We start from the raw sequence: 63,260 nt of genomic DNA on the forward strand, positions 1-63,260 counted from the left end.
TCTTAAGACACTCGCACATTATGACAACTCTGAAGCTTTGAAACTCACATCTTTCACGATTCTGTTACATAAAGTCTGATATGTCTGATGGAAACATGCAGATCTTAAGATACAAAGAACAGAAAAGAAAAAAATGTTAAAAGGTAATGAAAGATATAGTAAAAAACGTTTTTTTAAAGGAATTGAGTAACTTTTTGAATTCTAAACTAGGCATATGATGACCTGTATCGAACGATTATTCACATTTCATGTGTTTTCTGTTCTCAAATTATGACATCTATCAAACTATTAATCACTGTTCATGTGTTTCCCTTTCAACCTTTGGAGAAATTCTCGGTGTTGACAAAAGTATACTTTTTTAGGCAAGTGCTCTGTCAGAAGAGGGATTTGAACCCTCGCCTCCAGTCGGAGACCAGAACACCCTTACAACCAGGAAGGTTTCTCACCTTGAGGCTGGCGCCTTAGACCACTCGGCCATCCTGACAACTATGAGCCCTTAAAATTCATATTTTTTCACGATTCTGTAACATAAAGTCTGATATGTCTGATGGAAAATTGCAGAACTTAAGATACAAAGAACAGACAACAAAAAAATGCTAAAAGAAAGTGAAAGATAGAGTAAAAAACTTTTTTTAAGGAAATTGAAAAAGTTAGTAAATTCTAAGCTAGGCATATGATGACCTGTATCGAACGATTATTCACGTTTCATGTGTTTTCTGTTCTCAAATTGTGACATCTATCAAACTATTAATCACTGTTCATGTGTTTCCCTTTCAACCTTTGGAGAATTTCTCGGTGTTGACCGAAAGCTACTTTTTTAGGCAAAAGCTGTGTCAGAAGAAGGATTTGAACCCTCGCCTCCAATCGGACACCAGAATACCCCTATAGCCTGGAAAGCTTCTCACCTTGAGTCTGGCTCTTAAGACACTCGCACATTATGACAACTCTGAAGCTTTGAAACTCACATCTTTCACGATTCTGTTACATAAAGTCTGATATGTCTGATGGAAACATGCAGATCTTAAGATACAAAGAACAGAAAAGAAAAAAATGTTAAAAGGTAATGAAAGATATAGTAAAAAACGTTTTTTTAAAGGAATTGAGTAACTTTTTGAATTCTAAACTAGGCATATGATGACCTGTATCGAACGATTATTCACATTTCATGTGTTTTCTGTTCTCAAATTATGACATCTATCAAACTATTAATCACTGTTCATGTGTTTCCCTTTCAACCTTTGGAGAAATTCTCGGTGTTGACAAAAGTATACTTTTTTAGGCAAAAGCTGTGTCAGAAGAGGGATTTGAACCATCGCCTCCAGTCGGAGACCAGAATACCCTTATAACCAGGAAGGTTTCTCATCTTGAGTCTGGCGCCTTAGACCACTCGGCCATCCTGACAACTGTGCAAACTAAATATTAATATGTTTTTCAGGATTCTGTAACAAAAAAGTCTGATATGTCTGATGGAGACATGCAGAACTGAAGATACAAAGAACAGACAACAAAAAAATGCCAAAAGCTAATGAAGGATAGAGTAAAAAACATTTTTTAAGGAAATTGAAGAAGTGAGTGAATTCTAAGCTAGGCATATGATGACCTGTATCGAACGATTATTCACGTTTCATGTGTTTTCTGTTCTCAAATTATGACATCTATCAAACTGTTAATCACTGTTCATGTGTTTCCCTTTCAACCTTTGGAGAAATTCTCGGTGTTGACAAAAGTATACTTTTTTAGGCAAGTGCTCTGTCAGAAGAGGGATTTGAACCCTCGCCTCAAGTCGGAGACCAGAATACCCTTACAACCAGGAAGGTTTCTGACCTTGAGTCTGGCGCCTTAGACCACTCGGCCATCCTGACAACTATGAAACCTTAAAATTCATATTTTTTCACGATTCTGTAACATAAAGTCTGATATGTCTGATGGAAAATTGCAGAACTTAAGATACAAAGAACAGACAACAAAAAAATGCTAAAAGAAAGTGAAAGATAGAGTAAAAAACTTTTTTTAAGGAAATTGAAAAAGTTAGTAAATTCTAAGCTAGGCATATGATGACCTGTATCGAACGATTATTCACGTTTCATGTGTTTTCTGTTCTCAAATTGTGACATCTATCAAACTATTAATCACTGTTCATGTGTTTCCCTTTCAACCTTTGGAGAATTTCTCGGTGTTGACCGAAAGCTACTTTTTTAGGCAAAAGCTGTGTCAGAAGAAGGATTTGAACCCTCGCCTCCAATCGGACACCAGAATACCCCTATAGCCTGGAAAGCTTCTCACCTTGAGTCTGGCTCTTAAGACACTCGCACATTATGACAACTCTGAAGCTTTGAAACTCACATCTTTCACGATTCTGTTACATAAAGTCTGATATGTCTGATGGAAACATGCAGATCTTAAGATACAAAGAACAGAAAAGAAAAAAATGTTAAAAGGTAATGAAAGATATAGTAAAAAACGTTTTTTTAAAGGAATTGAGTAACTTTTTGAATTCTAAACTAGGCATATGATGACCTGTATCGAACGATTATTCACATTTCATGTGTTTTCTGTTCTCAAATTATGACATCTATCAAACTATTAATCACTGTTCATGTGTTTCCCTTTCAACCTTTGGAGAAATTCTCGGTGTTGACAAAAGTATACTTTTTTAGGCAAAAGCTGTGTCAGAAGAGGGATTTGAACCATCGCCTCCAGTCGGAGACCAGAATACCCTTATAACCAGGAAGGTTTCTCATCTTGAGTCTGGCGCCTTAGACCACTCGGCCATCCTGACAACTGTGCAAACTAAATATTAATATGTTTTTCAGGATTCTGTAACAAAAAAGTCTGATATGTCTGATGGAGACATGCAGAACTGAAGATACAAAGAACAGACAACAAAAAAATGCCAAAAGCTAATGAAGGATAGAGTAAAAAACATTTTTTAAGGAAATTGAAGAAGTGAGTGAATTCTAAGCTAGGCATATGATGACCTGTATCGAACGATTATTCACGTTTCATGTGTTTTCTGTTCTCAAATTATGACATCTATCAAACTGTTAATCACTGTTCATGTGTTTCCCTTTCAACCTTTGGAGAAATTCTCGGTGTTGACAAAAGTATACTTTTTTAGGCAAGTGCTCTGTCAGAAGAGGGATTTGAACCCTCGCCTCAAGTCGGAGACCAGAATACCCTTACAACCAGGAAGGTTTCTGACCTTGAGTCTGGCGCCTTAGACCACTCGGCCATCCTGACAACTATGAAACCTTAAAATTCATATTTTTTCACGATTCTGTAACATAAAGTCTGATATGTCTGATGGAAAATTGCAGAACTTAAGATACAAAGAACAGACAACAAAAAAATGCTAAAAGAAAGTGAAAGATAGAGTAAAAAACTTTTTTTAAGGAAATTGAAAAAGTTAGTAAATTCTAAGCTAGGCATATGATGACCTGTATCGAACGATTATTCACGTTTCATGTGTTTTCTGTTCTCAAATTGTGACATCTATCAAACTATTAATCACTGTTCATGTGTTTTCCTTTCAACCTTTGGAGAATTTCTCGGTGTTGACCGAAAGCTACTTTTTTAGGCAAAAGCTGTGTCAGAAGAAGGATTTGAACCCTCGCCTCCAATCGGACACCAGAATACCCCTATAGCCTGGAAAGCTTCTCACCTTGAGTCTGGCTCTTAAGACACTCGCACATTATGACAACTCTGAAGCTTTGAAACTCACATCTTTCACGATTCTGTTACATAAAGTCTGATATGTCTGATGGAAACATGCAGATCTTAAGATACAAAGAACAGAAAAGAAAAAAATGTTAAAAGGTAATGAAAGATATAGTAAAAAACGTTTTTTTAAAGGAATTGAGTAACTTTTTGAATTCTAAACTAGGCATATGATGACCTGTATCGAACGATTATTCACATTTCATGTGTTTTCTGTTCTCAAATTATGACATCTATCAAACTATTAATCACTGTTCATGTGTTTCCCTTTCAACCTTTGGAGAAATTCTCGGTGTTGACAAAAGTATACTTTTTTAGGCAAGTGCTCTGTCAGAAGAGGGATTTGAACCCTCGCCTCCAGTCGGAGACCAGAACACCCTTACAACCAGGAAGGTTTCTCACCTTGAGGCTGGCGCCTTAGACCACTCGGCCATCCTGACAACTATGAGCCCTTAAAATTCATATTTTTTCACGATTCTGTAACATAAAGTCTGATATGTCTGATGGAAAATTGCAGAACTTAAGATACAAAGAACAGACAACAAAAAAATGCTAAAAGAAAGTGAAAGATAGAGTAAAAAACTTTTTTTAAGGAAATTGAAAAAGTTAGTAAATTCTAAGCTAGGCATATGATGACCTGTATCGAACGATTATTCACGTTTCATGTGTTTTCTGTTCTCAAATTGTGACATCTATCAAACTATTAATCACTGTTCATGTGTTTCCCTTTCAACCTTTGGAGAATTTCTCGGTGTTGACCGAAAGCTACTTTTTTAGGCAAAAGCTGTGTCAGAAGAAGGATTTGAACCCTCGCCTCCAATCGGACACCAGAATACCCCTATAGCCTGGAAAGCTTCTCACCTTGAGTCTGGCTCTTAAGACACTCGCACATTATGACAACTCTGAAGCTTTGAAACTCACATCTTTCACGATTCTGTTACATAAAGTCTGATATGTCTGATGGAAACATGCAGATCTTAAGATACAAAGAACAGAAAAGAAAAAAATGTTAAAAGGTAATGAAAGATATAGTAAAAAACGTTTTTTTAAAGGAATTGAGTAACTTTTTGAATTCTAAACTAGGCATATGATGACCTGTATCGAACGATTATTCACATTTCATGTGTTTTCTGTTCTCAAATTATGACATCTATCAAACTATTAATCACTGTTCATGTGTTTCCCTTTCAACCTTTGGAGAAATTCTCGGTGTTGACAAAAGTATACTTTTTTAGGCAAAAGCTGTGTCAGAAGAGGGATTTGAACCATCGCCTCCAGTCGGAGACCAGAATACCCTTATAACCAGGAAGGTTTCTCATCTTGAGTCTGGCGCCTTAGACCACTCGGCCATCCTGACAACTGTGCAAACTAAATATTAATATGTTTTTCAGGATTCTGTAACAAAAAAGTCTGATATGTCTGATGGAGACATGCAGAACTGAAGATACAAAGAACAGACAACAAAAAAATGCCAAAAGCTAATGAAGGATAGAGTAAAAAACATTTTTTAAGGAAATTGAAGAAGTGAGTGAATTCTAAGCTAGGCATATGATGACCTGTATCGAACGATTATTCACGTTTCATGTGTTTTCTGTTCTCAAATTATGACATCTATCAAACTGTTAATCACTGTTCATGTGTTTCCCTTTCAACCTTTGGAGAAATTCTCGGTGTTGACAAAAGTATACTTTTTTAGGCAAGTGCTCTGTCAGAAGAGGGATTTGAACCCTCGCCTCCAGTCGGAGACCAGAATACCCTTACAACCAGGAAGGTTTCTCACCTTGAGTCTGGCGCCTTAGACCACTCGGCCATCCTGACAACTATGAGCCCTTAAAATTCATATTTTTTCACGATTCTGTAACATAAAGTCTGATATGTCTGATGGAAAATTGCAGAACTTAAGATACAAAGAACAGACAACAAAAAAATGCTAAAAGAAAGTGAAAGATAGAGTAAAAAACTTTTTTTAAGGAAATTGAAAAAGTTAGTAAATTCTAAGCTAGGCATATGATGACCTGTATCGAACGATTATTCACGTTTCATGTGTTTTCTGTTCTCAAATTGTGACATCTATCAAACTATTAATCACTGTTCATGTGTTTTCCTTTCAACCTTTGGAGAATTTCTCGGTGTTGACCGAAAGCTACTTTTTTAGGCAAAAGCTGTGTCAGAAGAAGGATTTGAACCCTCGCCTCCAATCGGACACCAGAATACCCCTATAGCCTGGAAAGCTTCTCACCTTGAGTCTGGCTCTTAAGACACTCGCACATTATGACAACTCTGAAGCTTTGAAACTCACATCTTTCACGATTCTGTTACATAAAGTCTGATATGTCTGATGGAAACATGCAGATCTTAAGATACAAAGAACAGAAAAGAAAAAAATGTTAAAAGGTAATGAAAGATATAGTAAAAAACGTTTTTTTAAAGGAATTGAGTAACTTTTTGAATTCTAAACTAGGCATATGATGACCTGTATCGAACGATTATTCACATTTCATGTGTTTTCTGTTCTCAAATTATGACATCTATCAAACTATTAATCACTGTTCATGTGTTTCCCTTTCAACCTTTGGAGAAATTCTCGGTGTTGACAAAAGTATACTTTTTTAGGCAAAAGCTGTGTCAGAAGAGGGATTTGAACCATCGCCTCCAGTCGGAGACCAGAATACCCTTATAACCAGGAAGGTTTCTCATCTTGAGTCTGGCGCCTTAGACCACTCGGCCATCCTGACAACTGTGCAAACTAAATATTAATATGTTTTTCAGGATTCTGTAACAAAAAAGTCTGATATGTCTGATGGAGACATGCAGAACTGAAGATACAAAGAACAGACAACAAAAAAATGCCAAAAGCTAATGAAGGATAGAGTAAAAAACATTTTTTAAGGAAATTGAAGAAGTGAGTGAATTCTAAGCTAGGCATATGATGACCTGTATCGAACGATTATTCACGTTTCATGTGTTTTCTGTTCTCAAATTATGACATCTATCAAACTGTTAATCACTGTTCATGTGTTTCCCTTTCAACCTTTGGAGAAATTCTCGGTGTTGACAAAAGTATACTTTTTTAGGCAAGTGCTCTGTCAGAAGAGGGATTTGAACCCTCGCCTCCAGTCGGAGACCAGAATACCCTTACAACCAGGAAGGTTTCTCACCTTGAGTCTGGCGCCTTAGACCACTCGGCCATCCTGACAACTATGAGCCCTTAAAATTCATATTTTTTCACGATTCTGTAACATAAAGTCTGATATGTCTGATGGAAAATTGCAGAACTTAAGATACAAAGAACAGACAACAAAAAAATGCTAAAAGAAAGTGAAAGATAGAGTAAAAAACTTTTTTTAAGGAAATTGAAAAAGTTAGTAAATTCTAAGCTAGGCATATGATGACCTGTATCGAACGATTATTCACGTTTCATGTGTTTTCTGTTCTCAAATTGTGACATCTATCAAACTATTAATCACTGTTCATGTGTTTTCCTTTCAACCTTTGGAGAATTTCTCGGTGTTGACCGAAAGCTACTTTTTTAGGCAAAAGCTGTGTCAGAAGAAGGATTTGAACCCTCGCCTCCAATCGGACACCAGAATACCCCTATAGCCTGGAAAGCTTCTCACCTTGAGTCTGGCTCTTAAGACACTCGCACATTATGACAACTCTGAAGCTTTGAAACTCACATCTTTCACGATTCTGTTACATAAAGTCTGATATGTCTGATGGAAACATGCAGATCTTAAGATACAAAGAACAGAAAAGAAAAAAATGTTAAAAGGTAATGAAAGATATAGTAAAAAACGTTTTTTTAAAGGAATTGAGTAACTTTTTGAATTCTAAACTAGGCATATGATGACCTGTATCGAACGATTATTCACATTTCATGTGTTTTCTGTTCTCAAATTATGACATCTATCAAACTATTAATCACTGTTCATGTGTTTCCCTTTCAACCTTTGGAGAAATTCTCGGTGTTGACAAAAGTATACTTTTTTAGGCAAAAGCTGTGTCAGAAGAGGGATTTGAACCATCGCCTCCAGTCGGAGACCAGAATACCCTTATAACCAGGAAGGTTTCTCATCTTGAGTCTGGCGCCTTAGACCACTCGGCCATCCTGACAACTGTGCAAACTAAATATTAATATGTTTTTCAGGATTCTGTAACAAAAAAGTCTGATATGTCTGATGGAGACATGCAGAACTGAAGATACAAAGAACAGACAACAAAAAAATGCCAAAAGCTAATGAAGGATAGAGTAAAAAACATTTTTTAAGGAAATTGAAGAAGTGAGTGAATTCTAAGCTAGGCATATGATGACCTGTATCGAACGATTATTCACGTTTCATGTGTTTTCTGTTCTCAAATTATGACATCTATCAAACTGTTAATCACTGTTCATGTGTTTCCCTTTCAACCTTTGGAGAAATTCTCGGTGTTGACAAAAGTATACTTTTTTAGGCAAGTGCTCTGTCAGAAGAGGGATTTGAACCCTCGCCTCCAGTCGGAGACCAGAATACCCTTACAACCAGGAAGGTTTCTCACCTTGAGTCTGGCGCCTTAGACCACTCGGCCATCCTGACAACTATGAGCCCTTAAAATTCATATTTTTTCACGATTCTGTAACATAAAGTCTGATATGTCTGATGGAAAATTGCAGAACTTAAGATACAAAGAACAGACAACAAAAAAATGCTAAAAGAAAGTGAAAGATAGAGTAAAAAACTTTTTTTAAGGAAATTGAAAAAGTTAGTAAATTCTAAGCTAGGCATATGATGACCTGTATCGAACGATTATTCACGTTTCATGTGTTTTCTGTTCTCAAATTGTGACATCTATCAAACTATTAATCACTGTTCATGTGTTTTCCTTTCAACCTTTGGAGAATTTCTCGGTGTTGACCGAAAGCTACTTTTTTAGGCAAAAGCTGTGTCAGAAGAAGGATTTGAACCCTCGCCTCCAATCGGACACCAGAATACCCCTATAGCCTGGAAAGCTTCTCACCTTGAGTCTGGCTCCTAAGACACTCGCACATTATGACAACTCTGAAGCTTTGAAACTCACATCTTTCACGATTCTGTTACATAAAGTCTGATATGTCTGATGGAAACATGCAGATCTTAAGATACAAAGAACAGAAAAGAAAAAAATGTTAAAAGGTAATGAAAGATATAGTAAAAAACGTTTTTTTAAAGGAATTGAGTAACTTTTTGAATTCTAAACTAGGCATATGATGACCTGTATCGAACGATTATTCACATTTCATGTGTTTTCTGTTCTCAAATTATGACATCTATCAAACTATTAATCACTGTTCATGTGTTTCCCTTTCAACCTTTGGAGAAATTCTCGGTGTTGACAAAAGTATACTTTTTTAGGCAAAAGCTGTGTCAGAAGAGGGATTTGAACCATCGACTCCAGTCGGAGACCAGAATACCCTTATAACCAGGAAGGTTTCTCATCTTGAGTCTGGCGCCTTAGACCACTCGGCCATCCTGACAACTGTGCAAACTAAATATTAATATGTTTTTCAGGATTCTGTAACAAAAAAGTCTGATATGTCTGATGGAGACATGCAGAACTGAAGATACAAAGAACAGACAACAAAAAAATGCCAAAAGCTAATGAAGGATAGAGTAAAAAACATTTTTTAAGGAAATTGAAGAAGTGAGTGAATTCTAAGCTAGGCATATGATGACCTGTATCGAACGATTATTCACGTTTCATGTGTTTTCTGTTCTCAAATTATGACATCTATCAAACTGTTAATCACTGTTCATGTGTTTCCCTTTCAACCTTTGGAGAAATTCTCGGTGTTGACAAAAGTATACTTTTTTAGGCAAGTGCTCTGTCAGAAGAGGGATTTGAACCCTCGCCTCAAGTCGGAGAACAGAATACCCTTACAACCAGGAAGGTTTCTGACCTTGAGTCTGGCGCCTTAGACCACTCGGCCATCCTGACAACTATGAAACCTTAAAATTCATATTTTTTCACGATTCTGTAACATAAAGTCTGATATGTCTGATGGAAAATTGCAGAACTTAAGATACAAAGAACAGACAACAAAAAAATGCTAAAAGAAAGTGAAAGATAGAGTAAAAAACTTTTTTTAAGGAAATTGAAAAAGTTAGTAAATTCTAAGCTAGGCATATGATGACCTGTATCGAACGATTATTCACGTTTCATGTGTTTTCTGTTCTCAAATTGTGACATCTATCAAACTATTAATCACTGTTCATGTGTTTTCCTTTCAACCTTTGGAGAATTTCTCGGTGTTGACCGAAAGCTACTTTTTTAGGCAAAAGCTGTGTCAGAAGAAGGATTTGAACCCTCGCCTCCAATCGGACACCAGAATACCCCTATAGCCTGGAAAGCTTCTCACCTTGAGTCTGGCTCTTAAGACACTCGCACATTATGACAACTCTGAAGCTTTGAAACTCACATCTTTCACGATTCTGTTACATAAAGTCTGATATGTCTGATGGAAACATGCAGATCTTAAGATACAAAGAACAGAAAAGAAAAAAATGTTAAAAGGTAATGAAAGATATAGTAAAAAACGTTTTTTTAAAGGAATTGAGTAACTTTTTGAATTCTAAACTAGGCATATGATGACCTGTATCGAACGATTATTCACATTTCATGTGTTTTCTGTTCTCAAATTATGACATCTATCAAACTATTAATCACTGTTCATGTGTTTCCCTTTCAACCTTTGGAGAAATTCTCGGTGTTGACAAAAGTATACTTTTTTAGGCAAGTGCTCTGTCAGAAGAGGGATTTGAACCCTCGCCTCCAGTCGGAGACCAGAACACCCTTACAACCAGGAAGGTTTCTCACCTTGAGGCTGGCGCCTTAGACCACTCGGCCATCCTGACAACTATGAGCCCTTAAAATTCATATTTTTTCACGATTCTGTAACATAAAGTCTGATATGTCTGATGGAAAATTGCAGAACTTAAGATACAAAGAACAGACAACAAAAAAATGCTAAAAGAAAGTGAAAGATAGAGTAAAAAACTTTTTTTAAGGAAATTGAAAAAGTTAGTAAATTCTAAGCTAGGCATATGATGACCTGTATCGAACGATTATTCACGTTTCATGTGTTTTCTGTTCTCAAATTATGACATCTATCAAACTATTAATCACTGTTCATGTGTTTCCCTTTCAACCTTTGGAGAAATTCTCGGTGTTGACAAAAGTATACTTTTTTAGGCAAAAGCTGTGTCAGAAGAGGGATTTGAACCATCGCCTCCAGTCGGAGACCAGAATACCCTTATAACCAGGAAGGTTTCTCATCTTGAGTCTGGCGCCTTAGACCACTCGGCCATCCTGACAACTGTGCAAACTAAATATTAATATGTTTTTCAGGATTCTGTAACAAAAAAGTCTGATATGTCTGATGGAGACATGCAGAACTGAAGATACAAAGAACAGACAACAAAAAAATGCCAAAAGCTAATGAAGGATAGAGTAAAAAACATTTTTTAAGGAAATTGAAGAAGTGCGTGAATTCTAAGCTAGGCATATGATGACCTGTATCGAACGATTATTCACGTTTCATGTGTTTTCTGTTCTCAAATTATGACATCTATCAAACTATTAATCACTGTTCATGTGTTTCCCTTTCAACCTTTGGAGAAATTCTCGGTGTTGACAAAAGTATACTTTTTTAGGCAAGTGCTCTGTCAGAAGAGGGATTTGAACCCTCGCCTCCAGTCGGAGACCAGAATACCCTTACAACCAGGAAGGTTTCTCACCTTGAGTCTGGCGCCTTAGACCACTCGGCCATCCTGACAACTATGAGCCCTTAAAATTCATATTTTTTCACGATTCTGTAACATAAAGTCTGATATGTCTGATGGAAAATTGCAGAACTTAAGATACAAAGAACAGACAACAAAAAAATGCTAAAAGAAAGTGAAAGATAGAGTAAAAAACTTTTTTTAAGGAAATTGAAAAAGTTAGTAAATTCTAAGCTAGGCATATGATGACCTGTATCGAACGATTATTCACGTTTCATGTGTTTTCTGTTCTCAAATTGTGACATCTATCAAACTATTAATCACTGTTCATGTGTTTTCCTTTCAACCTTTGGAGAATTTCTCGGTGTTGACCGAAAGCTACTTTTTTAGGCAAAAGCTGTGTCAGAAGAAGGATTTGAACCCTCGCCTCCAATCGGACACCAGAATACCCCTATAGCCTGGAAAGCTTCTCACCTTGAGTCTGGCTCTTAAGACACTCGCACATTATGACAACTCTGAAGCTTTGAAACTCACATCTTTCACGATTCTGTTACATAAAGTCTGATATGTCTGATGGAAACATGCAGATCTTAAGATACAAAGAACAGAAAAGAAAAAAATGTTAAAAGGTAATGAAAGATATAGTAAAAAACGTTTTTTTAAAGGAATTGAGTAACTTTTTGAATTCTAAACTAGGCATATGATGACCTGTATCGAACGATTATTCACATTTCATGTGTTTTCTGTTCTCAAATTATGACATCTATCAAACTATTAATCACTGTTCATGTGTTTCCCTTTCAACCTTTGGAGAAATTCTCGGTGTTGACAAAAGTATACTTATTTAGGCAAAAGCTATGTCAGAAGAGGGATTTGAACCCTCGCCTCCAGTTGGAGACCAGAATACCCTTATGACCAGGAAGTTTTCTCACCTTGAGTCTGGCGCCTTAGACCACTCGGCCATCCTGACAACTGTGAAACCGTAATATTAATATGTTTTTCAGGATTCTGTAACAAAAAAGTCTGATATGTCTGATGGAGACAGGCAGAACTGAAGATACAAAGAACAGACAACAAAAAAATGCCAAAAGCTAATGAAGGATAGAGTAAAAAACATTTTTTAAGGAAATTGAAGAAGTGAGTGAATTCTAAGCTAGGCATATGATGACCTGTATCGAACGATTATTCACGTTTCATGTGTTTTCTGTTCTCAAATTATGACATCTATCAAACTATTAATCACTGTTCATGTGTTTTCCTTTCAACCTTTGGAGAATTTCTCGGTGTTGACCGAAAGCTACTTTTTTAGGCAAAAGCTGTGTCAGAAGAAGGATTTGAACCCTCGCCTCCAATCGGACACCAGAATACCCCTATAGCCTGGAAAGCTTCTCACCTTGAGTCTGGCTCTTAAGACACTCGCACATTATGACAACTCTGAAGCTTTGAAACTCACATCTTTCACGATTCTGTTACATAAAGTCTGATATGTCTGATGGAAACATGCAGATCTTAAGATACAAAGAACAGAAAAGAAAAAAATGTTAAAAGGTAATGAAAGATATAGTAAAAAACGTTTTTTTAAAGGAATTGAGTAACTTTTTGAATTCTAAACTAGGCATATGATGACCTGTATCGAACGATTATTCACATTTCATGTGTTTTCTGTTCTCAAATTATGACATCTATCAAACTATTAATCACTGTTCATGTGTTTCCCTTTCAACCTTTGGAGAAATTCTCGGTGTTGACAAAAGTATACTTTTTTAGGCAAAAGCTGTGTCAGAAGAGGGATTTGAACCCTCGCCTCCAGTCGGAGACCAGAATACCCTTATGACCAGGAAGTTTGCTCACCTTGAGTCTGGCGCCTTAGACCACTCGGCCATCCTGACAACTGTGAAACCTTAATATTAATATGTTTTTCAGGATTCTGTAACAAAAAAGTCTGATATGTCTGATGGAGACAGGCAGAACTGAAGATACAAAGAACAGACAACAAAAAAATGCCAAAAGCTAATGAAGGATAGAGTAAAAAACATTTTTTAAGGAAATTGAAGAAGTGAGTGAATTCTAAGCTAGGCATATGATGACCTGTATCGAACGATTATTCACGTTTCATGTGTTTTCTGTTCTCAAATTATGACATCTATCAAACTGTTAATCACTGTTCATGTGTTTCCCTTTCAACCTTTGGAGAAATTCTCGGTGTTGACAAAAGTATACTTTTTTAGGCAAGTGCTCTGTCAGAAGAGGGATTTGAACCCTCGCCTCCAGTATACCCTTACAACCAGGAAGGTTTCTCACCTTGAGTCTGGCGCCTTAGACCACTCGGCCATCCTGACAACAAAGAACCCTTAAAATTCATATTTTTTCACGATTCTGTAACATAAAGTCTGATGTGTCTGATGGAAAATTGCAGAACTTAAGATACAAAGAACAGACAACAAAAAAATGCTAAAAGAAAGTGAAAGATAGAGTAAAAAACTTTTTTTAAGGAAATTGAAAAAGTTAGTCAATTCTAAGCTAGGCATATGATGACCTGTATCGAACGATTATTCACGTTTCATGTGTTTTCTGTTCTCAAATTGTGACATCTATCAAACTATTAATCACTGTTCATGTGTTTTCCTTTCAACCTTTGGAGAATTTCTCGGTGTTGACCGAAAGCTACTTTTTTAGGCAAAAGCTGTGTCAGAAGAAGGATTTGAACCCTCGCCTCCAATCGGACACCAGAATACCCCTATAGCCTGGAAAGCTTCTCACCTTGAGTCTGGCTCTTAAGACACTCGCACATTATGACAACTCTGAAGCTTTGAAACTCACATCTTTCACGATTCTGTTACATAAAGTCTGATATGTCTGATGGAAACATGCAGATCTTAAGATACAAAGAACAGAAAAGAAAAAAATGTTAAAAGGTAATGAAAGATATAGTAAAAAACGTTTTTTTAAAGGAATTGAGTAACTTTTTGAATTCTAAACTAGGCATATGATGACCTGTATCGAACGATTATTCACATTTCATGTGTTTTCTGTTCTCAAATTATGACATCTATCAAACTATTAATCACTGTTCATGTGTTTCCCTTTCAACCTTTGGAGAAATTCTCGGTGTTGACAAAAGTATACTTTTTTAGGCAAAAGCTCTGTCAGAAGAGGGATTTGAACCATCGCCTCCAGTCGGAGACCAGAATACCCTTATAACCAGGAAGGTTTCTCACCTTGAGTCTGGAGCCTTAGACCACTCGGCCATCCTGACAACTGTGAATCCTTAATATTAATATGTTTTTCAGGATTCTGTAACAAAAAATTCTGATATGTCTGATGGAGACATGCAGAACTGAAGATACAAAGAACAGACAACAAAAAAATGCCAAAAGCTAATGAAGGATAGAGTAAAAAACATTTTTTAAGGAAATTGAAGAAGTGAGTGAATTCTAAGCTAGGCATATGATGACCTGTATCGAACGATTATTCACGTTTCATGTGTTTTCTGTTCTCAAATTATGACATCTATCAAACTGTTAATCACTGTTCATGTGTTTCCCTTTCAACCTTTGGAGAAATTCTCGGTGTTGACAAAAGTATACTTTTTTAGGCAAGTGCTCTGTCAGAAGAGGGATTTGAACCCTCGCCTCCAGCCGGAGACCAGAATACCCTTACAACCAGGAAGGTTTCTCCTTGAGTCTGGCGCCTTAGACCACTCGGCCATCCTGACGACTAAGAACCCTTAAAATTCATATTTTTTCACGATTCTGTAACATAAAGTCTGATATGTCTGATGGAAAATTGCAGAACTTAAGATACAAAGAACAGACAACAAAAAAATGCTAAAAGAAAGTGAAAGATAGAGTAAAAAACATTTTTTAAGGAAATTGAAGAAGTGAGTAAATTCTAAGCTAGGCATATGATGACCTGTATCGAACGATTATTCACGTTTCATGTGTTTTCTTTTCTCAAATTATGACATCTATCAAACTGTTAATCACTGTTCATGTGTTTCCCTTTCAACCTTTGGAGAAATTCTCGGTGTTGACAAAAGTGTACTTTTTTAGGCAAGTGCTCTGTCAGAAGAGGGATTTGAACCCTCGCCTCCAGTCGGAGACCAGAATACCCTTACAACCAGGAAGGTTTCTCACCTTGAGTCTGGCGCCTTAGACCACTCGGCCATCCTGACAACTAAGAACCCTTAAAATTCATATTTTTTCACGATTCTGTAACATAAAGTCTGATATGTCTGATGGAAAATTGCAGAACTTAAGATACAAAGAACAGACAACAAAAAAATGCCAAAAGCTAATGAAGGATAGAGTAAAAAACATTTTTTAAGGAAATTGAAGAAGTGAGTGAATTCTAAGCTAGGCATATGATGACCTGTATCGAACGATTATTCACGTTTCATGTGTTTTCTGTACTCAAATTATGACATCTATCAAACTGTTAATCACTGTTAATGTGTTTCCCTTTCAACCTTTGGAGAAAATCTCAGTGTTGACAGAAGTATACTTTTTTAGGCAAGTGCTCTGTCAGAAGAGGGATTTGAACCCTCGCCTCCAGTCGGAGACCAGAATACCCTTACAACCAGGAAGGTTTCTGACCTTGAGTCTGGCGCCTTAGACCACTCGGCCATCCTGACAACTATGAAACCTTAAAATTCATATTTTTTCACGATTCTGTAACATAAAGTCTGATATGTCTGATGGAAAATTGCAGAACTTAAGATACAAAGAACAGACAACAAAAAAATGCTAAAAGAAAGTGAAAGATAGAGTAAAAAACTTTTTTTAAGGAAATTGAAAAAGTTAGTAAATTCTAAGCTAGGCATATGATGACCTGTATCGAACGATTATTCACGTTTCATGTGTTTTCTGTTCTCAAATTGTGACATCTATCAAACTATTAATCACTGTTCATGTGTTTTCCTTTCAACCTTTGGAGAATTTCTCGGTGTTGACCGAAAGCTACTTTTTTAGGCAAAAGCTGTGTCAGAAGAAGGATTTGAACCCTCGCCTCCAATCGGACACCAGAATACCCCTATAGCCTGGAAAGCTTCTCACCTTGAGTCTGGCTCTTAAGACACTCGCACATTATGACAACTCTGAAGCTTTGAAACTCACATCTTTCACGATTCTGTTACATAAAGTCTGATATGTCTGATGGAAACATGCAGATCTTAAGATACAAAGAACAGAAAAGAAAAAAATGTTAAAAGGTAATGAAAGATATAGTAAAAAACGTTTTTTTAAAGGAATTGAGTAACTTTTTGAATTCTAAACTAGGCATATGATGACCTGTATCGAACGATTATTCACATTTCATGTGTTTTCTGTTCTCAAATTATGACATCTATCAAACTATTAATCACTGTTCATGTGTTTCCCTTTCAACCTTTGGAGAAATTCTCGGTGTTGACAAAAGTATACTTTTTTAGGCAAAAGCTATGTCAGAAGAGGGATTTGAACCCTCGCCTCCAGTCGGAGACCAGAATACCCTTATGACCAGGAAGTTTTCTCACCTTGAGTCTGGCGCCTTAGACCACTCGGCCATCCTGACAACTGTGAAACCTTAATATTAATATGTTTTTCAGGATTCTGTAACAAAAAAGTCTGATATGTCTGATGGAGACAGGCAGAACTGAAGATACAAAGAACAGACAACAAAAAAATGCCAAAAGCTAATGAAGGATAGAGTAAAAAACATTTTTTAAGGAAATTGAAGAAGTGAGTGAATTCTAAGCTAGGCATATGATGACCTGTATCGAACGATTATTCACGTTTCATGTGTTTTCTGTTCTCAAATTATGACATCTATCAAACTATTAATCACTGTTCATGTGTTTTCCTTTCAACCTTTGGAGAATTTCTCGGTGTTGACCGAAAGCTACTTTTTTAGGCAAAAGCTGTGTCAGAAGAAGGATTTGAACCCTCGCCTCCAATCGGACACCAGAATACCCCTATAGCCTGGAAAGCTTCTCACCTTGAGTCTGGCTCTTAAGACACTCGCACATTATGACAACTCTGAAGCTTTGAAACTCACATCTTTCACGATTCTGTTACATAAAGTCTGATATGTCTGATGGAAACATGCAGATCTTAAGATACAAAGAACAGAAAAGAAAAAAATGTTAAAAGGTAATGAAAGATATAGTAAAAAACTTTTTTTTAAAGGAATTGAGTAACTTTTTGAATTCTAAACTAGGCATATGATGACCTGTATCGAACGATTATTCACATTTCATGTGTTTTCTGTTCTCAAATTATGACATCTATCAAACTATTAATCACTGTTCATGTGTTTCCCTTTCAACCTTTGGAGAAATTCTCGGTGTTGACAAAAGTATACTTTTTTAGGCAAAAGCTGTGTCAGAAGAGGGATTTGAACCCTCTCCTCCAGTCGGAGACCAGAATACCCTTATGACCAGGAAGTTTTCTCACCATGAGTCTGGCGCCTTAGACCACTCGGCCATCCTGACAACTGTGAAACCTTAATATTAATATGTTTTTCAGGATTCTGTAACAAAAAAGTCTGATATGTCTGATGGAGACAGGCAGAACTGAAGATACAAAGAACAGACAACAAAAAAATGCCAAAAGCTAATGAAGGATAGAGTAAAAAACATTTTTTAAGGAAATTGAAGAAGTGAGTGAATTCTAAGCTAGGCATATGATGACCTGTATCGAACGATTATTCACGTTTCATGTGTTTTCTGTTCTCAAATTATGACATCTATCAAACTGTTAATCACTGTTCATGTGTTTCCCTTTCAACCTTTGGAGAAATTCTCGGTGTTGACAAAAGTATACTTTTTTAGGCAAGTGCTCTGTCAGAAGAGGGATTTGAACCCTCGCCTCCAGTATACCCTTACAACCAGGAAGGTTTCTCACCTTGAGTCTGGCGCCTTAGACCACTCGGCCATCCTGACAACAAAGAACCCTTAAAATTCATATTTTTTCACGATTCTGTAACATAAAGTCTGATGTGTCTGATGGAAAATTGCAGAACTTAAGATACAAAGAACAGACAACAAAAAAATGCTAAAAGAAAGTGAAAGATAGAGTAAAAAACTTTTTTTAAGGAAATTGAAAAAGTTAGTCAATTCTAAGCTAGGCATATGATGACCTGTATCGAACGATTATTCACGTTTCATGTGTTTTCTGTTCTCAAATTGTGACATCTATCAAACTATTAATCACTGTTCATGTGTTTTCCTTTCAACCTTTGGAGAATTTCTCGGTGTTGACCGAAAGCTACTTTTTTAGGCAAAAGCTGTGTCAGAAGAAGGATTTGAACCCTCGCCTCCAATCGGACACCAGAATACCCCTATAGCCTGGAAAGCTTCTCACCTTGAGTCTGGCTCTTAAGACACTCGCACATTATGACAACTCTGAAGCTTTGAAACTCACATCTTTCACGATTCTGTTACATAAAGTCTGATATGTCTGATGGAAACATGCAGATCTTAAGATACAAAGAACAGAAAAGAAAAAAATGTTAAAAGGTAATGAAAGATATAGTAAAAAACGTTTTTTTAAAGGAATTGAGTAACTTTTTGAATTCTAAACTAGGCATATGATGACCTGTATCGAACGATTATTCACATTTCATGTGTTTTCTGTTCTCAAATTATGACATCTATCAAACTATTAATCACTGTTCATGTGTTTCCCTTTCAACCTTTGGAGAAATTCTCGGTGTTGACAAAAGTATACTTTTTTAGGCAAAAGCTCTGTCAGAAGAGGGATTTGAACCATCGCCTCCAGTCGGAGACCAGAATACCCTTATAACCAGGAAGGTTTCTCACCTTGAGTCTGGAGCCTTAGACCACTCGGCCATCCTGACAACTGTGAATCCTTAATATTAATATGTTTTTCAGGATTCTGTAACAAAAAATTCTGATATGTCTGATGGAGACATGCAGAACTGAAGATACAAAGAACAGACAACAAAAAAATGCCAAAAGCTAATGAAGGATAGAGTAAAAAACATTTTTTAAGGAAATTGAAGAAGTGAGTGAATTCTAAGCTAGGCATATGATGACCTGTATCGAACGATTATTCACGTTTCATGTGTTTTCTGTTCTCAAATTGTGACATCTATCAAACTATTAATCACTGTTCATGTGTTTTCCTTTCAACCTTTGGAGAATTTCTCGGTGTTGACCGAAAGCTACTTTTTTAGGCAAAAGCTGTGTCAGAAGAAGGATTTGAACCCTCGCCTCCAATCGGACACCAGAATACCCCTATAGCCTGGAAAACTTCTCACCTTGAGTCTGGCTCTTAAGACACTCGCACATTATGACAACTCTGAAGCTTTGAAACTCACATCTTTCACGATTCTGTTACATAAAGTCTGATATGTCTGATGGAAACATGCAGATCTTAAGATACAAAGAACAGAAAATATTTTTTTTTTAAAAGGTAATGAAAGATATAGTAAAAAACTTTTTTTTAAAGGAATTTAGTAACTTTTTGAATTCTAAACTAGGCATATGATGACCTGTATCGAACGATTATTCACATTTCATGTGTTTTCTGTTCTCAAATTATGACATCTATCAAACTATTAATCACTGTTCATGTGTTTCCCTTTCAACCTTTGGAGAAATTCTCGGTGTTGACAAAAGTATACTTTTTTAGGCAAAAGCTGTGTCAGAAGAGGGATTTGAACCCTGGCCTCCAGTCAGAGACCAGAATACCATTATAACCAGGAAGTTTTCTCACCTTGAGTCTGGCGCCTTAGACCACTCGGCCATCCTGACAACTGTGAAACCTTAATATTAATATGTTTTTCAGGATTCTGTAACAAAAAAGTCTGATATGTCTGATGGAGACAGGCAGAACTGAAGATACAAAGAACAGACAACAAAAAAATGCCAAAAGCTAATGAAGGATAGAGTAAAAAACATTTTTTAAGGAAATTGAAGAAGTGAGTGAATTCTAAGCTAGGCATATGATGACCTGTATCGAACGATTATTCACGTTTCATGTGTTTTCTGTTCTCAAATTATGACATCTATCAAACTGTTAATCACTGTTCATGTGTTCCCCTCCAGTCGGAGACCAGAATACCCTTACAACCAGGAAGGTTTCTCCTTGAGTCTGGCGCCTTAGACCACTCGGCCATCCTGACGACTAAGAACCCTTAAAATTCATATTTTTTCACGATTCTGTAACATAAAGTCTGATATGTCTGATGGAAAATTGCAGAACTTAAGATACAAAGAACAGACAACAAAAAAATGCTAAAAGAAAGTGAAAGATAGAGTAAAAAACATTTTTTAAGGAAATTGAAAAAGTTAGTAAATTCTAAGCTAGGCATATGATGACCTGTATCGAACGATTATTCACGTTTCATGTGTTTTCTGTTCTCAAATTGTGACATCTATCAAACTATTAATCACTGTTCATGTGTTTTCCTTTCAACCTTTGGAGAATTTCTCGGTGTTGACCGAAAGCTACTTTTTTAGGCAAAAGCTGTGTCAGAAGAAGGATTTGAACCCTCGCCTCCAATCGGACACCAGAATACCCCTATAGCCTGGAAAGCTTCTCACCTTGAGTCTGGCTCTTAAGACACTCGCACATTATGACAACTCTGAAGCTTTGAAACTCACATCTTTCACGATTCTGTTACATAAAGTCTGATATGTCTGATGGAAACATGCAGATCTTAAGATACAAAGAACAGAAAATATTTTTTTTTTAAAAGGTAATGAAAGATATAGTAAAAAACTTTTTTTTAAAGGAATTTAGTAACTTTTTGAATTCTAAACTAGGCATATGATGACCTGTATCGAACGATTATTCACATTTCATGTGTTTTCTGTTCTCAAATTATGACATCTATCAAACTATTAATCACTGTTCATGTGTTTCCCTTTCAACCTTTGGAGAAATTCTCGGTGTTGACAAAAGTATACTTTTTTAGGCAAAAGCTGTGTCAGAAGAGGGATTTGAACCCTGGCCTCCAGTCAGAGACCAGAATACCATTATAACCAGGAAGTTTTCTCACCTTGAGTCTGGCGCCTTAGACCACTCGGCCATCCTGACAACTGTGAAACCTTAATATTAATATGTTTTTCAGGATTCTGTAACAAAAAAGTCTGATATGTCTGATGGAGACAGGCAGAACTGAAGATACAAAGAACAGACAACAAAAAAATGCCAAAAGCTAATGAAGGATAGAGTAAAAAACATTTTTTAAGGAAATTGAAGAAGTGAGTGAATTCTAAGCTAGGCATATGATGACCTGTATCGAACGATTATTCACGTTTCATGTGTTTTCTGTTCTCAAATTATGACATCTATCAAACTGTTAATCACTGTTCATGTGTTTCCCTTTCAACCTTTGGAGAAATTCTCGGTGTTGACAAAAGTGTACTTTTTTAGGCAAGTGCTCTGTCAGAAGAGGGATTTGAACCCTCGCCTCCAGTCGGAGACCAGAATACCCTTACAACCAGGAAGGTTTCTCACCTTGAGTCTGGCGCCTTAGACCACTCGGCCATCCTGACAACTAAGAACCCTTAAAATTCATATTTTTTCACGATTCTGTAACATAAAGTCTGATATGTCTGATGGAAAATTGCAGAACTTAAGACACAAAGAACAGACAACAAAAAAATGCTAAAAGAAAGTGAAAGATAGAGTAAAAAACTTTTTTTAAGGAAATTGAAAAAGTTAGTAAATTCTAAGCTAGGCATATGATGACCTGTATCAAACGATTATTCACGTTTCATGTGTTTTCTGTTCTCAAATTGTGACATCTATCAAACTATTAATCACTGTTCATGTGTTTTCCTTTCAACCTTTGGAGAATTTCTCGGTGTTGACCGAAAGCTACTTTTTTAGGCAAAAGCTGTGTCAGAAGAAGGATTTGAACCCTCGCCTCCAATCGGACACCAGAATACCCCTATAGCCTGGAAAGCTTCTCACCTTGAGTCTGGCTCTTAAGACACTCGCACATTATGACAACTCTGAAGCTTTGAAACTCACATCTTTCACGATTCTGTTACATAAAGTCTGATATGTCTGATGGAAACATGCAGATCTTAAGATACAAAGAACAGAAAATATTTTTTTTTTAAAAGGTAATGAAAGATATAGTAAAAAACTTTTTTTTAAAGGAATTGAGTAACTTTTTGAATTCTAAACTAGGCATATGATGACCTGTATCGAACGATTATTCACATTTCATGTGTTTTCTGTTCTCAAATTATGACATCTATCAAACTATTAATCACTGTTCATGTGTTTCCCTTTCAACCTTTGGAGAAATTCTCGGTGTTGACAAAAGTATACTTTTTTAGGCAAAAGCTGTGTCAGAAGAGGGATTTGAACCCTCGCCTCCAGTCAGAGACCAGAATACCCTTATAACCAGGAAGTTTTCTCACCTTGAGTCTGGCGCCTTAGACCACTCTGCCATCCTGACAACTGTGAAACCTTAATATTAATATGTTTTTCAGGATTCTGTAACAAAAAAGTCTGATATGTCTGATGGAGACAGGCAGAACTGAAGATACAAAGAACAGACAACAAAAAAATGCCAAAAGCTAATGAAGGATAGAGTAAAAAACATTTTTTAAGGAAATTGAAGAAGTGAGTGAATTCTAAGCTAGGCATATGATGACCTGTATCGAACGATTATTCACGTTTCATGTGTTTTCTGTTCTCAAATTGTGACATCTATCAAACTATTAATCACTGTTCATGTGTTTCCCTTTCAACCTTTGGAGAAATTCTCGGTGTTGACAAAAGTGTACTTTTTTAGGCAAGTGCTCTGTCAGAAGAGGGATTTGAACCCTCGCCTCCAGTCGGAGACCAGAATACCCTTACAACCAGGAAGGTTACTCACCTTGAGTCTGGCGCCTTAGACCACTCGGCCATCCTGACAACTAAGAACCCTTAAAATTCATATTTTTTCACGATTCTGTAACATAAAGTCTGATATGTCTGATGGAAAATTGCAGAACTTAAGATACAAAGAACAGACAACAAAAAAATGCTAAAAGAATGTGAAAGATAGAGTAAAAAACATTTTTTAAGGAAATTGAAAAAGTTAGTAAATTCTAAGCTAGGCATATGATGACCTGTATCGAACGATTATTCACGTTTCATGTGTTTTCTGTTCTCAAATTGTGACATCTATCAAACTATTAATCACTGTTCATGTGTTTTCCTTTCAACCTTTGGAGAATTTCTCGGTGTTGACCGAAAGCTACTTTTTTAGGCAAAAGCTGTGTCAGAAGAAGGATTTGAACCCTCGCCTCCAATCGGACACCAGAATACCCCTATAGCCTGGAAAGCTGCTCACCTTGAGTCTGGCTCTTAAGACACTCGCACATTATGACAACTCTGAAGCTTTGAAACTCACATCTTTCACGATTCTGTTACATAAAGTCTGATATGTCTGATGGAAACATGCAGATCTTAAGATACAAAGAACAGAAAAGATTTTTTTTTAAAAAGGTAATGAAAGATATAGTAAAAAACTTTTTTTTAAAGGAATTGAGTAACTTTTTGAATTCTAAACTAGGCATATGATGACCTGTATCGAACGATTATTCACATTTCATGTGTTTTCTGTTCTCAAATTATGACATCTATCAAACTATTAATCACTGTTCATGTGTTTCCCTTTCAACCTTTGGAGAAATTCTCGGTGTTGACAAAAGTATACTTTTTTAGGCAAAAGCTGTGTCAGAAGAGGGATTTGAACCCTCGCCTCCAGTCAGAGACCAGAATACCCTTATAACCAGGAAGTTTTCTCACCTTGAGTCTGGCGCCTTAGACCACTCGGCCATCCTGACAACTGTGAAACCTTAATATTAATATGTTTTTCAGGATTCTGTAACAAAAAAGTCTGATATGTCTGATGGAGACAGGCAGAACTGAAGATACAAAGAACAGACAACAAAAAAATGCCAAAAGCTAATGAAGGATAGAGTAAAAAACATTTTTTAAGGAAATTGAAGAAGTGAGTGAATTCTAAGCTAGGCATATGATGACCTGTATCGAACGATTATTCACGTTTCATGTGTTTTCTGTTCTCAAATTATGACATCTATCAAACTGTTAATCACTGTTCATGTGTTTCCCTTTCAACCTTTGGAGAAATTCTCAGTGTTGACACAATTATACTTTTTTAGGCAAGTGCTCTGTCAGAAGAGGGATTTGAACCCTCGCCGCCAGTCGGAGACCAGAATACCCTTATAACCAGGAAGGTTTCTCACCTTGAGTCTGGCGCCTTAGACCACTCGGCCATCCTGACAACTATGAACCCTTAAAATTCATATTTTTTCACGATTCTGTAACATAAAGTCTGATATGTTTGATGGAAAATTGCAGAACTTAAGATACAAAGAACAGACAACAAAAAAATGCTAAAAGAATGTGAAAGATAGAGTAAAAAACATTTTTTAAGGAAATTGAAAAAGTTAGTAAATTCTAAGCTAGGCATATGATGACCTGTATCGAACGATTATTCACGTTTCATGTGTTTTCTGTTCTCAAATTGTGACATCTATCAAACTATTAATCACTGTTCATGTGTTTTCCTTTCAACCTTTGGAGAATTTCTCGGTGTTGACCGAAAGCTACTTTTTTAGGCAAAAGCTGTGTCAGAAGAAGGATTTGAACCATCGCCTCCAATCGGACACCAGAATACCCCTATAGCCTGGAAAGCTTCTCACCTTGAGTCTGGCTCTTAAGACACTCGCACATTATGACAACTCTGAAGCTTTGAAACTCACATCTTTCACGATTCTGTTACATAAAGTCTGATATGTCTGATGGAAACATGCAGATCTTAAGATACAAAGAACAGAAAAGAAAAAAATGTTAAAAGGTAATGAAAGATATAGTAAAAAACTTTTTTTTAAAGGAATTTAGTAAACTTTTGAATTCTAAACTAGGCATATGATGACCTGTATCGAACGATTATTCACATTTCATGTGTTTTCTGTTCTCAAATTATGACATCTATCAAACTATTAATCACTGTTCATGTGTTTCCTTTTCAACCTTTGGAGAAATTCTCGGTGTTGACAAAAGTATACTTTTTTAGGCAAAAGCTCTGTCAGAAGAGGGATTTGAACCCTCGCCTCCAGTCAGAGACCAGAATACCCATATAACCAGGAAGGTTTCTCACCTTGAGTCTGGCGCCTTAGACCACTCGTCCATCCTGACAACTGTGAAACCTTAATATTAATATGTTTTTCAGGATTCTGTAACATAAAGTCTGATATGTCTGATGGAGACATGCAGAACTGAAGATACAAAGAACAGACAACAAAAAAATGCCAAAAGCTAATGAAGGATAGAGTAAAAAACATTTTTTAAGGAAATTGAAGAAGTGAGTGAATTCTAAACTAGGCATATGATGACCTGTATCGAACGATTATTCACATTTCATCTGTTTTCTGTTCTCAAATTATGACATCTATCAAACTATTAATCACTGTTCATGTGTTTCCCTTTCAACCTTTGGAGAAATTCTCGGTGTTGACAAAAGTATACTTTTTTAGGCAAAAGCTGTGTCAGAAGAGGGATTTGAACCCTCGCCTCCAGTCGGAGACCAGAATACCCTTATAACCAGGAAGGTTTCTCACCTTGAGTCTGGCGCCTTAGACCACTCGGCCATCCTGACAACTGTGAAACCTTAATATTAATATGTTTTTCAGGAATCTGTAACATAAAGTCTGATATGTCTGATGGAGACATGCAGAACTGAAGATACAAAGAACAGACAACAAAAAAATGCCAAAAGCTAATGAAGGATAGAGTAAAAAACATTTTTTAAGGAAATTGAAGAAGTGAGTGAATTCTAAGCTAGGCATATGATGACCTGTATCGAACGATTATTCACGTTACATGTGTTTTTTGTTCTCAAATTATGACATCTATCAAACTGTTAATCACTGTTCATGTGTTTTCCTTTCAACCTTTGGAGAAATTCTCGGTGTTGACAAAAATATACTTTTCTAGGCAAGTGCTCTGTCAGAAGAGGGATTTGAACCCTCGCCTCCAGTCGGAGACCAGAATACCCTTACAACCAGGAAGGTTTCTCACCTTGAGTCTGGCACCTTAGACCACTCGGCCATCCTGACAACTATGAACCCTTAAAATTCATATTTTTTCACGATTCTGTAACATAAAGTCTGATATGTCTGATGGAAAATTGCAGAACTTAAGATATAAAGAACAGACAACAAAAAAATGCTAAAAGAAAGTGAAAGATAGAGTAAAAAACATTTTTTAAGGAAATTGAAAAAGTTTGTAAATTCTAAGCTAGGCATATGATGACCTGTAACGAACGATTATTCACGTTTCATGTGTTTTCTGTTCTCAAATTGTGACATCTATCAAACTATTAATCACTGTTCATGTGTTTTCCTTTCAACCTTTGGAGAATTTCTCGGTGTTGACCGAAAGCTACTTTTTTAGGCAAAAGCTGTGTCAGAAGAAGGATTTGAACCCTCGCCTCCAATCGGACACCAGAATACCCCTATAGCCTGGAAAGCTTCTCACCTTGAGTCTGGCTCTTTAGACACTCGCACATTATGACAACTCTGAAGCTTTGAAATTCACATCTTTCACGATTCTGTTACATAAAGTCTGATATGTCTGATGGAAACATGCAGATCTTAAGATACAAATAACGGAAAAGAAAAAAATGTTAAAAGGTAATGAAAGATATAGTAAAAAACTTTTTTTTTAAGGAATTGAGTAACTTTTTGAATTCTAAACTAGGCATATGATGACCTGTATCGAACGATTATTCACGTTTCATGTGTTTTCTGTTCTCAAATTGTGACATCTATCAAACTATTAATCACTGTTCATGTGTTTTCCTTTCAACCTTTGGAGAATTTCTCGGTGTTGACCGAAAGCTACTTTTTTAGGCAAAAGCTGTGTCAGAAGAAGGATTTGAACCCTCGCCTCCAATCGGACACCAGAATACCCCTATAGCCTGGAAAGCTTCTCACCTTGAGTCTGGCTCTTAAGACACTCGCACATTATGACAACTCTGAAGCTTTGAAACTCACATCTTTCACGATTCTGTTACATAAAGTCTGATATGTCTGATGGAAACATGCAGATCTTAAGATACAAAGAACAGAAAAGAAAAAAATGTTAAAAGGTAATGAAAGATATAGTAAAACACTTTTTTTTAAAGGAATTTAGTAACTTTTTGAATTCTAAACTAGGCATATGATGACCTGTATCGAACGATTATTCACGTTTCATGTGTTTTCTGTTCTCAAATTGTGACATCTATCAAACTATTAATCACTGTTCATGTGTTTTCCTTTCAACCTTTGGAGAATTTCTCGGTGTTGACCGAAAGCTACTTTTTTAGGCAAAAGCTGTGTCAGAAGAAGGATTTGAACCCTCGCCTCCAATCGGACACCAGAATACCCCTATAGCCTGGAAAGCTTCTCACCTTGAGTCTGGCTCTTTAGACACTCGCACATTATGACAACTCTGAAGCTTTGAAATTCACATCTTTCACGATTCTGTTACATAAAGTCTGATATGTCTGATGGAAACATGCAGATCTTAAGATACAAAGAACGGAAAAGAAAAACATGTTAAAAGGTAATGAAAGATATAGTAAAAAACTTTTTTTTAAAGGAATTGAGTAACTTTTTGAATTCTAAACTAGGCATATGATGACCTGTATCGAACGATTATTCACGTTTCATGTGTTTTCTGTTCTCAAATTGTGACATCTATCAAACTATTAATCACTGTTCATGTGTTTTCCTTTCAACCTTTGGAGAATTTCTCGGTGTTGACCGAAAGCTACTTTTTTAGGCAAAAGCTGTGTGAGAAGAAGGATTTGAACCCTCGCCTCCAATCGGACACCAGAATACCCCTATAGCCTGGAAAGCTTCTCACCTTGAGTCTGGCTCTTAAGACACTCGCACATTATGACAACTCTGAAGCTTTGAAACTCACATCTTTCACGATTCTGTTACATAAAGTCTGATATGTCTGATGGAAACATGCAGATCTTAAGATACAAAGAACAGAAAAGAAAAAAATGTTAAAAGGTAATGAAAGATATAGTAAAACACTTTTTTTTAAAGGAATTGAGTAACTTTTTGAATTCTAAACTAGGCATATGATGACCTGTATCGAACAATTATTCACATTTCATGTGTTTTCTGTTCTCAAATTATGACATCTATCAAACTATTAATCACTGTTCATGTGTTTCCCTTTCAACCTTTGGAGAAATTCTCGGTGTTGACAAAAGTATACTTTTTTAGGCAAAAGCTCAGTCAGTAGAGGGATTTGAACCCTCGCCGCCAGTCGGAAACCAGAATACCCTTATAACCAGGAAGGTTTCTCACCTTGAGTTTGGCGCCTTAGACCACTCGGCCATCCTGACAACTATGAACCCTTAAAATTCATATTTTTTCACGATTCTGTAACATAAAGTCTGATATGTCTGATGGAAAATTGCAGAACTTAAGATACAAAGAACAGACAACAAAAAAATGCTAAAAGAAAGTGAAAGATAGAGTAAAAAACATTTTTTAAGGAAATTGAAAAAGTTTGTAAATTCTAAGCTAGGCATATGATGACCTGTAACGAACGATTATTCACGTTTCATGTGTTTTCTGTTCTCAAATTGTGACATCTATCAAACTATTAATCACTGTTCATGTGTTTTCCTTTCAACCTTTGGAGAATTTCTCGGTGTTGACCGAAAGCTACTTTTTTAGGCAAAAGCTGTGTCAGAAGAAGGATTTGAACCCTGGCCTCCAAACGGACACCAGAATACCCCTATAGCCTGGAAAGCTTCTCACCTTGAGTCTGGCTCTTTAGACACTCGCACAATACGACAACTCTGAAGCTTTGAAATTCACATCTTTCACGATTCTGTTACATAAAGTCTGATATGTCTGATGGAAACATGCAGATCTTAAGATACAAAGAACGGAAAAGAAAAAAATGTTAAAAGGTAATGAAAGATATAGTAAAAAACTTTTTTTTTAAGGAATTGAGTAACTTTTTGAATTCTAAACTAGGCATATGATGACCTGTATCGAACGATTATTCACGTTTCATGTGTTTTCTGTTCTCAAATTGTGACATCTATCAAACTATTAATCACTGTTCATGTGTTTTCCTTTCAACCTTTGGAGAATTTCTCGGTGTTGACCGAAAGCTACTTTTTTAGGCAAAAGCTGTGTCAGAAGAAGGATTTGAACCCTCGCCTCCAATCGGACACCAGAATACCCCTATAGCCTGGAAAGCTTCTCACCTTGAGTCTGGCTCTTAAGACACTCGCACATTATGACAACTCTGAAGCTTTGAAACTCACATCTTTCACGATTCTGTTACATAAAGTCTGATATGTCTGATGGAAACATGCAGATCTTAAGATACAAAGAACAGAAAATAAAAAAATGTTAAAAGGTAATGAAAGATATAGTAAAACACTTTTTTTTAAAGGAATTGAGTAACTTTTTGAATTCTAAACTAGGCATATGATGACCTGTATCGAACGATTATTCACGTTTCATGTGTTTTCTGTTCTCAAATTGTGACATCTATCAAACTATTAATCACTGTTCATGTGTTTTCCTTTCAACCTTTGGAGAATTTCTCGGTGTTGACCGAAAGCTACTTTTTTAGGCAAAAGCTGTGTCAGAAGAAGGATTTGAACCCTCGCCTCCAATCGGACACCAGCATACCCCTATAGCCTGGAAAGCTTCTCACCTTGAGTCTGGCTCTTTAGACACTCGCACATTATGACAACTCTGAAGCTTTGAAATTCACATCTTTCACGATTCTGTTACATAAAGTCTGGTATGTCTGATGGAAACATGCAGATCTTAAGATACAAAGAACGGAAAAGAAAAAAATGTTAAAAGGTAATGAAAGATATAGTAAAAAACTTTTTTTTTAAGGAATTGAGTAACTTTTTGAATTCTAAACTAGGCATATGATGACCTGTATCGAACGATTATTCACGTTTCATGTGTTTTCTGTTCTCAAATTGTGACATCTATCAAACTATTAATCACTGTTCATGTGTTTTCCTTTCAACCTTTGGAGAATTTCTCGGTGTTGACCGAAAGCTACTTTTTTAGGCAAAAGCTGTGTGAGAAGAAGGATTTGAACCCTCGCCTCCAATCGGACACCAGAATACCCCTATAGCCTGGAAAGCTTCTCACCTTGAGTCTGGCTCTTAAGACACTCGCACATTATGACAACTCTGAAGCTTTGAAACTCACATCTTTCACGATTCTGTTACATAAAGTCTGATATGTCTGATGGAAACATGCAGATCTTAAGATACAAAGAACAGAAAAGATTTTTTTTTTAAAAGGTAATGAAAGATATAGTAAAAAACTTTTTTTTAAAGGAATTGAGTAACTTTTTGAATTCTAAACTAGGCATATGATGACCTGTATCGAACGATTATTCACATTTCATGTGTTTTCTGTTCTCAAATTATGACATCTATCAAACTATTAATCACTGTTCATGTGTTTCCCTTTCAACCTTTGGAGAAATTCTCGGTGTTGACAAAAGTATACTTTTTTAGGCAAAAGCTGTGTCAGAAGAGGGATTTGAACCCTCGCCTCCAGTCAGAGACCAGAATACCCTTATAACCAGGAAGTTTTCTCACCTTGAGTCTGGCGCCTTAGACCACTCGGCCATCCTGACAACTGTGAAACCTTAATATTAATATGTTTTTCAGGATTCTGTAACAAAAAAGTCTGATATGTCTGATGGAGACAGGCAGAACTGAAGATACAAAGAACAGACAACAAAAAAATGCCAAAAGCTAATGAAGGATAGAGTAAAAAACATTTTTTAAGGAAATTGAAGAAGTGAGTGAATTCTAAGCTAGGCATATGATGACCTGTATCGAACGATTATTCACGTTTCATGTGTTTTCTGTTCTCAAATTATGACATCTATCAAACTGTTAATCACTGTTCATGTGTTTCCCTTTCAACCTTTGGAGAAATTCTCAGTGTTGACACAATTATACTTTTTTAGGCAAAAGCTCTGTCAGAACAGGGATTTGAACCCTCGCCGCCAGTCGGAGACCAGAATACCCTTATAACCAGGAAGGTTTCTCACCTTGAGTTTGGCGCCTTAGACCACTCGGCCATCCTGCCAACTGTGAAACCTTAATATTAATATGTTTTTCAGGATTCTGTAACATAAAGTCTGATATGTCTGATGGAAAATTGCAGAACTTAAGATACAAAGAACAGACAACAAAAAAATGCTAAAAGCAAGTGAAAGATAGAGTAAAAAATTTTTTTTAAGGAAATTGAAAAAGTTTGTAAATTCTAAGCTAGGCATATGATGACCTGTATCGAACGATTATTCACGTTTCATGTGTTTTCTGTTCTCAAATTATGACATCTATCAAACTGTTAATCACTGTTCATGTGTTTCCCTTTCAACCTTTGGAGAAATTCTCGGTGTTGACAAAAGTGTACTTTTTTAGGCAAGTGCTCTGTCAGAAGAGGGATTTGAACCCTCGCCTCCAGTCGGAGACCAGAATACCCTTACAACCAGGAAGTTTACTCACCTTGAGTCTGGCGCCTTAGACCACTCGGCCATCCTGACAACTAAGAACCCTTAAAATTCATATTTTTTCACGATTCTGTAACATAAAGTCTGATATGTCTGATGGAAAATTGCAGAACTTAAGATACAAAGAACAGACAACAAAAAAATGCTAAAAGAAAGTGAAAGATAGAGTAAAAAACTTTTTTTAAGGAAATTGAAAAAGTTAGTAAATTCTAAGCTAGGCATATGATGATCTGTATCGAACGATTATTCACGTTTCATGTGTTTTCTGTTCTCAAATTGTGACATCTATCAAACTATTAATCACTGTTCATGTGTTTTCCTTTCAACCTTTGGAGAATTTCTCGGTGTTGACCGAAAGCTACTTTTTTAGGCAAAAGCTGTGTCAGAAGAAGGATTTGAACCCTCGCCTCCAATCGGACACCAGAATACCCCTATAGCCTGGAAAGCTTCTCACCTTGAGTCTGGCTCTTAAGACACTCGCACATTATGACAACTCTGAAGCTTTGAAACTCACATCTTTCACGATTCTGTTACATAAAGTCTGATATGTCTGATGGAAACATGCAGATCTTAAGATACAAAGAACAGAAAAGATTTTTTTTTTAAAAGGTAATGAAAGATATAGTAAAAAACTTTTTTTTAAAGGAATTGAGTAACTTTTTGAATTCTAAACTAGGCATATGATGACCTGTATCGAACGATTATTCACATTTCATGTGTTTTCTGTTCTCAAATTATGACATCTATCAAACTATTAATCACTGTTCATGTGTTTCCCTTTCAACCTTTGGAGAAATTCTCGGTGTTGACAAAAGTATACTTTTTTAGGCAAAAGCTGTGTCAGAAGAGGGATTTGAACCCTCGCCTCCAGTCAGAGACCAGAATACCCTTATAACCAGGAAGTTTTCTCACCTTGAGTCTGGCGCCTTAGACCACTCGGCCATCCTGACAACTGTGAAACCTTAATATTAATATGTTTTTCAGGATTCTGTAACAAAAAAGTCTGATATGTCTGATGGAGACAGGCAGAACTGAAGATACAAAGAACAGACAACAAAAAAATGCCAAAAGCTAATGAAGGATAGAGTAAAAAACATTTTTTAAGGAAATTGAAGAAGTGAGTGAATTCTAAGCTAGGCATATGATGACCTGTATCGAACGATTATTCACGTTTCATGTGTTTTCTGTTCTCAAATTATGACATCTATCAAACTGTTAATCACTGTTCATGTGTTTCCCTTTCAACCTTTGGAGAAATTCTCAGTGTTGACACAATTATACTTTTTTAGGCAAGTGCTCTGTCAGAAGAGGGATTTGAACCCTCGCCGCCAGTCGGAGACCAGAATACCCTTATAACCAGGAAGGTTTCTGACCTTGAGTCTGGCGCCTTAGACCACTCGGCCATCCTGACAACTATGAACCCTTAAAATTCATATTTTTTCACGATTCTGTAACATAAAGTCTGATATGTTTGATGGAAAATTGCAGAACTTAAGATACAAAGAACAGACAACAAAAAAATGCTAAAAGAATGTGAAAGATAGAGTAAAAAACATTTTTTAAGGAAATTGAAAAAGTTAGTAAATTCTAAGCTAGGCATATGATGACCTGTATCGAACGATTATTCACGTTTCATGTGTTTTCTGTTCTCAAATTGTGACATCTATCAAACTATTAATCACTGTTCATGTGTTTTCCTTTCAACCTTTGGAGAATTTCTCGGTGTTGACCGAAAGCTACTTTTTTAGGCAAAAGCTGTGTCAGAAGAAGGATTTGAACCATCGCCTCCAATCGGACACCAGAATACCCCTATAGCCTGGAAAGCTTCTCACCTTGAGTCTGGCTCTTAAGACACTCGCACATTATGACAACTCTGAAGCTTTGAAACTCACATCTTTCACGATTCTGTTACATAAAGTCTGATATGTCTGATGGAAACATGCAGATCTTAAGATACAAAGAACAGAAAAGAAAAAAATGTTAAAAGGTAATGAAAGATATAGTAAAAAACTTTTTTTTAAAGGAATTTAGTAAACTTTTGAATTCTAAACTAGGCATATGATGACCTGTATCGAACGATTATTCACGTTTCATGTGTTTTCTGTTCTCAAATTATGACATCTATCAAACTGTTAATCACTGTTCATGTGTTTCCCTTTCAACCTTTGGAGAAATTCTCGGTGTTGACAAAAGTATACTTTTTTAGGCAAGTGCTCTGTCAGAAGAGGGATTTGAACCCTCGCCGCCAGTCGGAGACCAGAATACCCTTATAACCAGGAAGGTTTCTGACCTTGAGTCTGGCGCCTTAGACCACTCGGCCATCCTGACAACTATGAACCCTTAAAATTCATATTTTTTCACGATTCTGTAACATAAAGTCTGATATGTTTGATGGAAAATTGCAGAACTTAAGATACAAAGAACAGACAACAAAAAAATGCTAAAAGAATGTGAAAGATAGAGTAAAAAACATTTTTTAAGGAAATTGAAAAAGTTAGTAAATTCTAAGCTAGGCATATGATGACCTGTATCGAACGATTATTCACGTTTCATGTGTTTTCTGTTCTCAAATTGTGACATCTATCAAACTATTAATCACTGTTCATGTGTTTTCCTTTCAACCTTTGGAGAATTTCTCGGTGTTGACCGAAAGCTACTTTTTTAGGCAAAAGCTGTGTCAGAAGAAGGATTTGAACCATCGCCTCCAATCGGACACCAGAATACCCCTATAGCCTGGAAAGCTTCTCACCTTGAGTCTGGCTCTTTAGACACTCGCACATTATGACAACTCTGAAGCTTTGAAATTCACATCTTTCACGATTCTGTTACATAAAGTCTGATATGTCTGATGGAAACATGCAGATCTTAAGATACAAAGAACGGAAAAGAAAAAAATGTTAAAAGGTAATGAAAGATATAGTAAAAAACTTTTTTTTTAAGGAATTGAGTAACTTTTTGAATTCTAAACTAGGCATATGATGACCTGTATCGAACGATTATTCACGTTTCATGTGTTTTCTGTTCTCAAATTGTGACATCTATCAAACTATTAATCACTGTTCATGTGTTTTCCTTTCAACCTTTGGAGAATTTCTCGGTGTTGACCGAAAGCTACTTTTTTAGGCAAAAGCTGTGTCAGAAGAAGGATTTGAACCCTCGCCTCCAATCGGACACCAGAATACCCCTATAGCCTGGAAAGCTTCTCACCTTGAGTCTGGCTCTTAAGACACTCGCACATTATGACAACTCTGAAGCTTTGAAACTCACATCTTTCACGATTCTGTTACATAAAGTCTGATATGTCTGATGGAAACATGCAGATCTTAAGATACAAAGAACAGAAAAGAAAAAAATGTTAAAAGGTAATGAAAGATATAGTAAAACACTTTTTTTTAAAGGAATTGAGTAACTTTTTGAATTCTAAACTAGGCATATGATGACCTGTATCGAACAATTATTCACATTTCATGTGTTTTCTGTTCTCAAATTATGACATCTATCAAACTATTAATCACTGTTCATGTGTTTCCCTTTCAACCTTTGGAGAAATTCTCGGTGTTGACAAAAGTATACTTTTTTAGGCAAAAGCTCAGTCAGTAGAGGGATTTGAACCCTCGCCGCCAGTCGGAAAACAGAATACCCTTATAACCAGGAAGGTTTCTCACCTTGAGTTTGGCGCCTTAGACCACTCGGCCATCCTGACAACTATGAACCCTTAAAATTCATATTTTTTCACGATTCTGTAACATAAAGTCTGATATGTCTGATGGAAAATTGCAGAACTTAAGATACAAAGAACAGACAACAAAAAAATGCTAAAAGAAAGTGAAAGATAGAGTAAAAAACATTTTTTAAGGAAATTGAAAAAGTTTGTAAATTCTAAGCTAGGCATATGATGACCTGTAACGAACGATTATTCACGTTTCATGTGTTTTCTGTTCTCAAATTGTGACATCTATCAAACTATTAATCACTGTTCATGTGTTTTCCTTTCAACCTTTGGAGAATTTCTCGGTGTTGACCGAAAGCTACTTTTTTAGGCAAAAGCTGTGTCAGAAGAAGGATTTGAACCCTGGCCTCCAAACGGACACCAGAATACCCCTATAGCCTGGAAAGCTTCTCACCTTGAGTCTGGCTCTTTAGACACTCGCACATTACGACAACTCTGAAGCTTTGAAATTCACATCTTTCACGATTCTGTTACATAAAGTCTGATATGTCTGATGGAAACATGCAGATCTTAAGATACAAAGAACGGAAAAGAAAAAAATGTTAAAAGGTAATGAAAGATATAGTAAAAAACTTTTTTTTTAAGGAATTGAGTAACTTTTTGAATTCTAAACTAGGCATATGATGACCTGTATCGAACGATTATTCACGTTTCATGTGTTTTCTGTTCTCAAATTGTGACATCTATCAAACTATTAATCACTGTTCATGTGTTTTCCTTTCAACCTTTGGAGAATTTCTCGGTGTTGACCGAAAGCTACTTTTTTAGGCAAAAGCTGTGTCAGAAGAAGGATTTGAACCCTCGCCTCCAATCGGACACCAGAATACCCCTATAGCCTGGAAAGCTTCTCACCTTGAGTCTGGCTCTTAAGACACTCGCACATTATGACAACTCTGAAGCTTTGAAACTCACATCTTTCACGATTCTGTTACATAAAGTCTGATATGTCTGATGGAAACATGCAGATCTTAAGATACAAAGAACAGAAAAGAAAAAAATGTTAAAAGGTAATGAAAGATATAGTAAAAAACTTTTTTTTTAAGGAATTTAGTAACTTTTTGAATTCTAAACTAGGCATATGATGACCTGTATCGAACGATTATTCACATTTCATGTGTTTTCTGTTCTCAAATTATGACATCTATCAAACTATTAATCACTGTTCATGTGTTTCCCTTTCAACCTTTGGAGAAATTCTCGGTGTTGACAAAAGTATACTATTTTAGGCAAAAGCTTTGTCAGAAGAGGGATTTGAACCCTCGCCTCCAGTCGGAGACCAGAATACCCATATAACCAGGAAGGTTTCTCACCTTGAGTCTGGCGCCTTAGACCACTCGGCCATCCTGACAACTGTTCAACCTTAATATTAATATGTTTTTCAGGATTCTGTAACATAAAGTCTGATATGTCTGATGGAGACATGCAGAACTGAAGATACAAAGAACAGACAACAAAAAAATGCCAAAAGCTAATGAAGGATAGAGTAAAATTTTTTTTTAAAGGAAATTGAAGAAGTGAGTGAATTCTAAGCTAGGCATATGATGACCTGTATCGAACGATTATTCACGTTTCATGTGTTTTCTGTTCTCAAATTATGACATCTATCAAACTGTTAATCACTGTTCATGTGTTTCCCTTTCAACCTTTGGAGAAATTCTCGGTGTTGACAAAAGTATACTTTTTTAGGCAAAAGCTCAGTCAGTAGAGGGATTTGAACCCTCGCCGCCAGTCGGAGACCAGAATACCCTTATAACCAGGAAGGTTTCTCACCTTGAGTTTGGCGCCTTAGAGCACTCGGCCATCCTGACAACTATGAACCCTTAAAATTCATATTTTTTCACGATTCTGTAACATAAAGTCTGATATGTCTGATGGAAAATTGCAGAACTTAAGATACAAAGAACAGACAACAAAAAAATGCTAAAAGAAAGTGAAAGATAGAGTAAAAAACATTTTTTAAGGAAATTGAAAAAGTTTGTAAATTCTAAGCTAGGCATATGATGACCTGTAACGAACGATTATTCACGTTTCATGTGTTTTCTGTTCTCAAATTGTGACATCTATCAAACTATTAATCACTGTTCATGTGTTTTCCTTTCAACCTTTGGAGAATTTCTCGGTGTTGACCGAAAGCTACTTTTTTAGGCAAAAGCTGTGTCAGAAGAAGGATTTGAACCCTCGCCTCCAATCGGACACCAGAATACCCCTATAGCCTGGAAAGCTTCTCACCTTGAGTCTGGCTCTTTAGACACTCGCACATTATGACAACTCTGAAGCTTTGAAATTCACATCTTTCACGATTCTGTTACATAAAGTCTGATATGTCTGATGGAAACATGCAGATCTTAAGATACAAAGAACGGAAAAGAAAAAAATGTTAAAAGGTAATGAAAGATATAGTAAAAAACTTTTTTTTTAAGGAATTGAGTAACTTTTTGAATTCTAAACTAGGCATATGATGACCTGTATCGAACGATTATTCACGTTTCATGTGTTTTCTGTTCTCAAATTGTGACATCTATCAAACTATTAATCACTGTTCATGTGTTTTCCTTTCAACCTTTGGAGAATTTCTCGGTGTTGACCGAAAGCTACTTTTTTAGGCAAAAGCTGTGTCAGAAGAAGGATTTGAACCCTCGCCTCCAATCGGACACCAGAATACCCCTATAGCCTGGAAAGCTTCTCACCTTGAGTCTGGCTCTTAAGACACTCGCACATTATGACAACTCTGAAGCTTTGAAACTCACATCTTTCACGATTCTGTTACATAAAGTCTGATATGTCTGATGGAAACATGCAGATCTTAAGATACAAAGAACAGAAAAGAAAAAAATGTTAAAAGGTAATGAAAGATATAGTAAAACACTTTTTTTTAAAGGAATTTAGTAACTTTTTGAATTCTAAACTAGGCATATGATGACCTGTATCGAACGATTATTCACGTTTCATGTGTTTTCTGTTCTCAAATTGTGACATCTATCAAACTATTAATCACTGTTCATGTGTTTTCCTTTCAACCTTTGGAGAATTTCTCGGTGTTGACCGAAAGCTACTTTTTTAGGCAAAAGCTGTGTCAGAAGAAGGATTTGAACCCTCGCCTCCAATCGGACACCAGAATACCCCTATAGCCTGGAAAGCTTCTCACCTTGAGTATGGCTCTTTAGACACTCGCACATTATGACAACTCTGAAGCTTTGAAATTCACATCTTTCACGATTCTGTTACATAAAGTCTGATATGTCTGATGGAAACATGCAGATCTTAAGATACAAAGAACGGAAAAGAAAAAAATGTTAAAAGGTAATGAAAGATATAGTAAAAAACTTTTTTTTTAAGGAATTGAGTAACTTTTTGAATTCTAAACTAGGCATATGATGACCTGTATCGAACGATTATTCACTTTTCATGTGTTTTCTGTTCTCAAATTGTGACATCTATCAAACTATTAATCACTGTTCATGTGTTTTCCTTTCAACCTTTGGAGAATTTCTCAGGGTTGACCGAAAGCTACTTTTTTAGGCAAAAGCTGTGTCAGAAGAAGGATTTGAACCCTCGCCTCCAATCGGACACCAGAGTACCCCTATAGCCTGGAAAGCTTCTCACCTTGAGTCTGGCTCTTAAGACACTCGCACATTATGACAACTCTGAAGCTTTGAAACTCACATCTTTCACGATTCTGTTACATAAAGTCTGATATGTCTGATGGAAACATGCAGATCTTAAGATACAAAGAACAGAAAAGAAAAAAATGTTAAAAGGTAATGAAAGATATAGTAAAACACTTTTTTTTAAAGGAATTGAGTAACTTTTTGAATTCTAAACTAGGCATATGATGACCTGTATCGAACGATTATTCACGTTTCATGTGTTTTCTGTTCTCAAATTGTGACATCTATCAAACTATTAATCACTGTTCATGTGTTTTCCTTTCAACCTTTGGAGAATTTCTCGGTGTTGACCGAAAGCTACTTTTTTAGGCAAAAGCTGTGTCAGAAGAAGGATTTGAACCCTCGCCTCCAATCGGACACCAGAATACCCCTATAGCCTGGAAAGCTTCTCACCTTGAGTCTGTCTCTTTAGACACTCGCACATTATGACAACTCTGAAGCTTTGAAATTCACATCTTTCACGATTCTGTTACATAAAGTCTGATATGTCTGATGGAAACATGCAGATCTTAAGATACAAAGAACGGAAAAGAAAAAAATGTTAAAAGGTAATGAAAGATATAGTAAAAAACTTTTTTTTTAAGGAATTGAGTAACTTTTTGAATTCTAAACTAGGCATATGATGACCTGTATCGAACGATTATTCACGTTTCATGTGTTTTCTGTTCTCAAATTGTGACATCTATCAAACTATTAATCACTGTTCATGTGTTTTCCTTTCAACCTTTGGAGAATTTCTCGGTGTTGACCGAAAGCTACTTTTTTAGGCAAAAGCTGTGTGAGAAGAAGGATTTGAACCCTCGCCTCCAATCGGACACCAGAATACCCCTATAGCCTGGAAAGCTTCTCACCTTGAGTCTGGCTCTTAAGACACTCGCACATTATGACAACTCTGAAGCTTTGAAACTCACATCTTTCACGATTCTGTAACATAAAGTCTGATATGTCTGATGGAAACATGCAGATCTTAAGATACAAAGAACAGAAAATAAAAAAATGTTAAAAGGTAATGAAAGATATAGTAAAAAACTTTTTTTTAAAGGAATTTAGTAACTTTTTGAATTCAAAACTAGGCATATGATGACCTGTATCGAACAATTATTCACATTTCATGTGTTTTCTGTTCTCAAATTATGACATCTATCAAACTATTAATCACTGTTCATGTGTTTCCCTTTCAACCTTTGGAGAAATTCTCGGTGTTGACAAAAGTATACTTTTTTAGGCAAAAGCTCTGTCAGAACAGGGATTTGAACACTCGCCTCCAGTCGGAGACCAGAATACCATTATAACCAGGAAGGTTTCTCACCTTGAGTTTGGCGCCTTAGACCACTCGGCCATCCTGCCAACTGTGAAACCTTAATATTAATATGTTTTTCAGGATTCTGTAACATAAAGTCTGATATGTCTGATGGAAAATTGCAGAACTTAAGATACAAAGAACAGACAACAAAAAAATGCTAAAAGCAAGTGAAAGATAGAGTAAAAAACATTTTTTAAGGAAATTGAAAAAGTTTGTAAATTCTAAGCTAGGCATATGATGACCTGTAACGAACGATTATTCACATTTCATGTGTTTTCTGTTCTCAAATTATGACATCTATCAAACTATTAATCACTGTTCATGTGTTTTCCTTTCAACCTTTGGAGAATTTCTCGGTGTTGACCGAAAGCTACTTTTTTAGGCAAAAGCTGTGTCAGAAGAAGGATTTGAACCCTAGCCTCCAATCGGACACCAGAATACCCCTATAGCCTGGAAAGCTTCTCACCTTGAGTCTGGCTCTTTAGACACTCGCACATTATGACAACTCTGAAGCTTTGAAATTCACATCTTTCACGATTCTGTTACATAAAGTCTGATATGTCTGATGGAAACATGCAGATCTTAAGATACAAAGAACGGAAAAGAAAAAAATGTTAAAAGGTAATGAAAGATATAGTAAAAAACTTTTTTTTTAAGGAATTTAGTAACTTTTTGAATTCTAAACTAGGCATATGATGACCTGTATCGAACGATTATTCACGTTTCATGTGTTTTCTGTTCTCAAATTGTGACATCTATCAAACTATTAATCACTGTTCATGTGTTTTCCTTTCAACCTTTGGAGAATTTCTCGGTATTGACCGAAAGCTACTTTTTTAGGCAAAAGCTGTGTCAGAAGAAGGATTTGAACCCTCGCCTCCAATCGGACACCAGAATACCCCTATAGCCTGGAAAGCTTCTCACCTTGAGTCTGGCTCTTAAGACACTCGCACATTATGACAACTCTGAAGCTTTGAAACTCACATCTTTCACGATTCTGTTACATAAAGTCTGATATGTCTGATGGAAACATGCAGATCTTAAGATACAAAGAACAGAAAAGAAAAAAATGTTAAAAGGTAATGAAAGATATAGTAAAACACTTTTTTTTAAAGGAATTGAGTAACTTTTTGAATTCTAAACTAGGCATATGATGACCTGTATCGAACGATTATTCACGTTTCATGTGTTTTCTGTTCTCAAATTGTGACATCTATCAAACTATTAATCACTGTTCATGTGTTTTCCTTTCAACCTTTGGAGAATTTCTCGGTGTTGACCGAAAGCTACTTTTTTAGGCAAAAGCTGTGTCAGAAGAAGGATTTGAACCCTCGCCTCCAATCGGACACCAGAATACCCCTATAGCCTGGAAAGCTTCTCACCTTGAGTCTGTCTCTTTAGACACTCGCACATTATGACAACTCTGAAGCTTTGAAATTCACATCTTTCACGATTCTGTTACATAAAGTCTGATATGTCTGATGGAAACATGCAGATCTTAAGATACAAAGAACGGAAAAGAAAAAAATGTTAAAAGGTAATGAAAGATATAGTAAAAAACTTTTTTTTTAAGGAATTGAGTAACTTTTTGAATTCTAAACTAGGCATATGATGACCTGTATCGAACGATTATTCACGTTTCATGTGTTTTCTGTTCTCAAATTGTGACATCTATCAAACTATTAATCACTGTTCATGTGTTTTCCTTTCAACCTTTGGAGAATTTCTCGGTGTTGACCGAAAGCTACTTTTTTAGGCAAAAGCTGTGTGAGAAGAAGGATTTGAACCCTCGCCTCCAATCGGACACCAGAATACCCCTATAGCCTGGAAAGCTTCTCACCTTGAGTCTGGCTCTTAAGACACTCGCACATTATGACAACTCTGAAGCTTTGAAACTCACATCTTTCACGATTCTGTAACATAAAGTCTGATATGTCTGATGGAAACATGCAGATCTTAAGATACAAAGAACAGAAAATAAAAAAATGTTAAAAGGTAATGAAAGATATAGTAAAACACTTTTTTTTAAAGGAATTTAGTAACTTTTTGAATTCTAAACTAGGCATATGATGACCTGTATCGAACGATTATTCACGTTTCATGTGTTTTCTGTTCTCAAATTGTGACATCTATCAAACTATTAATCACTGTTCATGTGTTTTCCTTTCAACCTTTGGAGAATTTCTCGGTGTTGACCGAAAGCTACTTTTTTAGGCAAAAGCTGTGTCAGAAGAAGGATTTGAACCCTCGCCTCCAATCGGACACCAGAATACCCCTATAGCCTGGAAAGCTTCTCACCTTGAGTATGGCTCTTTAGACACTCGCACATTATGACAACTCTGAAGCTTTGAAATTCACATCTTTCACGATTCTGTTACATAAAGTCTGATATGTCTGATGGAAACATGCAGATCTTAAGATACAAAGAACGGAAAAGAAAAAAATGTTAAAAGGTAATGAAAGATATAGTAAAAAACTTTTTTTTTAAGGAATTGAGTAACTTTTTGAATTCTAAACTAGGCATATGATGACCTGTATCGAACGATTATTCACATTTCATGTGTTTTCTGTTCTCAAATTATGACATCTATCAAACTATTAATCACTGTTCATGTGTTTCCCTTTCAACCTTTGGAGAAATTCTCGGTGTTGACAAAAGTATACTTTTTTAGGCAAAAGCTCTGTCAGAACAGGGATTTGAACCCTCGCCTCCAGTCGGAGACCAGAAAACCATTATAACCAGGAAGGTTTCTCACCTTGAGTTTGGCGCCTTAGACCACTCGGCCATCCTGCCAACTGTGAAACCTTAATATTAATATGTTTTTCAGGATTCTGTAACATAAAGTCTGATATGTCTGATGGAAAATTGCAGAACTTAAGATACAAAGAACAGACAACAAAAAAATGCTAAAAGCAAGTGAAAGATAGAGTAAAAAACATTTTTTAAGGAAATTGAAAAAGTTTGTAAATTCTAAGCTAGGCATATGATGACCTGTAACGAACGATTATTCACATTTCATGTGTTTTCTGTTCTCAAATTATGACATCTATCAAACTATTAATCACTGTTCATGTGTTTTCCTTTCAACCTTTGGAGAATTTCTCGGTGTTGACCGAAAGCTACTTTTTTAGGCAAAAGCTGTGTCAGAAGAAGGATTTGAACCCTAGCCTCCAATCGGACACCAGAATACCCCTATAGCCTGGAAAGCTTCTCACCTTGAGTCTGGCTCTTTAGACACTCGCACATTATGACAACTCTGAAGCTTTGAAATTCACATCTTTCACGATTCTGTTACATAAAGTCTGATATGTCTGATGGAAACATGCAGATCTTAAGATACAAAGAACGGAAAAGAAAAAAATGTTAAAAGGTAATGAAAGATATAGTAAAAAAATTTTTTTTTAAGGAATTTAGTAACTTTTTGAATTCTAAACTAGGCATATGATGACCTGTATCGAACGATTATTCACGTTTCATGTGTTTTCTGTTCTCAAATTGTGACATCTATCAAACTATTAATCACTGTTCATGTGTTTTCCTTTCAACCTTTGGAGAATTTCTCGGTGTTGACCGAAAGCTACTTTTTTAGGCAAAAGCTGTGTCAGAAGAAGGATTTGAACCCTCGCCTCCAATCGGACACCAGAATACCCCTATAGCCTGGAAAGCTTCTCACCTTGAGTCTGGCTCTTAAGACACTCGCACATTATGACAACTCTGAAGCTTTGAAACTCACATCTTTCACGATTCTGTTACATAAAGTCTGATATGTCTGATGGAAACATGCAGATCTTAAGATACAAAGAACAGAAAAGAAAAAAATGTTAAAAGGTAATGAAAGATATAGTAAAACACTTTTTTTTAAAGGAATTTAGTAACTTTTTGAATTCTAAACTAGGCATATGATGACCTGTATCGAACGATTATTCACGTTTCATGTGTTTTCTGTTCTCAAATTGTGACATCTATCAAACTATTAATCACTGTTCATGTGTTTTCCTTTCAACCTTTGGAGAATTTCTCGGTGTTGACCGAAAGCTACTTTTTTAGGCAAAAGCTGTGTCAGAAGAAGGATTTGAACCCTCGCCTCCAATCGGACACCAGAATACCCCTATAGCCTGGAAAGCTTCTCACCTTGAGTATGGCTCTTTAGACACTCGCACATTATGACAACTCTGAAGCTTTGAAATTCACATCTTTCACGATTCTGTTACATAAAGTCTGATATGTCTGATGGAAACATGCAGATCTTAAGATACAAAGAACGGAAAATAAAAAAATGTTAAAAGGTAATGAAAGATATAGTAAAAAACATTTTTTTTAAGGAATTGAGTAACTTTTTGAATTCTAAACTAGGCATATGATGACCTGTATCGAACGATTATTCACTTTTCATGTGTTTTCTGTTCTCAAATTGTGACATCTATCAAACTATTAATCACTGTTCATGTGTTTTCCTTTCAACCTTTGGAGAATGTCTCGGTGTTGACCGAAAGCTACTTTTTTAGGCAAAAGCTGTGTCAGAAGAAGGATTTGAACCCTCGCCTCCAATCGGACACCAGAATACCCCTATAGCCTGGAAAGCTTCTCACCTTGAGTATGGCTCTTTAGACACTCGCACATTATGACAACTCTGAAGCTTTGAAACTCACATCTTTCACGATTCTGTTACATAAAGTCTGATATGTCTGATGGAAACATGCAGATCTTAAGATACAAAGAACAGAAAAGAAAAAAATGTTAAAAGGTAATGAAAGATATAGTAAAACACTTTTTTTTAAAGGAATTGAGTAACTTTTTGAATTCTAAACTAGGCATATGATGACCTGTATCGAACGATTATTCACGTTTCATGTGTTTTCTGTTCTCAAATTGTGACATCTATCAAACTATTAATCACTGTTCATGTGTTTTCCTTTCAACCTTTGGAGAATTTCTCGGTGTTGACCGAAAGCTACTTTTTTAGGCAAAAGCTGTGTCAGAAGAAGGATTTGAACCCTCGCCTCCAATCGGACACCAGAATACCCCTATAGCCTGGAAAGCTTCTCACCTTGAGTCTGTCTCTTTAGACACTCGCACATTATGACAACTCTGAAGCTTTGAAATTCACATCTTTCACGATTCTGTTACATAAAGTCTGATATGTCTGATGGAAACATGCAGATCTTAAGATACAAAGAACGGAAAAGAAAAAAATGTTAAAAGGTAATGAAAGATATAGTAAAAAACTTTTTTTTTAAGGAATTGAGTAACTTTTTGAATTCTAAACTAGGCATATGATGACCTGTATCGAACGATTATTCACGTTTCATGTGTTTTCTGTTCTCAAATTGTGACATCTATCAAACTATTAATCACTGTTCATGTGTTTTCCTTTCAACCTTTGGAGAATTTCTCGGTGTTGACAAAAGTATACTTTTTTAGGCAAAAGCTGTGTCAGAAGAGGGATTTGAACCCTCGCCACCAGTCGGAGAACAGAATACCCTTATAACCAGGAAGGTTTCTCACCTTGAGTTTGGCGCCTTAGACCACTCGGCCATCCTGACAACTGTGAAACCTTAATATTAATATGTTTTTCAGGATTCTGTAACATAAAGTCTGATATGTCTGATGGAAAATTGCAGAACTTAAGATACAAAGAACAGACAACAAAAAAATGCTAAAAGCAAGTGAAAGATAGAGTAAAAAACATTTTTTAAGGAAATTGAAAAAGTTTGTAAATTCTAAGCTAGGCATATGATGACCTGTAACGAACGATTATTCACGTTTCATGTGTTTTCTGTTCTCAAATTGTGACATCTATCAAACTATTAATCACTGTTCATGTGTTTTCCTTTCAACCTTTGGAGAATTTCTCGGTGTTGACCGAAAGCTACTTTTTTAGGCAAAAGCTGTGTCAGAAGAAGGATTTGAACCCTCGCCTCCAATCGGACACCAGAATACCCCTATAGCCTGGAAAGCTTCTCACCTTGAGTCTGGCTCTTTAGACACTCGCACATAATGACAACTCTGAAGCTTTGAAATTCACATCTTTCACGATTCTGTTACATAAAGTCTGATATGTCTGATGGAAACATGCAGATCTTAAGATACAAAGAACGGAAAAGAAAAAAATTTTAAAAGGTAATGAAAGATATAGTAAAAAACTTTTTTTTTAAGGAATTTAGTAACTTTTTGAATTCTAAACTAGGCATATGATGACCTGTATCGAACGATTATTCACGTTTCATGTGTTTTCTGTTCTCAAATCGTGACATCTATCAAACTATTAATCACTGTTCATGTGTTTTCCTTTCAACCTTTGGAGAATTTCTCGGTGTTGACCGAAAGCTACTTTTTTAGGCAAAAGCTGTGTCAGAAGAAGGATTTGAACCCTCGCCTCCAATCGGACACCAGAATACCCCTATAGCCTGGAAAGCTTCTCACCTTGAGTCTGGCTCTTTAGACACTCGCACATTATGACAACTCTGAAGCTTTGAAATTCACATCTTTCACGATTCTGTTACATAAAGTCTGATATGTCTGATGGAAACATGCAGATCTTAAGATACAAAGAACGGAAAAGAAAAAAATGTTAAAAGGTAATGAAAGATATAGTAAAAAACTTTTTTTTTAAGGAATTGAGTAACTTTTTGAATTCTAAACTAGGCATATGATGACCTGTATCGAACGATTATTCACGTTTCATGTGTTTTCTGTTCTCAAATTGTGACATCTATCAAACTATTAATCACTGTTCATGTGTTTTCCTTTCAACCTTTGGAGAATTTCTCGGTGTTGACCGAAAGCTACTTTTTTAGGCAAAAGCTGTGTCAGAAGAAGGATTTGAACCCTCGCCTCCAATCGGACACCAGAATACCCCTATAGCCTGGAAAGCTTCTCTCCTTGAGTCTGGCTCTTAAGACACTCGCACATTATGACAACTCTGAAGCTTTGAAACTCACATCTTTCACGATTCTGTTACATAAAGTCTGATATGTCTGATGGAAACATGCAGATCTTAAGATACAAAGAACAGAAAAGAAAAAAATGTTAAAAGGTAATGAAAGATATAGTAAAAAACTTTTTTTTAAAGGAATTGAGTAACTTTTTGAATTCTAAACTAGGCATATGATGACCTGTATCGAACGATTATTCACGTTTCATGTGTTTTCTGTTCTCAAATTGTGACATCTATCAAACTATTAATCACTGTTCATGTGTTTTCCTTTCAACCTTTGGAGAATTTCTCGGTGTTGACCGAAAGCTACTTTTTTAGGCAAAAGCTGTGTCAGAAGAAGGATTTGAACCCTCGCCTCCAATCGGACACCAGAATACCCCTATAGCCTGGAAAGCTTCTCACCTTGAGTCTGGCTCTTAAGACACTCGCACATTATGACAACTCTGAAGCTTTGAAACTCACATCTTTCACGATTCTGTTACATAAAGTCTGATATGTCTGATGGAAACATGCAGATCTTAAGATACAAAGAACAGAAAAGAAAAAAATGTTAAAAGGTAATGAAAGATATAGTAAAAAACTTATTTTTAAAGGAATTGAGTAACTTTTTGAATTCTAAACTAGGCATATGATGACCTGTATCGAACGATTATTCACGTTTCATGTGTTTTCTGTTCTCAAATTGTGACATCTATCAAACTATTAATCACTGTTCATGTGTTTTCCTTTCAACCTTTGGAGAATTTCTCGGTGTTGACCGAAAGCTACTTTTTTAGGCAAAAGCTGTGTCAGAAGAAGGATTTGAACCCTCGCCTCCAATCGGACACCAGAATACCCCTATAGCCTGGAAAGCTTCTCACCTTGAGTCTGGCTCTTAAGACACTCGCACATTATGACAACTCTGAAGCTTTGAAACTCACATCTTTCACGATTCTGTTACATAAAGTCTGATATGTCTGATGGAAACATGCAGATCTTAAGATACAAAGAACAGAAAAGAAAAAAATGTTAAAAGGTAATGAAAGATATAGTAAAACACTTTTTTTTAAAGGAATTTAGTAACTTTTTGAATTCTAAACTAGGCATATGATGACCTGTATCGAACGATTATTCACATTTCATGTGTTTTCTGTTCTCAAATTATGACATCTATCAAACTATTAATCACTGTTCATGTGTTTCCCTTTCAACCTTTGGAGAAATTCTCGGTGTTGACAAAAGTATACTTTTTTAGGCAAAAGCTCTGTCAGAAGAGGGATTTGAACCCTCGCCGCCAGTCGGAGAACAGAATACCCTTATAACCAGGAAGGTTTCTCACCTTGAGTTTGGCGCCTTAGACCACACGGCCATCCTGACAACTGTGAAACCTTAATATTAATATGTTTTTCAGGATTCTGTAACATAAAGTCTGATATGTCTGATGGAAAATTGCAGAACTTAAGATACAAAGAACAGACAACAAAACAATGCTAAAAGCAAGTGAAAGATAGAGTAAAAAACATTTTTTAAGGATATTGAAAAAGTTTGTAAATTCTAAGCTAGGCATATGATGACCTGTAACGAACGATTATTCACGTTTCATGTGTTTTCTGTTCTCAAATTGTGACATCTATCAAACTATTAATCACTGTTCATGTGTTTTCCTTTCAACCTTTGGAGAATTTCTCGGTGTTGACCGAAAGCTACTTTTTTAGGCAAAAGCTGTGTCAGAAGAAGGATTTGAACCCTCGCCTCCAATCGGACACCAGAATACCCCTATAGCCTGGAAAGCTTCTCACCTTGAGTCTGGCTCTTTAGACACTCGCACATAATGACAACTCTGAAGCTTTGAAATTCACATCTTTCACGATTCTGTTACATAAAGTCTGATATGTCTGATGGAAACATGCAGATCTTAAGATACAAAGAACGGAAAAGAAAAAAATGTTAAAAGGTAATGAAAGATATAGTAAAAAACTTTTTTTTTAAGGAATTTAGTAACTTTTTGAATTCTAAACTAGGCATATGATGACCTGTATCGAACGATTATTCACGTTTCATGTGTTTTCTGTTCTCAAATTGTGACATCTATCAAACTATTAATCACTGTTCATGTGTTTTCCTTTCAACCTTTGGAGAATTTCTCGGTGTTGACCGAAAGCTACTTTTTTAGGCAAAAGCTGTGTCAGAAGAAGGATTTGAACCCTCGCCTCCAATCGGACACCAGAATACCCCTATAGCCTGGAAAGCTTCTCACCTTGAGTCTGGCTCTTTAGACACTCGCACATTATGACAACTCTGAAGCTTTGAAATTCACATCTTTCACGATTCTGTTACATAAAGTCTGATATGTCTGATGGAAACATGCAGATCTTAAGATACAAAGAACGGAAAAGAAAAAAATGTTAAAAGGTAATGAAAGATATAGTAAAAAACTTTTTTTTTAAGGAATTGAGTAACTTTTTGAATTCTAAACTAGGCATATGATGACCTGTATCGAACGATTATTCACGTTTCATGTGTTTTCTGTTCTCAAATTGTGACATCTATCAAACTATTAATCACTGTTCATGTGTTTTCCTTTCAACCTTTGGAGAATTTCTCGGTGTTGACCGAAAGCTACTTTTTTAGGCAAAAGCTGTGTCAGAAGAAGGATTTGAACCCTCGCCTCCAATCGGACACCAGAATACCCCTATAGCCTGGAAAGCTTCTCTCCTTGAGTCTGGCTCTTAAGACACTCGCACATTATGACAACTCTGAAGCTTTGAAACTCACATCTTTCACGATTCTGTTACATAAAGTCTGATATGTCTGATGGAAACATGCAGATCTTAAGATACAAAGAACAGAAAAGAAAAAAATGTTAAAAGGTAATGAAAGATATAGTAAAAAACTTTTTTTTAAAGGAATTGAGTAACTTTTTGAATTCTAAACTAGGCATATGATGACCTGTATCGAACGATTATTCACGTTTCATGTGTTTTCTGTTCTCAAATTGTGACATCTATCAAACTATTAATCACTGTTCATGTGTTTTCCTTTCAACCTTTGGAGAATTTCTCGGTGTTGACCGAAAGCTACTTTTTTAGGCAAAAGCTGTGTCAGAAGAAGGATTTGAACCCTCGCCTCCAATCGGACACCAGAATACCCCTATAGCCTGGAAAGCTTCTCACCTTGAGTCTGGCTCTTAAGACACTCGCACATTATGACAACTCTGAAGCTTTGAAACTCACATCTTTCACGATTCTGTTACATAAAGTCTGATATGTCTGATGGAAACATGCAGATCTTAAGATACAAAGAACAGAAAAGAAAAAAATTTTAAAAGGTAATGAAAGATATAGTAAAAAACTTATTTTTAAAGGAATTGAGTAACTTTTTGAATTCTAAACTAGGCATATGATGACCTGTATCGAACGATTATTCACGTTTCATGTGTTTTCTGTTCTCAAATTGTGACATCTATCAAACTATTAATCACTGTTCATGTGTTTTCCTTTCAACCTTTGGAGAATTTCTCGGTGTTGACCGAAAGCTACTTTTTTAGGCAAAAGCTGTGTCAGAAGAAGGATTTGAACCCTCGCCTCCAATCGGACACCAGAATACCCCTATAGCCTGGAAAGCTTCTCACCTTGAGTCTGGCTCTTAAGACACTCGCACATTATGACAACTCTGAAGCTTTGAAACTCACATCTTTCACGATTCTGTTACATAAAGTCTGATATGTCTGATGGAAACATGCAGATCTTAAGATACAAAGAACAGAAAAGAAAAAAATGTTAAAAGGTAATGAAAGATATAGTAAAACACTTTTTTTTAAAGGAATTTAGTAACTTTTTGAATTCTAAACTAGGCATATGATGACCTGTATCGAACGATTATTCACATTTCATGTGTTTTCTGTTCTCAAATTATGACATCTATCAAACTATTAATCACTGTTCATGTGTTTCCCTTTCAACCTTTGGAGAAATTCTCGGTGTTGACAAAAGTATACTTTTTTAGGCAAAAGCTCTGTCAGAAGAGGGATTTGAACCCTCGCCGCCAGTCGGAGAACAGAATACCCTTATAACCAGGAAGGTTTCTCACCTTGAGTTTGGCGCCTTAGACCACTCGGCCATCCTGACAACTGTGAAACCTTAATATTAATATGTTTTTCAGGATTCTGTAACATAAAGTCTGATATGTCTGATGGAAAATTGCAGAACTTAAGATACAAAGAACAGACAACAAAAAAATGCTAAAAGCAAGTGAAAGATAGAGTAAAAAACATTTTTTAAGGATATTGAAAAAGTTTGTAAATTCTAAGCTAGGCATATGATGACCTGTAACGAACGATTATTCACGTTTCATGTGTTTTCTGTTCTCAAATTGTGACATCTATCAAACTATTAATCACTGTTCATGTGTTTTCCTTTCAACCTTTGGAGAATTTCTCGGTGTTGACCGAAAGCTACTTTTTTAGGCAAAAGCTGTGTCAGAAGAAGGATTTGAACCCTCGCCTCCAATCGGACACCAGAATACCCCTATAGCCTGGAAAGCTTCTCACCTTGAGTCTGGCTCTTAAGACACTCGCACATTATGACAACTCTGAAGCTTTGAAACTCACATCTTTCACGATTCTGTTACATAAAGTCTGATATGTCTGATGGAAACATGCAGATCTTAAGATACAAAGAACAGAAAAGAAAAATATGTTAAAAGGTAATGAAAGATATAGTAAAAAACTTTTTTTTAAAGGAATTGAGTAACTTTTTGAATTCTAAACTAGGCATATGATGACCTGTATCGAACGATTATTCACGTTTCATGTGTTTTCTGTTCTCAAATTGTGACATCTATCAAACTATTAATCACTGTTCATGTGTTTTCCTTTCAACCTTTGGAGAATTTCTCGGTGTTGACCGAAAGCTACTTTTTTAGGCAAAAGCTGTGTCAGAAGAAGGATTTGAACCCTCGCCTCCAATCGGACACCAGAATACCCCTATAGCCTGGAAAGCTTCTCACCTTGAGTCTGGCTCTTAAGACACTCGCACATTATGACAACTCTGAAGCTTTGAAACTCACATCTTTCACGATTCTGTTACATAAAGTCTGATATGTCTGATGGAAACATGCAGATCTTAAGATACAAAGAACAGAAAAGAAAAAAATGTTAAAAGGTAATGAAAGATATAGTAAAAAACTTATTTTTAAAGGAATTGAGTAACTTTTTGAATTCTAAACTAGGCATATGATGACCTGTATCGAACGATTATTCACGTTTCATGTGTTTTCTGTTCTCAAATTGTGACATCTATCAAACTATTAATCACTGTTCATGTGTTTTCCTTTCAACCTTTGGAGAATTTCTCGGTGTTGACCGAAAGCTACTTTTTTAGGCAAAAGCTGTGTCAGAAGAAGGATTTGAACCCTCGCCTCCAATCGGACACCAGAATACCCCTATAGCCTGGAAAGCTTCTCACCTTGAGTCTGGCTCTTAAGACACTCGCACATTATGACAACTCTGAAGCTTTGAAACTCACATCTTTCACGATTCTGTTACATAAAGTCTGATATGTCTGATGGAAACATGCAGATCTTAAGATACAAAGAACAGAAAAGAAAAAAATGTTAAAAGGTAATGAAAGATATAGTAAAACACTTTTTTTTAAAGGAATTTAGTAACTTTTTGAATTCTAAACTAGGCATATGATGACCTGTATCGAACGATTATTCACATTTCATGTGTTTTCTGTTCTCAAATTATGACATCTATCAAACTATTAATCACTGTTCATGTGTTTCCCTTTCAACCTTTGGAGAAATTCTCGGTGTTGACAAAAGTATACTTTTTTAGGCAAAAGCTCTGTCAGAAGAGGGATTTGAACCCTCGCCGCCAGTCGGAGAACAGAATACCCATATAACCAGGAAGGTTTCTCACCTTGAGTTTGGCGCCTTAGACCACTCGGCCATCCTGACAACTGTGAAACCTTAATATTAATATGTTTTTCAGGATTCTGTAACATAAAGTCTGATATGTCTGATGGAAAATTGCAGAACTTAAGATACAAAGAACAGACAACAAAAAAATGCTAAAAGCAAGTGAAAGATAGAGTAAAAAACATTTTTTAAGGATATTGAAAAAGTTTGTAAATTCTAAGCTAGGCATATGATGACCTGTAACGAACGATTATTCACGTTTCATGTGTTTTCTGTTCTCAAATTGTGACATCTATCAAACTATTAATCACTGTTCATGTGTTTTCCTTTCAACCTTTGGAGAATTTCTCGGTGTTGACCGAAAGCTACTTTTTTAGGCAAAAGCTGTGTCAGAAGAAGGATTTGAACCCTCGCCTCCAATCGGACACCAGATTACCCCTATAGCCTGGAAAGCTTCTCACCTTGAGTCTGGCTCTTAAGACACTCGCACATTATGACAACTCTGAAGCTTTGAAACTCACATCTTTCACGATTCTGTTACATAAAGTCTGATATGTCTGATGGAAACATGCAGATCTTAAGATACAAAGAACAGAAAAGAAAAAAATGTTAAAAGGTAATGAAAGATATAGTAAAAAACTTTTTTTTAAAGGAATTGAGTAACTTTTTGAATTCTAAACTAGGCATATGATGACCTGTATCGAACGATTATTCACGTTTCATGTGTTTTCTGTTCTCAAATTGTGACATCTATCAAACTATTAATCACTGTTCATGTGTTTTGCTTTCAACCTTTGGAGAATTTCTCGGTGTTGACCGAAAGCTACTTTTTTAGGCAAAAGCTGTGTCAGAAGAAGGATTTGAACCCTCGCCTCCAATCGGACACCAGAATACCCCTATAGCCTGGAAAGCTTCTCACCTTGAGTCTGGCTCTTAAGACACTCGCACATTATGACAACTCTGAAGCTTTGAAACTCACATCTTTCACGATTCTGTTACATAAAGTCTGATATGTCTGATGGAAACATGCAGATCTTAAGATACAAAGAACAGAAAAGAAAAAAATGTTAAAAGGTAATGAAAGATATAGTAAAAAACTTATTTTTAAAGGAATTGAGTAACTTTTTGAATTCTAAACTAGGCATATGATGACCTGTATCGAACGATTATTCACATTTCATGTGTTTTCTGTTCTCAAATTATGACATCTATCAAACAGTTAATCACTGTTCATGTATTTTCCTTTCAACCTTTGGAGAATTTCTCGGTGTTGACCGAAAGCTACTTTTTTAGGCAAAAGCTGTGTCAGAAGAAGGATTTGAACCCTCGCCTCCAATCGGACACCAGAATACCCCTATAGCCTGGAAAGCTTCTCACCTTGAGTCTGGCTCTTTAGACACTCGCACATTATGACAACTCTGAAGCTTTGAAATTCACATCTTTCACGATTCTGTTACATAAAGTCTGATATGTCTGATGGAAACATGCAGATCTTAAGATACAAAGAACGGAAAAGAAAAAAATGTTAAAAGGTAATGAAAGATATAGTAAAAAACTTTTTTTTTAAGGAATTGAGTAACTTTTTGAATTCTAAACTAGGCATATGATGACCTGTATCGAACGATTATTCACGTTTCATGTGTTTTCTGTTCTCAAATTGTGACATCTATCAAACTATTAATCACTGTTCATGTGTTTTCCTTTCAACCTTTGGAGAATTTCTCGGTGTTGACCGAAAGCTACTTTTTTAGGCAAAAGCTGTGTCAGAAGAAGGATTTGAACACTCGCCTCCAATCGGACACCAGAATACCCCTATAGCCTGGAAAGCTTCTCACCTTGAGTCTGGCTCTTAAGACACTCGCACATTATGACAACTCTGAAGCTTTGAAACTCACATCTTTCACGATTCTGTTACATAAAGTCTGATATGTCTGATGGAAACATGCAGATCTTAAGATACAAAGAACAGAAAAGAAAAAAATGTTAAAAGGTAATGAAAGATATAGTAAAAAACTATTTTTTAAAGGAATTGAGTAACTTTTTGAATTCTAAACTAGGCATATGATGACCTGTATCGAACGATTATTCACATTTCATGTGTTTTCTGTTCTCAAATTATGACATCTATCAAACTATTAATCACTGTTCATGTGTTTTCCTTTCAACCTTTGGAGAATTTCTCAGTGTTGACAAAAGTATACTTTTTTAGGCAAAAGCTCTGTCAGAAGAGGGATTTGAACACTCGCCTCCAATCGGACACCAGAATACCCCTATAGCCTGGAAAGCTTCTCACCTTGAGTCTGGCTCTTTAGACACTGGCACATTATGACAACTCTGAAGCTTTGAAATTCACATCTTTCACGATTCTGTTACATAAAGTCTGATATGTCTGATGGAAACATGCAGATCTTAAGATACAAAGAACGGAAAAGAAAAAATGTTAAAAGGTAATGAAAGATATAGTAAAAAACTTTTTTTTAAAGGAATTTAGTAACTTTTTGAATTCTAAACTAGGCATATGATGACCTGTATCGAACGATTATTCACGTTTCATGTGTTTTCTGTTCTCAAATTATGACATCTATCAAACTATTAATCACTGTTCATGTGTTTCCCTTTCAACCTTTGGAGAAATTCTCGGTGTTGACAAAAGTATACTTTTTTAGGCAAAATCTCTGTCAGAAGAGGGATTTGAACCCTCGCAGCCAGTTGGAGACCAGAATACCCTTATAACCAGGAAGGTTTCTCACCTTGAGTCTGGCGCCTTAGACCACTCGGCCATCCTGACAAATGTGAAACCTTAATATTAATATGTTTTTCAGGATTCTGTAACATAAAGTCTGATATGTCTGATGGAAAATTGCAGAACTTAAGATACAAAGAACAGACAACAAAAAAATGCTAAAAGCAAGTGAAAGATAGAGTAAAAAACATTTTTTAAGGAAATTGAAAAAGTTTGTAAATTCTAAGCTAGGCATATGATGACCTGTATCGAACGATTATTCACGTTTCATGTGTTTTCTGTTCTCAAATTGTGACATCTATCAAACTATTAATCACTGTTCATGTGTTTTCCTTTCAACCTTTGGAGAATTTCTCGGTGTCGACCGAAAGCTACTTTTTTAGGCAAAAGCTGTGTCAGAAGAAAGTTTTGAACCCTCGCCTCCAATCGGACACCAGAATACCCCTATAGCCTGGAAAGCTTCTCACCTTGAGTCTGGCTCTTTAGACACTCGCACATTATGACAACTCTGAAGCTTTGAAATTCACATCTTTCACGATTCTGTTACATAAAGTCTGATATGTCTGATGGAAACATGCAGATCTTAAGATACAAAGAACGGAAAAGAAAAAAATGTTAAAAGGTAATGAAAGATATAGTAAAAAACTTTTTTTTTAAGGAATTTAGTAACTTTTTGAATTCTAAACTAGGCATATGATGACCTGTATCGAACGATTATTCACGTTTCATGTGTTTTCTGTTCTCAAATTGTGACATCTATCAAACTATTAATCACTGTTCATGTGTTTTCCTTTCAACCTTTGGAGAATTTCTCGGTGTTGACCGAAAGCTACTTTTTTAGGCAAAAGCTGTGTCAGAAGAAGGATTTGAACCCTCGCCTCCAATCGGACACCAGAATACCCCTATAGCCTGGAAAGCTTCTCACCTTGAGTGTGGCTCTTAAGACACTCGCACATTATGACAACTCTGAAGCTTTGAAACTCACATCTTTCATGATTCTGTTACATAAAGTCTGATATGTCTGATGGAAACATGCAGATCTTAAGATACAAAGAACAGAAAAGAAAAAAATGTTAAAAGGTAATGAAAGATATAGTAAAAAATGTTTTTTTAAAGGAATTGAGTAACTTTTTGAATTCTAAACTAGGCATATGATGACCTGTATCGAACGATTATTCACATTTCATGTGTTTTCTGTTCTCAAATTATGACATCTATCAAACTATTAATCACTGTTCATGTGTTTCCCTTTCAACCTTTGGAGAAATTCTCGGTGTTGACAAAAGTATACTTTTTTAGGCAAAAGGTTTGTCAGAAGAGGGATTTGAACCCTCGCAGCCAGTTGGAGACCAGAATACCCTTATAACCAGGAAGGTTTCTCACCTTGAGTCTGGCGCCTTAGACCACTCGGCCATCCTGACAACTGTGAAACCTTAATATTAATATGTTTTTCAGGATTCTGTAACATAAAGTCTGATATGTCTGATGGAAAATTGCAGAACTTAAGATACAAAGAACAGACAACAAAAAAATGCTAAAAGCAAGTGAAAGATAGAGTAAAAAACATTTTTTAAGGAAATTGAAAAAGTTTGTAAATTCTAAGCTAGGCATATGATGACCTGTATCGAACGATTATTCACGTTTCATGTGTTTTCTGTTCTCAAATTGTGACATCTATCAAACTATTAATCACTGTTCATGTGTTTTCCTTTCAACCTTTGGAGAATTTCTCGGTGTTGACCGAAAGCTACTTTTTTAGGCAAAAGCTGTGTCAGAAGAAAGTTTTGAACCCTCGCCTCCAATCGGACACCAGAATACCCCTATAGCCTGGAAAGCTTCTCACCTTGAGTCTGGCTCTTTAGACACTCGCACATTATGACAACTCTGAAGCTTTGAAATTCACATCTTTCACGATTCTGTTACATAAAGTCTGATATGTCTGATGGAAACATGCAGATCTTAAGATACAAAGAACGGAAAAGAATTTTTTTTTAAAAGGTAATGAAAGATATAGTAAAAAACTTTTTTTTTAAGGAATTTAGTAACTTTTTGAATTCTAAACTAGGCATATGATGACCTGTATCGAACGATTATTCACGTTTCATGTGTTTTCTGTTCTCAAATTGTGACATCTATCAAACTATTAATCACTGTTCATGTGTTTTCCTTTCAACCTTTGGAGAATTTCTCGGTGTTGACCGAAAGCTACTTTTTTAGGCAAAAGCTGTGTCAGAAGAAGGATTTGAACCCTCGCCTCCAATCGGACACCAGAATACCCCTATAGCCTGGAAAGCTTCTCACCTTGAGTCTGGCTCTTTAGACACTGGCACATTATGACAACTCTGAAGCTTTGAAATTCACATCTTTCACGATTCTGTTACATAAAGTCTGATATGTCTGATGGAAACATGCAGATCTTAAGATACAAAGAACGGAAAAGAAAAAATGTTAAAAGGTAATGAAAGATATAGTAAAAAACTTTTTTTTAAAGGAATTTAGTAACTTTTTGAATTCTAAACTAGGCATATGATGACCTGTATCGAACGATTATTCACGTTTCATGTGTTTTCTGTTCTCAAATTATGACATCTATCAAACTATTAATCACTGTTCATGTGTTTCCCTTTCAACCTTTGGAGAAATTCTCGGTGTTGACAAAAGTATACTTTTTTAGGCAAAATCTCTGTCAGAAGAGGGATTTGAACCCTCGCAGCCAGTTGGAGACCAGAATACCCTTATAACCAGGAAGGTTTCTCACCTTGAGTCTGGCGCCTTAGACCACTCGGCCATCCTGACAACTGTGAAACCTTAATATTAATATGTTTTTCAGGATTCTGTAACATAAAGTCTGATATGTCTGATGGAAAATTGCAGAACTTAAGATACAAAGAACAGACAACAAAAAAATGCTAAAAGCAAGTGAAAGATAGAGTAAAAAACATTTTTTAAGGAAATTGAAAAAGTTTGTAAATTCTAAGCTAGGCATATGATGACCTGTATCGAACGATTATTCACGTTTCATGTGTTTTCTGTTCTCAAATTGTGACATCTATCAAACTATTAATCACTGTTCATGTGTTTTCCTTTCAACCTTTGGAGAATTTCTCGGTGTTGACCGAAAGCTACTTTTTTAGGCAAAAGCTGTGTCAGAAGAAAGTTTTGAACCCTCGCCTCCAATCGGACACCAGAATACCCCTATAGCCTGGAAAGCTTCTCACCTTGAGTCTGGCTCTTTAGACACTCGCACATTATGACAACTCTGAAGCTTTGAAATTCACATCTTTCACGATTCTGTTACATAAAGTCTGATATGTCTGATGGAAACATGCAGATCTTAAGATACAAAGAACGGAAAAGAAAAAAATGTTAAAAGGTAATGAAAGATATAGTAAAAAACTTTTTTTTTAAGGAATTTAGTAACTTTTTGAATTCTAAACTAGGCATATGATGACCTGTATCGAACGATTATTCACATTTCATGTGTTTTCTGTTCTCAAATTATGACATCTATCAAACTATTAATCACTGTTCATGTGTTTCCCTTTCAACCTTTGGAGAAATTCTCGGTGTTGACAAAAGTATACTTTTTTAGGCTAGTGCTCTGTCAGAAGAGGGTTTTGAACCCTCGCCTCCAGTCGGAGACCAGAATACCCTTACAACCAGGAAGGTTTCTCACCTTGAGTCTGGCGCCTTAGACCACTCGGCCATCCTGACAACTGTGAAACCTTAATATTAATATGTTTTTCAGGATTCTGTAACATAAAGTCTGATATGTCTGATGGAAAATTGCAGAACTTAAGATACAAAGAACAGACAACAAAAAAATGCTAAAAGCAAGTGAAAGATAGAGTATTTTTTTTTTTTTAAGGAAATTGAAAAAGTTAGTAAATTCTAAACTAGGCATATGATGACCTGTATCGAACGATTATTCACGTTTCATGTGTTTTCTGTTCTCAAATTGTGACATCTATCAAACTATTAATCACTGTTCATGTGTTTTCCTTTCAACCTTTGGAGAATTTCTCGGTGTTGACCGAAAACTACTTTTTTAGGCAAAAGCTGTGTCAGAAGAAGGATTTGAACCCTCACCTCCAATCGGACACCAGAATACCTCTATAGGCTGGAAAGCTTCTCACCTTAAGTCTGGCTCTTAAGACACTCGCACATTATGACAACTCTGAAGCTTTGAAATTCACATCTTTCACGATTCTGTTACATAAAGTTTGATATGTCTGATTGAAACATGCAGATCTTAAGATACAAAGAACGGAAAAGAAAAAAATGTTCAAAGGTAATGAAAGATATAGTAAAAAACTTTTTTTTAAAGGAATTGAGTAACTTTTTGAATTCTAAACTAGGCATATGATGACCTGTATCGAACGATTATTCACTTTTCATGTGTTTTCTGTTCTCAAATTATGACATCTATCAAACTATTAATCACTGTTCATGTGTTTCCCTTTCAACATTTGGAGAAATTCTCGGTGTTGACAAAAGTATACTTTTTTAGGCAAAAGCTCTGTCAGAAGAGGGATTTGAACGCTCGCCTCCAGTCGGAGACCAGAATACCCTTACAACCAGGAAGGTTTCTCACCTTGAGTCTGGCGCCTTAGATCACTCGGCCATCCTGACAACTATGAACCCTTAAAATTCATATTTTTTCACGATTCTGTAACATAAAGTCTGACATGTCTGATGGAAAATTGCAGAACTTAAGATACAAAGAACAGACAACAAAAAAATGCTAAAAGCAAGTGAAAGATAGAGTAAAAAACATTTTTTAAGGAAATTGAAAAAGTTTGTAAATTCTAAGCTAGGCATATGATGACCTGTATCGAACGATTATTCACGTTTCATGTGTTTTCTGTTCTCAAATTGTGACATCTATCAAACTATTAATCACTGTTCATGTGTTTTCCTTTCAACCTTTGGAGAATTTCTCGGTGTTGACCGAAAGCTACTTTTTTAGGCAAAAGCTGTGTCAGAAGAAGGATTTGAACCCACGCCTCCAATCGGACACCAGAATACCCCTATAGCCTGGAAAGCTTCTCACCTTGAGTGTGGCTCTTAAGACACTCGCACATTATGACAACTCTGAAGCTTTGAAACTCACATCTTTCATGATTCTGTTACATAAAGTCTGATATGTCTGATGGAAACATGCAGATCTTAAGATACAAAGAACAGAAAAGAAAAAAATGTTAAAAGGTAATGAAAGATATAGTAAAAAATGTTTTTTTAAAGGAATTGAGTAACTTTTTGAATTCTAAACTAGGCATATGATGACCTGTATCGAACGATTATTCACATTTCATGTGTTTTCTGTTCTCAAATTATGACATCTATCAAACTATTAATCACTGTTCATGTGTTTCCCTTTCAACCTTTGGAGAAATTCTCGGTGTTGACAAAAGTATACTTTTTTAGGCAAAAGCTCTGTCAGAAGAGGGATTTGAACCCTCGCAGCCAGTTGGAGACCAGAATACCCTTATAACCAGGAAGGTTTCTCACCTTGAGTCTGGCGCCTTAGACCACTCGGCCATCCTGACAACTGTGAAACCTTAATATTAATATGTTTTTCAGGATTCTGTAACATAAAGTCTGATATGTCTGATGGAAAATTGCAGAACTTAAGATACAAAGAACAGACAACAAAAAAATGCTAAAAGCAAGTGAAAGATAGAGTAAAAAACATTTTTTAAGGAAATTGAAAAAGTTTGTAAATTCTAAGCTAGGCATATGATGACCTGTATCGAACGATTATTCACGTTTCATGTGTTTTCTGTTCTCAAATTGTGACATCTATCAAACTATTAATCACTGTTCATGTGTTTTCCTTTCAACCTTTGGAGAATTTCTCGGTGTTGACCGAAAGCTACTTTTTTAGGCAAAAGCTGTGTCAGAAGAAAGTTTTGAACCCTCGCCTCCAATCGGACACCAGAATACCCCTATAGCCTGGAAAGCTTCTCACCTTGAGTCTGGCTCTTTAGACACTCGCACATTATGACAACTCTGAAGCTTTGAAATTCACATCTTTCACGATTCTGTTACATAAAGTCTGATATGTCTGATGGAAACATGCAGATCTTAAGATACAAAGAACGGAAAAGAATTTTTTTTTAAAAGGTAATGAAAGATATAGTAAAAAACTTTTTTTTTAAGGAATTTAGTAACTTTTTGAATTCTAAACTAGGCATATGATGACCTGTATCGAACGATTATTCACGTTTCATGTGTTTTCTGTTCTCAAATTGTGACATCTATCAAACTATTAATCACTGTTCATGTGTTTTCCTTTCAACCTTTGGAGAATTTCTCGGTGTTGACCGAAAGCTACTTTTTTAGGCAAAAGCTGTGTCAGAAGAAGGATTTGAACCCTCGCCTCCAATCGGACACCAGAATACCCCTATAGCCTGGAAAGCTTCTCACCTTGAGTGTGGCTCTTAAGACACTCGCACATTATGACAACTCTGAAGCTTTGAAACTCACATCTTTCACGATTCTGTTACATAAAGTCTGATATGTCTGATGGAAACATGCAGATCTTAAGATACAAAGAACAGAAAAGAAAAAAATGTTAAAATGTAATGAAAGATATAGTAAAAAATGTTTTTTTAAAGGAATTGAGTAACTTTTTGAATTCTAAACTAGGCATATGATGACCTGTATCGAACGATTATTCACATTTCATGTGTTTTCTGTTCTCAAATTATGACATCTATCAAACTATTAATCACTGTTCATGTGTTTCCCTTTCAACCTTTGGAGAAATTCTCGGTGTTGACAAAAGTATACTTTTTTAGGCTAGTGCTCTGTCAGAAGAGGGTTTTGAACCCTCGCCTCCAGTCGGAGACCAGAATACCCTTACAACCAGGAAGGTTTCTCACCTTGAGTCTGGCGCCTTAGACCACTCGGCCATCCTGACAACTGTGAAACCTTAATATTAATATGTTTTTC

General features: G+C 36.0%; 14 non-coding genes across 14 annotated transcripts; all 14 read right to left on the reverse strand.

The window, feature by feature from the left end:
- Positions 1-5,423: 5,423 nt before the first annotated feature.
- Positions 5,424-5,535, reverse strand: trnal-caa (transfer RNA leucine (anticodon CAA)). Its single transcript has 2 exons — positions 5,498-5,535; positions 5,424-5,469 (listed from the first exon to the last, which is right to left on the reverse strand). It is a non-coding gene; the product is annotated as a tRNA-Leu (tRNA).
- Positions 5,536-6,801: 1,266 nt separating this feature from the next.
- Positions 6,802-6,913, reverse strand: trnal-caa (transfer RNA leucine (anticodon CAA)). The gene is made up of 2 exons: positions 6,876-6,913; positions 6,802-6,847 (listed from the first exon to the last, which is right to left on the reverse strand). It is a non-coding gene; the product is annotated as a tRNA-Leu (tRNA).
- A 1,266-nt stretch (positions 6,914-8,179) lies between these two features.
- Positions 8,180-8,291, reverse strand: trnal-caa (transfer RNA leucine (anticodon CAA)). Its single transcript has 2 exons — positions 8,254-8,291; positions 8,180-8,225 (listed from the first exon to the last, which is right to left on the reverse strand). It is a non-coding gene; the product is annotated as a tRNA-Leu (tRNA).
- A 3,103-nt stretch (positions 8,292-11,394) lies between these two features.
- Positions 11,395-11,506, reverse strand: trnal-caa (transfer RNA leucine (anticodon CAA)). Its single transcript has 2 exons — positions 11,469-11,506; positions 11,395-11,440 (listed from the first exon to the last, which is right to left on the reverse strand). It is a non-coding gene; the product is annotated as a tRNA-Leu (tRNA).
- An 805-nt stretch (positions 11,507-12,311) lies between these two features.
- trnal-caa (transfer RNA leucine (anticodon CAA)) lies at positions 12,312-12,423 on the reverse strand. The gene is made up of 2 exons: positions 12,386-12,423; positions 12,312-12,357 (listed from the first exon to the last, which is right to left on the reverse strand). It is a non-coding gene; the product is annotated as a tRNA-Leu (tRNA).
- An 807-nt stretch (positions 12,424-13,230) lies between these two features.
- trnal-caa (transfer RNA leucine (anticodon CAA)) lies at positions 13,231-13,342 on the reverse strand. Its single transcript has 2 exons — positions 13,305-13,342; positions 13,231-13,276 (listed from the first exon to the last, which is right to left on the reverse strand). It is a non-coding gene; the product is annotated as a tRNA-Leu (tRNA).
- Positions 13,343-15,515: 2,173 nt separating this feature from the next.
- Positions 15,516-15,627, reverse strand: trnal-caa (transfer RNA leucine (anticodon CAA)). Its single transcript has 2 exons — positions 15,590-15,627; positions 15,516-15,561 (listed from the first exon to the last, which is right to left on the reverse strand). It is a non-coding gene; the product is annotated as a tRNA-Leu (tRNA).
- A 347-nt stretch (positions 15,628-15,974) lies between these two features.
- On the reverse strand, positions 15,975-16,086 carry trnal-caa (transfer RNA leucine (anticodon CAA)). The gene is made up of 2 exons: positions 16,049-16,086; positions 15,975-16,020 (listed from the first exon to the last, which is right to left on the reverse strand). It is a non-coding gene; the product is annotated as a tRNA-Leu (tRNA).
- An 805-nt stretch (positions 16,087-16,891) lies between these two features.
- On the reverse strand, positions 16,892-17,003 carry trnal-caa (transfer RNA leucine (anticodon CAA)). Its single transcript has 2 exons — positions 16,966-17,003; positions 16,892-16,937 (listed from the first exon to the last, which is right to left on the reverse strand). It is a non-coding gene; the product is annotated as a tRNA-Leu (tRNA).
- A 4,842-nt stretch (positions 17,004-21,845) lies between these two features.
- trnal-caa (transfer RNA leucine (anticodon CAA)) lies at positions 21,846-21,957 on the reverse strand. The gene is made up of 2 exons: positions 21,920-21,957; positions 21,846-21,891 (listed from the first exon to the last, which is right to left on the reverse strand). It is a non-coding gene; the product is annotated as a tRNA-Leu (tRNA).
- Positions 21,958-23,223: 1,266 nt separating this feature from the next.
- trnal-caa (transfer RNA leucine (anticodon CAA)) lies at positions 23,224-23,335 on the reverse strand. Its single transcript has 2 exons — positions 23,298-23,335; positions 23,224-23,269 (listed from the first exon to the last, which is right to left on the reverse strand). It is a non-coding gene; the product is annotated as a tRNA-Leu (tRNA).
- Positions 23,336-25,978: 2,643 nt separating this feature from the next.
- Positions 25,979-26,090, reverse strand: trnal-caa (transfer RNA leucine (anticodon CAA)). Its single transcript has 2 exons — positions 26,053-26,090; positions 25,979-26,024 (listed from the first exon to the last, which is right to left on the reverse strand). It is a non-coding gene; the product is annotated as a tRNA-Leu (tRNA).
- A 5,851-nt stretch (positions 26,091-31,941) lies between these two features.
- On the reverse strand, positions 31,942-32,053 carry trnal-caa (transfer RNA leucine (anticodon CAA)). The gene is made up of 2 exons: positions 32,016-32,053; positions 31,942-31,987 (listed from the first exon to the last, which is right to left on the reverse strand). It is a non-coding gene; the product is annotated as a tRNA-Leu (tRNA).
- Positions 32,054-36,986: 4,933 nt separating this feature from the next.
- trnal-caa (transfer RNA leucine (anticodon CAA)) lies at positions 36,987-37,098 on the reverse strand. Its single transcript has 2 exons — positions 37,061-37,098; positions 36,987-37,032 (listed from the first exon to the last, which is right to left on the reverse strand). It is a non-coding gene; the product is annotated as a tRNA-Leu (tRNA).
- Positions 37,099-63,260: the final 26,162 nt, after the last annotated feature.

This window comes from Salvelinus alpinus, chromosome 19 (genome assembly GCF_045679555.1).
Source record: "Salvelinus alpinus chromosome 19, SLU_Salpinus.1, whole genome shotgun sequence".
Classification (NCBI taxonomy): Eukaryota; Metazoa; Chordata; class Actinopteri; order Salmoniformes; family Salmonidae; genus Salvelinus; species Salvelinus alpinus.